The sequence below is a fragment of the Phacochoerus africanus genome, chromosome 11 (assembly GCF_016906955.1).
Source record: "Phacochoerus africanus isolate WHEZ1 chromosome 11, ROS_Pafr_v1, whole genome shotgun sequence".
In the NCBI taxonomy this organism is placed as follows: Eukaryota; Metazoa; Chordata; class Mammalia; order Artiodactyla; family Suidae; genus Phacochoerus; species Phacochoerus africanus.
This window is the reverse complement of record NC_062554.1, coordinates 134,185,626-134,256,158: the sequence shown is the minus strand read 5'-3', so window position 1 is coordinate 134,256,158 and position 70,533 is coordinate 134,185,626. Positions and strand designations below refer to the sequence as shown.

Here is a 70,533-nt window from a genome sequence, read left to right as displayed (position 1 = left end):
CTCACTGCTCATCCACGTGGGGTGCCCGTCCCTCTTCTCTGCACTGTTCCATATTCAGACTCCAACCGTATTTCAAGGCCTCGCTCAAATTTAAGACATCCACGGAGTCTGTGCTTCGTGCATCCTTCTCTGTTGCTGCTGCTGCTGCACCTGCTGCAAGTCCTAGTGCCTCACCCAGAGCCTGGCACTGAACAGCTCTGGCTGGAGTCCTCACTGTGGCACAGCAGAAACAAATCTGACTAGTATCCATGAGGATGCAGGTTCGATCCATGGCCTTGCTCAGTGGGTTAAGGATCCGGTGTTGCCATGAGCTGTGGTGTAGGTCGCAGACATGGCTTGGATCTGGTGTGGCTGTGGCATAGGCCAGCGGCTGCAGCTCTGATTCAACCCCCGACCTAGGAACCTCCATGTGCCTCTGGTGTGGCCCTAAAAGGACAAAAAGAAAAAAAAAAAAGAAAGAAAGAAAGAAAAATAGCTCTGGCTGTTTCAGGTGTGCTTCCCCGATCTCATGTTCTGGCCTGTGCTTCCACCACCGCGCTATAGAAACCTTTTTCCAAGGTCAACAATGATGTCAGACAGAGCTGAGTTTGCCTTGTCTCCATCAGTACTTGCCAATTCGTGTTCCTTCCTCAGACCCTATCCTTCCTGACTTGGGCGGCACCCCTCGTAAAAAGCCCTCTCCCGTTTTTAAGTACATGGCACTTGGCACTTTCCCGAGACCCCTTTCCTGTTCTTTCATGGCTCTGCTCCCACCTGTGCTGCGCCCGGGCCTGGGCTCCCATCTCCCAGCCCCCGTACCCTGGGAGTACCTTCACCTCACCTGTGGTCCTGAGTCAGCCTGGAACACCTGTTGGACAGCCCATGTGGGGAGCCCACTGTCCGTTTATGTTCACAAAAATTAAAACTCATTCAACCATTATTTATTGAGCACATAGTAGGGCCAAGATCTACTCTAGTCTTGGTAAGCAAACCATATGGAAGTGCTTGCCTCAGTGTCCATCAGTAGACATGACAAATGAAAGGATAAATGGGACGTGGTACATCCACACAACGGGGGAGGCATCCAGGCTCTAGAGGAAGGAAATTCTGACCCACGCTCTAGCATGGAAAAACCTAATGACATTATGTTAAGTGAGGGAAGCCAGCTGCAAAAGGCAAAGGTTGTGTGCCTCTACTTTTATCGAGTGCCTCGAGTAGGAGAAAGCAGACAGGTATATGCCAGGGACTGGAAGGGGAAGGTGGAATTCTTCTGCAGTGGGTACAGTTTCCATTCTTCAAGGTGAAAAGAATTCTGAAGACGGACGGTCATGATGCACAAGAATATGAAGGTACTTAAAGCCAACGAACCACATACTTAAAATGGTTAAGATGGTAAATTTTATATTACACATATTTGCCACAGTAAAAAAAAAAAAAGGTGTGGGGGAAGTCCTTGCTCTCTGTGTGCTTTTCTGCACGTTATGCCTCAGTAACAATGAAAAAGGCTCGGTCTTCCTGGAACTTTCATTCTGGACTCGAGACTGCAGTCATTCCCCAGGCAGCTTCCGTCCCGCTGTCCTGTCACCGGAACCGCCATCCCCCAGGCCTCGTACCGCTGTCCCTCGATCCCTCCTGCTCCCCCCACATCCAGGGGCTCTCGGTCCTCCTTCTTCAAGGCTTCAAGTCCCTCCTCCTTCCCAGTATCCCTCCATTTGTGATGGAGAACATGCGGAGGCAGGAAACTGTCTGCAGAGCCTGGTTCCCAGGCTGGCCCTGCCCCTGGCTCCGAGGAACCTCACACTTAAGCTTTCATTTCCTCGCCCGTTCAATGAGGAGTTTGACGCGATGCTCAGGACGGCTCCTTCTGGCTCCAGCACAGGCTGCTCTCTGGCTCACCCCACCCAGCCTGGCCCGAGGTCTGGCGTATTCCTCGCAGGCCCTCAGCGGCCGGAGAAGAAAGGCCTCTTTGAGGAGGAAGCTGGCCGGCCGGGGCGATGGCTCCCTGCAAGCACTCCCTGGCTCTCTTTCCTGCCTGCCTGAACTTTTACTGCTTGCAACCTTGTGACTCCGGATTACCTGACCTTGAATCCTGCCAGCCGTGCATGGCTGCTGGGACCTCTTCTGACCTGACTGCCTGTAACTGGGACAGCCCTGCCTGCTGCCACTGGACCCTGTCCTGCTTCCACAAACCGAGCTGCCCTGTGGCTGTGCGACCACGATGCTGCGAGCTGGACTCTGCATTCTCCAGGGTCCCTACTCACGTGCCCGTCTTGGCCCTGGGCTCTGCAGCATCCTCTGAAGGCATCCCTTTTGCCAGCAAGGTTTACACCTGTGATGGAGTCATTCACTCCCCAAATGTCCACTGTGGTGTCTACCTGTGGCAGGCACTGCTCTGGGCAAGAGCCAAAGCAGGATGCAGCACGGCTGCTTCTCCCAACAACACAGCCCATCGCCAGAACAAGCTTCCCGACTCAAATAAGATGTCATCCAACTCGTCACTGTCAAATCCTTTCATCTGAGAGGTATTAACTGAGCACCTACTATGCGCCAGGCACCATTCCAGGCATTCTACTAAAATATCGATTTATGAACTGCAATTTTCTAGGCAGTACAACTGATTACAGAGCACGAGCTTTGCAGTCAAAGTCCCAGGTACGTCACCTTTGGTGAGAACAAAACCTCTCTGAGACTCGGTTTCCTCACTTGAAAATGCGGGTTAATAGCAGTGACTGATTGATCAGCGTGTATGAGGAATAGATGAGACCATCCATGCAAAAGCTCGAACAGTATGTGGCACATAGCAAGAACCTGGATATGAATGGTTTTTATTTTTAGGCAACTTCCAAGGTGCCAGCACCTAAACACACCAAGAACGTCAAGCGTCCCTGTCTCCCCCTCCACACCCGATACCCCAGTAGTGCCTTGATACACAAGGCGTGATAGAAGGTAGCCCTGCCTTTGACGTCACTTCCCAAGAATAAAAGCCCTCTGTGCAAAGTACTGTACATATTCCCAATGCTTTTATGTGGATTTTACCAAAATCTCAGGGACATCACTGATGGTATGGATACCAAAAGCTGTGGAAGGCAAAAAAAAACCTGTGGCATGCACATAGTTAACAACATAGGAAGCACTATCTACAAACCATTAAGAAAAAAGACAGGCAGTCCCAGAGAAAAATGAGTGAAAGTCTTGAGCAGGCACTTCACAAAAGAGGATACCCAAACGGCCAGGATCGTGGAAAGGCAAGGGCAGATCACAGCACAGGGTTTACTTCATACCCATGAGAATGAGTCCAATGACGAAAGAAGGTAACAGCATACGCTGGCAAAGGCATGGCGCAACCAGAGCTTTTCCTAATTCGCTCGTGGAAGTGCAACCGGTACTGCTGCTTTGGCGCTCTCTGCTAAAACTATGATCTAGCAGTTCCAGTCCCAGGGACAGAACCAACAGAAACACACACACACACACCCCTATATCAGGCATGCATACATACATAAAGACACAGGTGTGTCTGTGCATACATTCATTCACACATATTCATAGGAGCACTGTCTGAAACAGCCAAAATCTGCACACCTTCCAAACATTTAACAACCAAACCACGGATACTAACTGTGTGCTGTTAATAACACGGAAGACCGCCCGGCCACCAGGATGGAAAACCACGAGGGCACACAGCACGGATGGACGTCACAGTCACGATGACGAGGGGAAGAGGCCAAACACACAAGAGAACAAACACACTGTGTGATTCCATTTATATAAAGCTGAAACATAGGCAAAACGCATCTGTAATTTTAGCAGTCAAAAGAGTGGTTACCCTCGGAAGGGCGGTCCGTAACAGGAGAGAAGCCCATGGCATATTCTGGAATGGGGTCTGGTATGTTCTGCTCCTTTGCTTGATGGGGCTGCTGGTTACAGGCTATGTGCATTCTATGCCCAATACTTAGGATCTGCTCACTTTTCTGTACGTGTGTCCTAATGCCAATTACAATTTTCCTTAAAAAAAAAAAAAAAAACCAGCTAGTACCAAAAAAATGAAGAAAAATGGACTTGTACCCAAATGGGGCAATGCCCCAGCACCAACAGATTTCAGTGCCCATGACTTCAACTCACGAAATCTAAAAGATACAGATATATTTCTGATCACTTTCCTACCGCCTTTTATGACAGAAATGTTAAACACTTCAAACCCGCATTAAACAAACACGTTTGCAAAACTCCAGACTCATCCGTCCAAGCCTCGTGCGCTGAGACTGAGCTCGAAAAGGCGCCTGGCTGTTTTAGAGGCTCGTTGCAAATGGGGAGCACTTTTTATGAGAGACAGGGTTTTATTAATGAGACAGCAGGGGTGGAGGCCAGGGCTGAAGGGAGTGAGAACCCAGACGACTGAGACGAGAGACAACCCAGCTCCGAACCGGCCGCCCAGGGCTTCGAGTCCGGGGACACGGCTCTGGCCCCGGGGAGGTAGGGAGTCTGCGCAGAACCAGAGATGAAAGATGTGCTCAGGGTCCGGAGCGCGATGGGAGGAGCGACGTCCCAAGGAGGCTCCGGGACCGAGGCCAAAGTAGGCTGGTAGATGACGCGAAGCAACCGCGGGGTTACGGGGAGAGCGGGTGCACGCCCTGACCCAGAGCAGGAAGTAGTGGTTGGGTGTGGGCAGACCTGGGTACACAAGGAAGTGACCTCAGCCCATCACGGAACGAGAGGATGTGACCCTGGGTGTGCTCAGACTGGGGGCTGGACGAGCACGCCTGGCTCACCCGGAAGCCTCTTTCTCTGCTGGGTGTGCCTCTCTAAACACGCACACGCGTCGTCTGTTCAAGCCGCTCCGTGTTAACCGGCGCTGAGCAGGACTTCGGAGGCTTTCGCTTTCGACCGGTCTGGCTGGCGCGCTCCGACGGCGGTCATCTAGAGCCGGGTTCCTGAGCCCCCCATCATCATCCCAGTCCTTCGCGTGAGGTTGGGGGAGGCAGTGAACCTGAGCTCCAAGAATTACCAGGATTTCTCAGATAATCTGTCCCCCAGTGACTTCTACCAAAAAAGGAGGCAGAAAACTCAAAACGAAACCCCCCCAAACAGGTAACCCCCCCACCACGTGTATGTACTCCACTGAGCGGAATTACCCTGCTCACCGTTTGGCTTGGGCTCACCCAGAAGCACACAGGTCTCCCCCAAATGCCTGGAAATGGAGCGGCTGTGTCAGGGGCAGTGGAACACCCCTGAGAAGTGACGCGGGGCAGGGGGAGCATCCGGGCATCTCCCTGGCGGCCTGGTCTTGACCTGGCTGCTGCCCTCCGTCCCACCTCCGCCGCTGCCGCCCCTCCCTCCACCTCTTCTTCCCCCACATGACACCTTCATGCTGACCCCTCACTAAAGAGCCCAGGCAGTGAGGTCCCGTGAGAAGAACCCTGACGCTTGTCCTGCAACGTACAAGGCCAGCGGAGTCCAGAACTCCCCTCTCCCTGCACCGTCCAGACTGAGCCAAGAGGTCCTCGCTTTGGGGCATCTCCTTTCCCCGTTCCGGCCTCAAGGCAGCCTTGCCAAGGGCAGGAGGAGGGTGTCGGCAGATGAGCGCTCTCTGGGCTGCTGAGTATCTGACAGCAGGTCGGATGTTTTATCGAGGAAGCCACAGCACGTTCTCCAGGGCAATGAGCATGGGTTTCCTGCGCTTGGGAGAAGCGCAAGTGCAACTTGGTCTGCGAGGCAGAGCAGCCGCGGTAGCGACAGGGAGAGTGAAGGAAAACGGCTCCAAGCCAGGCTCCGACCACTCCCCGTGAGGTCTGCACGGACAGCTTTCCCGGTGTGCTTAAGTTCACAGCCGAGCTCCTGCAGGCGCACCCGGGACCCAGCCGCACCAAGCTGCCCAGGTGACCCCTGGAGCAGGTGGGTGCCCGACAGGGGGACCCTAAGGGAAATGGGCCAGATGAGGTTTGAGCAGCGCCCTGGAAACAACCTCCTGAACACAAATGACTACAGGGCGCTGCGCATGCTGGGGGGCGGGGGGCGGGGGCGAAGAGGAAGACAATGGCTAGTGTCATTTCCGACAAACGCAGGCATCTGGATGAAGCGCCCCCTCAAGGCCATTTCTACAAGACTGTCTCCCTAATACAACACTGCAGGTGGACTAGACATCAATTAAACAAAACGGACTGTCCCCCCCACACCAGTTCAACTTCAGCGCTACCAGCGTTTTTTTTAGAAGGGATCAGTCTTTGCGATGGGGAGGCTGCCCTGTATTCTACACGGTATTTACTGTATCCCTGGCCTCCACCAGTAACACCCCGCGTGCCTCTCAGCTGTGACAACCAACAATGTCTCGGGACACCACCAAATGTCCCCCGGGGGCAAAACTGCCCCTGCTCGAGAACCGGGCCTTACAGGAACACATCACGGCAGACAGACAAGACCCCGGCCCTGGCCAAAGTGTAACCATCCATGTCGGAAAGGGCTGAGAAAAGGCAGCCTGGCCATCATTTCCTAGGGCATTAACGCTGCTGGGGCTCCGCCAGGAAGCCACCCCTCTCGGATCTGAGATGCAGGAGGAGACCCAGGAGGGGATGATGTCACCAGCAGATGCCCACTCTCCCAGATACGGTCCGCATCGGGGCAGAAGACTCAGCCAAGCAAACGGAGCCCCAAGCCTCAGAGTCGCAAAGCCCACCGCCCAGCCACTCCATATCAATTTTCTCTCTGCCACCGTGTACTTGGCTGAGCTTCTGGGAGGAAGGAACGCACAGCTTAGTGCCTCAGAATCTTGTTCAACGCACCACCCAGCCCTTTCCTCTCCTCCTCTCGACGTCCTTAACCGAAAGGTGTCCTATGGTGCCAGACGCCCCATGGAAAAAATCAACCAAAGCTCAGGTCCTGCTCTCCACGGCCTCGGGAACGTAGGCTACACTGGCCGAGAGGCCTAGAAGAATCTGCAGGCCAAGGCGAAGGTAGTGGGGTGAGAACGCCAGACACACGCGGGAGGGGCAGTGGGGGCAGAGCCCGGGGACCTCGCAGGGCAGCAGACACGCTTCCGGGCTTTCAGAAGGAAAGATCCTGTGTAACCACAGACTTGCTCGAGCACAGACGACGCTGGCTGCGGGGCTGACTATAAATCTGGTCCACTTGGGGCTGGGTGTGGCTCACTCCAGGCAGGCCCCCCACCAGCTACAGTTTTGCTAAATTTAGTGCTGTTCCCAGCCACCCAAAGGACTCTGCGCTTCGTGTCGTGTCCATTTCAGGTTCACCCGGGGACAGGCGGAGCGGAGTGAGCCTTGTAGAGAAGAGACCTACCCTCGTGTGACCCTCTCCCTTCCCCGCTCGAGGCAGGGGCCCCAGGGAGCAGAGGACGTGAGAAACCAGGCGGAGGTCTCCAGGGCCATGAGGCATCTCTGCCCCACGGCAGCACTCGGGGTGGAAAGAGGGCTCTGAGGCCTCGGGACCGGCCCTCCCTCTGCCCGGTGCAGCTCACCCAGGCCTCACTCTGGGGTGGTCCCAGATGCTGTGGGGTGAGAGGGGTCCTGCTCCCTCAGATAGGAGGCTGGAGTGGTTCCCCATGGAATGGGGAGGGGGGTGATACTCCCTGGGGGAAGGCCCCTCTGCCTTGGAGATAAGAACGTATTCAACCAAATACACAGAGACCCTCAAAGGCAGCAGTGGAGAGAGCAGTTTCTAAACCTGGCACGTTGAAATCACCTGGGGAACCTCAGCAGCTCCTCATGCCTCAGTCCCACCCCCCAGAGCCTGTGATGTAACTGCTCTCAGGCAGTATAACTGGCCCGGGCCCTGGAAATTTTAAAAGATCCCCTGGTGATTTCAATGTTGAGACAAGTTTGGGAACCAGCGAGGCAAGAGCATGGCCTCTGCCTTCAGGCTGTCCCAGCTGGACTCCTGACCCAAATGGCATCCTTGCTTTCCGACCGTGGGCAAGTCATTTCACCTTTCTACGCCTCTGCCTCGTCAGCTGTGAGATGCACACGGTAACAGCCACCGCAGAGCATTGCTGGGAAGACTTCAGGACACCATCCCGTATGAAGCACACAGAACAGTGGTATGCAGCAAGCGCTCACTATGTGCAGGTACGCAGTAAGTCAGGAATCATTATCATCGTTATAATGACGAACAGGAAGAGGAAAAAAAGAGGGAAGCTGAGATCTGCCACTCTGGTGTCCGAGAAGCAAGCGGCGTCTCCAGGTCTGAAACTGGGGCTCTTTTAAGAAGTGGGAGGGAGGAGAGGGCTCCGGCCACCTGCACTTCCAGGGGGACCACCCACCCTCGCTGCCTCTGTTCCCACCGTTCCTCCCTCCCGCCGCCTTCCACGTCCTCCCCTCTCCCCATCCTTCGAAACCCCACCACTCAGGCCCAGCTCTCCCTCCCTCCCCAGGTCTCCCACAGTGCTGCCCCCCATGTCTATGGCTCTGGAACTTGATAATGCGCTACAGGGAACAGCGACCAGCCGAATACATAGGTGTCTGGGATGCACAAGGGCCCTGCTGCGTACCAGTCGGGTCTCCTCAAAAAGACAAAGAGCCACTGGGGGGAGGCCCGCGTCCCAGACTGTAAGGTGCACGGGCAGTGAGTGTCCCTGTAGCCCCCAGCACCGTGCTGGACACGCGGCTCTTTAATCAACCGGGATGCGCGGAATAGAAACACGTATGGGGCCCGCAGAGCTAGCGGCGCCCCCAGCAGGGAGCCAGGCTCGGTGCCCAGAAGCAGCAGCACTACCCCCCAAACCCAGGGAACTCTGGGCTCCCCGCAACATCACCCAAGGAGAGACCACCACCCCACTGCCTCCCCAGAGACGGCACCCACCGACTCCCAGGGCTGTGCGTGTAAGTGCTGACAGCAGAAGGATTGCTTGCCAGGCCCCCTGCTAGTCCCAGGCCCCCGAGGCCACACGTCTGGTCACTCCCGCAATGAAGCCCCCGAACCCCGCAACTCTCTCAACCCAACAACAGCCAGGCAAAGCCCAGCACGGCCCCAGGCACGTCCAGAGCAGCTGGCCACCCAACAGGCCATAAGCCTCTTACAGATTACAGGTCCTGATTTAAGCCTCTATTTGAGGTACCGCAAGTGGGTCAGCGCTCGGCAGGCCGGTCAGTGCAGTGACCGGAGGAGAAGAACTCGGATCGAGGAAAAGGCGCCTGGCCTTTGCGGGAAAGAGGGAGCCAGAGAACTACGCAGCTAAGCGGGAACTCGGAGGGGGGCGCTGGCTCACGGCCACCGACCAGGACTCCCCCTCCCAGACAGTGTCAATTCTAAACTCCCCACCAGATGAACTTGAGAAACAGAACAGGGCACAGTAATAAGCCGAGGACAGCGTTCCTCCCCCTGCCCCGCCCTTGGTATGAATCAAGCCAGGAAGTGAGAGAAGAGGCACGGGGCTGGCCATGCTGCCCTCCAGGGGGTCATTCCTGGTGACAGGAGAGGAGAGGCGACCTCTGCCCCCATCCCCGGTGACGTCTGCCTGGCCTCTCTCACCAGCTCTCTGCAGCAGGAAACCCAGGGCACAGGGATGTGGGGGCAGGAGCAGGCGGGCAGCCGCAGACAAACCTCAGATCATGCTGGGAGAGGCTGACTCTGCTGCTCTTTAAAAAAAAAAAAAAGCCCTCTCACCACATCTGTCTCCTTAGAGATTGCCTCTGGGGAAGTGGCTAGAACCCCCTGTCTACACTAAGACCAAAGAAATCTTTCCAGCACTTTCTCCAACTCACTATAGAAAAGAAAGCCTTCATGGTGGCCCAGCATACCAGCTTGTCCTGAGTCAGGTGCACCTGTGTGCACGTAGATACCACGTCTCTACACTCGTAGAGACTTATATATACACATATCTACACGGACAACTGAAAGTTTCATGAAATCATACTCAGCCTTACTACACACGAAGCAATCTAATATTTTTTTATCGTAGTCTTTTTTTTCCCATGTTGGTCTCAACCCACTAAATTGATTTCACCACCCATTAGGTGTCTGGACTTGCAGTCCGAACACCACTCTGGGGAAAACAGGAGGGGCTCTTCTCCCTGAAAGAACTTTCAAAACTTACTCAGAGACTGATCTCCCCACAAAGCAAAATCCCACGAGTGGGGGGGCCTCATTTGAGGGGAGGAAGAGCCCGCAATGGAACCGCAGGTCCTTCCCTGCCATGTGCATCAGGCAGTGGCTGCTCCCAGACCCCTGGGCAGCCCCCTGGCACACTCTGCCAGGGCTCAAGGGCGCTCCCTTTCCACACCGGTGGTGCCTTCTGGTGCTGGCCAGCATCTAACCCAGCCTGGCGCAGGGCAGATCTTCAGTCCACGTTGTTCCCCAGGACAAAGCATGGCCTCACGGCCCCCAACTTCGCCCGTCCATGAAGGAAGCTACCTCTGACACGCAGAGGCAGAAAGGGCTACACCAAGCTGCCCACACTGGGTTTTGAATTCTCCAAACAGTCTATCGGTACGGCAGACACACTACAAACTCCCAGAGGACAGGAAGTTTGGTTTTGTTTTTTAATTTCTTTTTTTTTATTTTTAGGGCCTCGTCTGCGGCATATGAAAGTTCCCAGGCCAGGGGACAAATCAGAGCTGCAGCTGAGGCCCATGCCACAGCCACAGCAACACTGGATCTGAACTGAATCTGAAACCTATGCTGCAGCTTGTGGCAAGGCCGAGTCCTTGGCCCGCTGAATGGGGTCAGGGATCAAACCTGCATCCTCAGAGACACTAAGTCAGGTTCTTAACTTGCTGAGCTACAACAGGAACTCCAGAAGTTTGGTCTTTAAAATGTTTATTTATTTATTTTTGGCTGCAACCATGGCATGCGGAAATTCCTGGGCCAGGGATGGAACCTGAGCCACAGCAGTGATAGTGACGAATTTTTAACCACTAGGCCACCAGGGAACTCTTTATTTATTTTTTAACAGGTATTATTTACAGGAATTTTTATGATAAGAACAAAACCCATACAATTTTAAAATCAACCCAGTCCTCAGACCAGTCTTTCTGCTTTTCCAAATAGCCCATAAACTTGCACCACATTCCTCCTCCAGGCAGCCTTCCTTGATGAGTCTGGATTGCTAAGGAGCGTTTTGAACCCAATATCTTGGTGATACGAAACTCTAATGAGTCCTTTTTTTTTTTTTTTTGGAAAGCAGTTTGCTAGCTTTTTATTTTGTTATATCTTATTTTATTTCATTTTATTTTGCTTAACCATTCCAAAGGCAATAATTACTCAGTGTTCCCAGAAATGCAACACACTGCCTCTCTCTATCTGTAACTACTTCTTGGCCGGCTATCTGAGCTAGAAACCATGCCACAGAAGAAAAATTAGCATAAGCGTTCCCTATTTTGAATTAGTGAATTTTTTAAGTTAATTTTTTTCTAACTTTTCTCAGGTAACTTTTCATCTCCTGCTCAAGGAAGCCAACACTCGCTCTTTCCACATCAGTGCACTGGGGTGGGGGGGGCAGTTCTCCACGGCTTCCCCCCCCAGGTCTCCACGGCTCCCCCCCCAGGTCTCCACGGCTTCCCCAAGCCTGTTACTCAGGGCTCCGAAAACCCAGAATGCCCACAGAGTACACACTGATCTGAGTCAATCCCCAAAGACCCCAGGAAAAAATAAAAAGTGTCTTCTCCCCATGTAAAGAGCTCAATATGCACCGATGGCTCCCCAGTCAACAGCAGGGTTTTAGAACCTGCGACCTGCGAGTCTTCCGATGGGATCTATGTCCAACCATGTGCTGCTGTGATTGTGTCTTTCCTCAAGAAAGAGGGTATCGTTTCCATGCAATTCCTAATGAGAACTGGAGCAAAAAGAGGTTAAGAACCACCAAAATCAACATCCTAGAAGTGGTCCCCCCTCCCGCCAAGGCTGCCCACGCTTTGCAGTACGCAGCCCCTCTCCTGCCACACACAGACCACCTGTGTGATTTTGGTGGTTCAGGGCACACAGACCACCTCTTCGCAACAGACGTTTCCTCCTCTGTCCCTGGTGGTGAAGCCCCACTCCTTCCAAACCCAAATACATATTTTTTTTTCTTTTAGGACCACGCCTGCAGCACAGGGAAGTTCCCGGGCCAGGGGTTGGATCAGAGCTGCAGCTGAGGCCTACGCCACAGCCAAGCCAACACCAGATCTAAGCTGCATCTGTGACCTACACTTCAGCTTGCGGAAATGCTGGATCCTCAACCCACTGAGTGAGGCCAGGGATCAAACCTGCATCCTCATGCATCCTAGTCGGGTTCCCAATCACGGAGCTATAATGGGAACTCCGCCTGACCATTAACAAATACATATTTGCTGAGCGCCTGATAAGGATGCAGTCCTGTGCTAGGCTCCGAGTCAGCCACGAGCAGGACGGATGAGCTCCCCTTCCTCGTGTTCTGAGAGATACCCTCCAATTGCTCCTGGCTAATATGGCAGTTTCTTGGGCTCCGTCTGCATCCCGTCTGCACGTCGTTGCCTTGTATTCGGCATGGACGTCCATCTCCCTCACCAGCCCTGAGCTCCCTGGGGACAGAAGCCAGGTCTCCCTCCACGCTGCCACAGACCTTCCTCTGCAGGCCCGGCCACGCCATCCAGAAACATGGAGCCTTTCCCACCAGAGGCCCTGTTCAAACGTGCGTCAAGAACAGATGATGATGGGCTGGCTAGTGGCTGGCTGGTCTTTGGGCCGCTGTGGACAAGCCTTGCTCAGCGATGCCAGGTCCAGGGCGTGTGGGAGACGGTTTCTGCTGCAGCAGAACGTACCCAGGGCCTCTGTTCCCGACCAGAGCTTCAGTGCACAGCCCAGCTGCTCATGTTTCCAATGGCGCTTTTGGTCACGGCAGCTGGAAAAACACCACCCAGGGCACCTATCCAGCTGACACACGTTCTGGACTGTCAAAATGGATGGAAAATGTATTTCAACAAGCATTTTCCACATGGAGGAGAGCTGCGGGAAGACATGGCACAGGGCTTCAAAGACATCCCTCCTGTCCCTTTAGGATGATGCTGGCTACCTCGTCCAGCAACCCCTGCCTTCCACGCTCACCTTCAGATCAGCTTCTGATCACAACCAGCCACCTCCCAACTCCCAGCATGCTGGTGCGAGTGGCTACCACCTTCACCGCCTGTCAGATGCAGAATAAGGCATCAAGGCTCTTCAAGCATCCGGACTGCAGTGCTGCTTTTCTCACACCATCACTGCTAAAGAAATGCCTCTTGGAGTTCCCTGGTGGCTCAGCAGGTTAAGGATCCAGCACTGCCACTTCTGTGGCACAGGTTCAATCCCTGGGCTACGAACTTCCGCATGCAGAGGCCAAAAAAAAGAGAGAAGAGAGAAATGGCTCTAAAGCCACCAAAGAATAAAAGAAACTTGGCTTACGGACTGCGATGTCCAGTAAATACAATCTTATGGTGTTGGGGTCACCAAATGAATCCATTCCCCAATACTATTCAGTCAACCAACACTGGTGGGAGCCAGCGCCATTTCAGATCATGAGCAACAACGATGAGAAGACCCAACCCTCTGATGGAGGAAAGGCTGCTCAAGGCAGCGAGGTTAATGCAAACACCAAAAGACGGACGGGGCAGCCGAGCGGTCTGCGTCCTCGAGCGCAGTTTATGTGCATCCGTTTAGGCAAGCCCGGGATACCCTCCTCCATTCACTAACCGGCAGTCCTCTGTAATGAGACAGGGAGACCCGCAACGCAACGCACGGGATCACGCTGCCCCTGATACTCTCAGGGTGGAAAGAGTGGCTCAACTTAAACAGAGGTTATACTTCTTTTTAAACCAGAAAACCAAAAGTTGCTGACCTCTTCTATAAGAAGAGAATGACAATTAATGACTATTTTTCCAACAAACAAATAAATAATTAATCTGTCCCTTTCGGGTTAAGGTGACAATTTTAAAAATGGGTAAGAAAGCCTCTACTTTTTGAGAGACTTATGTCACAGAAAGAGCATTTCAAACACCAGCGTTGGGAAATCATTTTCACCATGACAGGATGACGTTACCCAATTCAACAGGAGGATATGCAGTCTCGACACCCTTCTACCTACGCACACACGGAAAACCGCATATCCAAGCTTGTTTTTAAATCTCTCAGTGGAATACAAGGCAGGGTTTCAGGGGTCTTAAATCCATTTAAACGATCAGCTGACCCCAGGATAACATCTTCCTAGAAAGGACTCTTTCAAAATACGGTGACTTGGACCAGACCTTCCAACCACCATGTTGCAAAATATGACACCAAGATATTCTGCAACCACAAAGTGTATTCAACTGCATGCTTCTTACTAAGAAAGAATCATCCTTATTAATGCATTTCATTTAATTTCTCAACATCTATCCATCTCTCTCTCCTACATGCCAGGCACTGTTCCATGCTCCGGAAATAGGGCAGGGAAGGAAACGGCCAAAGCCCCGGCGCTCACGGAGCTCACATTCCATCCAGTGGGGGGAGATGGACAACACAGGAAGTGAGAGAGATCTAGAGCATGGGAAGTGCTGACAGTGCTACGGACGAAAACAGGGCAGGGAAGAGACGCAGGAAACGCAACCAAGTGCGCAGGGCGGGTGGGGCACTGAGAAGGTAGCATTTGAGAGTCTGGTCAGGGCCAGCTGGGAAAAGCATTCCAAGCGGAGGGAACAGGAGGTGTGAAGGCTCTGATACAGGAACTGCCTAGTTTACTTGAGGAACAGCAAGGAAGCCAGGGCGGCCAGAGCAAAGTGGAAGAAGGGAAGGACACAGAAGCCCCCGGGGGGCCACAGAATCCAAAGGCCTGCCGTTCATCTCAACACGGCGGCCACCAGGCACACGAGGCCATGGAGCCCATGAAACGTGGCCGATCCAAACTGGGCTGTGCTACGGGGGTGACTCACTACCAAAACCCTGCAGAATATACGTCAGAAATGAAGATAATTCTGACGTCCTGGGTTCAAGTAATAAAATTAATTGCACGTATTTCCTTTTCCCTTTAAATTTAGCAGAAAAATCTTGAATTGCATACACGGTACCCCTGTGTAACTCTTCGTATTTCTACTGGACGGCGTTCATAAGCTACAGGGTCCTGTGTGGGTCACTCCGAGGACCCCAGCTTTCATGGAGAGTGGAAAGAAGCCACAGCAGGGTTCTGAGCATGGCAGGCATGAAGTGATGTGTGTCTCATGGGATCCTTCCGGCTACTGTGAGGACGAGAGCCTGTAAGGGGCACAGGAATAGCAGGCGAAAGGTGAGGGTGCCTTGGGCCAGGGTGATGGCCGTGGAAGCAGTTCCACTGGTCATATTCTACACATATTTTGCAGGGAGTCAACAAGTTTTGCTGATGGACTGGGTGAAGGACATAAGACAGAGAAGTGAAGCATGGCCATACGTGGTTCGGATGAGCAATGGGAAGACGGCACTCCCATCACCAAGACGGGAGGCTGTGGGAAGAAGCTATATCTGTGAAGAAGAATCAGGACTTCAGTTTGGGGCATGATAAGTACGAAACATCTATTAATCCAGTTGAAACGTTAAGCAGGCTGATGGACACACACAGGACTGTACTTCAGATGAGAGGCTGGGCTTGAGACAGATAACTGGGAGTCATCAGTATATAGATTTTTATTTTTTTTTTTAGCTTTTCATTATGTAAAATTTCAAACATACACAAAACTAGAGAAAATAGTACAATACCCCACCCCCAGGTACTCATCACCCAGCTTCAACCATTATCAACTCATGGTCAATGATTATCTCTTGGGATTACTCTAAAGCAAATTCTACTTTTTTTTTTTTTTGTCTATTTGCCTTTTCTAAGGTCCCCCCTCAGCATATGGAGGTTCCCAGGTTAAGGGTCTAATCGGAGCTGTAGCCGCCGGCCTACTCCAGAGCCATAGCAACGCGGGATCTGAGCCACATCTGTGACCTACACCACAGCTCACGGCAACACCGGATCCTTAACCCACTGAGTGAGGCCAGGGATCGAACCCGAAACCTCATGGTTCCTAGTTGGATTCGTTAACCACTGACCTACGACGGGAACTCCTGAAGCAACTTCTAGACAGCATCCACAGGGATGGCATTTAAGCCAGGAGCATGGAGAGGATTGCAAAGAGAAAGAGAAGATGCAGAGGCCGTACCCTAGGCCGTCCAATGTTCAGACGTCAGAGAGATGAGACAATGAGAAGGGAGAGGCCACAAGACGAGGTGGGGGGGGGAACCAGAAATACACACCCAGAGAAGGCAGCACTTCAAGGAAACGGGCATAACCCGCTGTGCCAAATACTGCTGAAGCTGCTATGATGGGGACCCAGAAGAGGCCACAAGATTGAGTCGCAAGGAAGTCACTGCTGCCCTTGTCAAGAGCACTTTCATCTGGAGTGGCTGGAGACAAGCTGCATGGAGGCACCTGAAAGAGGAAGTGAAGGGAGCAAGGACCGGAAATGCACTGGGGCAGAGACATGGGCAGTAGCTTTTCTTTTCTTTGACCTTTTAGGGCTGCACCTGCGGCATATGGAGGTTCCCAGGCTAGGGGTCTAACTGGAGCTGTAGCCGCCGGCCTACACCACAGCCACAGCAACGTGAGATCCAAGCTGCATCTGCCACCTACATCACAGCTCACGGCAGCGCCGGATCCTTAACCCACTGAGCGAGGCCAGGGATCGAACCCACATCCTCATGGATCCTCGTCTTTGGGCTCATTACCACGGAGCCATAAAGGGAACTCCAAAGAAGGCTTTGCTTAAGATGAGAAGAATAGCAGCACGTGGACATGATCCATAGAGAGAGAGAGAGAGGGTGGTGCGAGGGCAACAGCCTGAATACGTCGCGGGGGCTGACACGCAGCGCAAAGAGGCTCTCTACTCCAATGGGACCGAGAGTAGTTCATCCAAAAATGCAACATACCCAGCCCTCTTTAACTTTTCCTTTGGGGTTTTATAATGTATATAAGGTATCAGTACAGCGATGCAGTATATAAATATACACAGGCAAGGAAATTTGCTCAAAAATTTTAAGCAGTATCAGTGCACAATCAAAACCATTAAAGATTACTTAATAAAAAATAAACAAAATATCACCAAACTCTAAACTACGCAGCCTTCAGTGAAAGAAGATCCTGTATCATTGCATATTCATATATTCTGTATTATCTCAAGTATACAAGAAAAAATCTAGGAAAGCTGAAAGAATATTAATCTTTGTGTCTGAAAATATATTCATTTTTATTAACCAGGATTTTTTTTTCTTTTTCAGCTGCCCCCACAGTATATGGAAGTTCCCGGGCCAGGGATCAAATCCAAGCCAGAGCTTCGACCTACAGCTGTAGCAACGCCAGATCCTTAACCCACTGTGCCGGGTTGGGCATCGAACCCGCACCTCCACAGAGACAAGCCAATCATTAACCCGCTGTGCCACAGCAGGAACTCCTAACTGAGATTTTTTTTTTTGAAAGGCTCAAATGCTATAATCCACCAAAAACTGCATGAGAGCTACATTTGAACTGGAAAAATACAAGAATCATGGACCATTCTCAAACCCAAACGTCACAGTGGCCAAACATAAATCTTATGATTTATTCAGAGAAATGCAAATCAGTGAGAGTCTTATTAGCAAGACAAGCCTGAACTGTACCACTAGATTCTGCCAGAGGCAGCACGGTCACCCTGAACACCATCCTGCCCAGCAAAGAAAAGCAGGTTGAGAAAGCAGGCTCATTTAGGCAGGTAGCCTAATCATTATAGCAAAAGCCCCAACCCACCGCAAATCCACCTGCTCAAAGAACACACTAGCAGGGTTTGGCAGGCGCCGAGCCCCTGAACAGCTCCGGGCACCTTCCAGGTGGTTTTGGTCAGCCTCTGGACAATCGGCCAGTTAAGCGGAGTTCCCTGTTACCCTGCTTAGCTACAAAGGCTCAAGCCCAAGAGCATCGAATGGGCACACACACAGTCCCTTGGTGACGCTGCTGGAATCCCAGGGCGTGGCTCCGAAACAGGGGCCTTCCGCAGAAGGCACACCCGGGCTCTTCATCAGTACTGGGGATACCACTTATCAACCACAAAACAGGACAGCATGAGAACATGAAGACGAAGCCCTTGGCGGGGCCGATGGGTGAGCACAGAAGGGACGGGAGTCGTGGTCATCAACTTGGCTGGGATGCACACGGGCTGGGGGACAGTGAGCAGACCCACAACCCTCTCAGGGCTCAGACTGTATGCTCCTCGAAGGCCTGTCTGTTCGCAGCCGGATGCCCAGGGCCTGGTACAGCGCCTGGCACAGAGGAGGCTCTCAAGAAAGATTTATCGAAGGAAGGAAAAACATGATGGGTTACATTAAACCACAAAGACAACAGAAATAATGCAGAAGCCTCGAAAATCACAACACGGTTCCACAAAACTCAGGAAAGCCTGACAGCAGCTGTCAGGAGATGGGGGGGGGGGGCAGCGACGTCACTCTACAGGGCAGAACTGCAACATATAATTGCTTTAGGAATGAGGGTAATCTTTATTAACAGAGACGCTGAGACTAATCATGAACTAAATGAAACATACGGATCTTGTTCGGAGCCTGAATCAAACAAAACCAACTATTTTTTAAAAAATGAGACAGGCGGGGAAACGTAACCGAACGGACGACCGGGGATCTGAAGAATGACAGTGCCAGGAGTTCCCTGGTGGCCTAGTGCTTACGGGATCCAGTGTTGTCACTGCTGTGGTAAGGGCTCGATCCCTGGCCTGGGAACTTCTGCATGACATGGGCATGGTTAAAAAAAAAAAAAAAATAGTGCTATTGCAGAGGGTGATACCACCGCTGGGGTTACGTTCCTAAAACGTATGACTTTTTAGAGCGTCATAACGGGAATATTTACGGAAGAAACATGATGTCTGGGATTTGCTGTAGAACAACGCAAGAAGGCCCTGGGGAATGAGGTCGGCAAACGTACAGACGAAAAGAAAGGGGCCATGTGTGGATGACGAGTTGAACCTGAGCGACAGGAACACCGACGTTTCTCACACTCTCTCTCCCTCCAAAGAGGGGTGAAAACGGCCGTAGTGACAATTTTAACCATAACCTCAGCTGCAGCGTCTGTCCTGGCATCGGCCCCACTGGGGGAAGGGCGGTATTCTGGGTCCTACCTGGACACGGTCACCTCGGAGGAGACCTGCAGGACAGAGCTGCGAGTCCCGCCTGCGCTTCGTCCCCGCCACCACCTTCGCCTGGCACTCCCCTGCTTCAGCTCTGCCTCCACCTGAGCCTGGAGCAGCCGCCAGGCTTCCTCTCCCGCTGGTTTCTCCTCTCCCGCCCAGTCGAGCCTTCCCTGCCACTGGCTGGTCCTTTCTTCCCCAGCCCCGGGCTTCACCCAGTGACGTGGGGCTGCAGGCCAGGTCGTCCTCCTCCTTCCTCCTGGTCCTCAGACCAAAGGAATCCCTCCTCCTGACCAGGGCGACCCTTCTGGACCCTCCTCCTGACCGGCAGTGGCATCGCCAGCGTGTCTAGACAGGGCCACTTTGCCCAGACTGGCCACACACCCCGCCGTGAGTTCCCCTCTTGCTCCACTCACCTCCTCAGATCCCCCGCACATTTCCAGGACTGACCAAACGCGGGAGGCCAGCCAGTTAAACACGCACGACACCCGAGTGCCAAGCACAGCATCCCGCACGGGGGCGGCCGCAGTGACCGTGACCGACGCAGGTGTGCTCGCCTGAAGCTGAGGATCCAGGGCAGACACATTCGAACGGGTTCGATCGGCACACACCGTTCAGGGGGCACGGGGCATCTTTTGTTTACCTCTCTGCAACCTCCGAGGTTCACGCCAGGCCTAGCACAGACCAGATCCCGAATAACCCTGGAGCAATGGAATTTCTCTGCACGTCACTGCCCCTGGCGCCACAGGTGCGGAAACCCAGCGAATGTGGCATCACCCTCAACTCTACAATGACAGGCACTGAGAGAGGATTTTTGATGAAGTCTCTTTTCCTTTCTTTCTCTTTCTTTTTCTTTCTTTCTTTTTTTTTTTTTTTTTTTTTTTGATGAGAACACTCAGAAACCTGGCCTCTGGGAAAAATGTGTGTAGGGAGGTGAGAAGTAAGGCTCCTAGAGCCAGGCTTACCAGTCCCAGCTAAAAGCAGCTCTGGGTGTGCTGAGCTTCTGTCTTCTTTGCTATTCTGGGTCGTCTGCTCCCTCCTCCCACTGCCAGCCTCCTCCCTTCCAGCTGCAATGGGAATAAACCTCAGTCATCTGCCCCCCCCCCCCCATACTGCTCTGAGCACGTGGGTTCCTCTTGCCACCAGTGTCTCACTTCCTATCTCAGCCCTGAGCTGAAGTGACCCATCTGCTCTGGTGCTTCTGTTTTGTAAAAGCAAGAACTTGAAATTCACCCTGCTCCCAGCCAGGAGTTTCATTGAGACTTCAGTTTGAGGACCACATCAAACCAGGTGGGAACCAGAACACAGGGGGACTCGGTAAGGGCTGACGCAGGGCTTCTGAGTGCCACCCTGCCAACACAGACACACACTCCCCAAACCCCAAGCCACAGGGCCTGTTTCCGACCGTGGAGGAGTGCCAAGTTCAGGCAGACAAACCCTCTTTGCAGGCGCATCTCCAGGGCCTTGGAACTAAAGGGCACAGTGAAGCCGGAAGTGACACAGCAAAGCTATCAAGGGACGCATGCTGCGGGACTTGGCAGAACCAGTGAGGCGCCCCTTCTCCTCACCAGACACTGCGTTTGGGTTGGTCCATTCTCCCCTGCATGGCCTGGGAAGAAGAAGAAGGGCAGCTTGTCGCCCCAAGGCCACAAGCCATCCCCAGTGACGAATTCAGGGTCCAGGACACGAAGAAGTTCGAGTATGTGGGTGGGGAGAGGGGAGAGGGCTGGAACGGACGCCCTCCATGCTGCAGGGACAGGGATGAAAACGCAGCAGATTTCCCAGAGGCCGCACTACTCTCTGTGGGCTGACTCTAAAAACTGCCACGTCATCCTCGCTTGGGATCGCAAAGGAAGGCCCCCAAGGCAGAAGCTGCAAGAGCCCTAGGAAGCCGAAACGGCCTCACGAGCATCCCCAGTGGAGGTCCGAGCTCTTTCCTGGTGGTCTAGGGCCAGGGTTGGCCATTTCTTTCTCAAAAGGTGAGCCAGTAAATCCTTTCGGCTTGTAGGTCATGCCATCTCCAGCGGCCACAGAGGACACGACAAACAGTGTAGGCGTCTCTGTCCCAATAAAACTTTATTTACCAAAGAAGGCAGCCAGCCCCTGGGCTACCGTCTGCCAACTCCTGGTCCCTGGGACAACCTACTCGTCTAGTATTTCCAAGCTCCCAAGAGGAACACAGGCCACCCTCCCTCTGGGAGGCTGCTACCCACTCTGGGGAGCGGGGTGTGCTCGGGGGACCCCCATTCCTGCTATTCCCTCCCACGAGCGGGGCTGCTAGTTTCAAAAGCCTAGTCTGCCGCAGAGACCTGGGAAAGGGGGAAGAAATGTGCATCTTCGGCCAGGCACGAAGGCTTGGAAAAGGCAGCCACTTGCCCAGGATCGTGTAGCTGCCCAAGGCTTCCTGACTCTGGGCAGTGCTCTTTTTCCTCTAGAAAGATGACTGGAAAGGCATCAGAACAAGCAGCCCTGCTGGTGGAGGCTGAGGACCCAGGGCATGTGTCGCGCGACAGCACGTCTCCGACCGCTCAGGAACTGATAAGCAAATGATAGCACCAAGGTCAAGAGGAGAGCTCGGAGCGGTTAAGTGTGTGGCTCTATCTTTCCAGGACATCCCCTCCCAAAGGTCGTTACCAGGGAGAAGAAGACCTAAACAGAAACCTCAGCCTCAGAAAGGGGTGTGGGTGGGTGGAAGACGTGGGTGCTCATTAGCAGAAACTGGTCCGGCAGTCTGGGATGATCCACAAGCACGAGGTACAGAAGCTGACCCCCTTCCAGGCCGATGCCCCAGGCCCTGGGATCCCTGTCCCCGCACCGTCTCGGCACCCACGCGCCTTGCAGACCTCACAACACAATCTCCTCCAGATCTCCTCCCAGCGCCCACGTCCACGGCAAACTTTATCTGCCTGACTGTAACGTTTCCATCCAGATACCCGGCCATTGTCTTGATGGCAACCCGTCTAAAAAAGCAAAGCAAGCATGACTCCCCGAACAAGTCTGAACCCTGATTTTTCTGCTTCTGTCAATCATTAAGGCTCAAACTGTCAGCACCTTCTCTCCCCCATGTCCTGTCTCCAAGCCAAAGGGGCTCTCTGACTACCTCCTCCTCCGAATTCCCACAGGCCCCACCTTAATCCATCACCTCCGGGCGGGAATGTGGCCCATCTCCTGCCCGGGGCCCCAGATTCTAGGCTGGTCACAATGCCAGCTGCTCTTTCCCCACATGCCCGTCCTCCTCCCATCTCCCACAATCTCTTCAAGGTCAAGGCCCAGGCTTACTTACCTGCGTCTTCCCAGCTCCCAGAACCTTACCTAACATGGCAGACACCCCTAAAAAAGTGCGCAATGAATGAGTCCTAGCTCGCGTCAGGAGCCATGACCACCCCAGACACCTGAGCCTCCTCTTCCCACCACCACAGGCCCAGACGCCAGGCTCTGCAGGTTTTCCATTGTCTCCCCCACCCCTTCCACCCCCAGGAACGAGCCCCATCGAGCTGATCAATGCCTGACCCTCCTCGTGTGCCCGTGGCTTCCCGCATCCACATCTCTGCCCACGCTCGGCTCGCCCTGCCCTGCGATGACGTCCGCACCCTTCCCCCTCCACGAAGTCCAACTCCTACGCAACTGCCAATTACCGAGCTCTGGGGGAAAGAGGGGATGCAGGAAGGCGGACGATGACAAAAAACGGGGAAGGGGGGGCCCTGAGAGGGACACACTGGGGTCTCTGATCCCTGGAGCCACTACCCTCCCAATAGGTTGCAGGCGATTAGAGAAGGAAGAGGCGGGAGGAGGAGCCAGATTTTTCCACTGAACGAAAGGCATGATTTTCATCACTGCTTCTGTTGCCCTGGTAACCAGGGACAGCCCAGTGGAGAGTACAGTAAAAGAACACCATGTTTATCTTTGCTGTCTGATCCACTTCCCCGCACACCCTTCCCTGGCCATCCTCTAGCCCCTAGGCCGGCTCCCAGCTTCTTAGAATGCCACCACCAGCCCATCCTTCCAGGCGCTCTTGCTCAAAACCTCAAAGGCAGAGCTCATCTCTCGCTCTCTTTATGCAACCCCAGGTACCACGTACTCTTCCCCCTGCAACGTTCCGGGGGTCATCTCACCACACCCATCTGCGTGCCAGGGGCGCCCCAAGAACAGAAAGCTGACCTCTCGGGCACCAGAAGGGCATCCGCTCCACAAGAGGATCCACCGGGCAAGGGGGGACATGCGGGGGCAAGGAGAGGACGGCTGCCCAGCCAGCCCTTCTTTCTCAGGCGCAGACAGCTGGTGTGCCATGGGCCCCTGCTCGCCCATCTCCCCCTCCACGGCCGGGACCGGGAGCAGAGGGCGCAGGCCCACCCCCGGGCTCCCACAGATCCTGACTCCCACACGGACACAGCGTCTGTGTGACCTGACAACGGAGACACAGCGCTTGCCCTGGGAGATTATATAAGCGTTATATAACATGGTGGCACCAACAGGCACATAGACGCAGTTGCTGAGTGCCAGGGACAGGCCGGGAGTGGAACCAGACCCAAGGGGCTGGAGGTGCAGCCCTCTCGCCACCCATGCCAAAGCAACACCCGGCCCTGGCTGCCCCAGCCCTGTCTCTACCTGCTCCTTCCACCCCAGAGGACGCAGAGGGAGACTTGCCTGGCTCTGCCTTCTTCCTCCCACGCTGGGCAGCAGGGAGGGGCCGCAGCACCATCACCAGCCCGGCCCAGGGCAGCCTCTGTCCAGCTGCCCTCCCCACAGGGGAGCGGCCAGGGGGCTACCGGCAGGGGAGGGGTGTGGGCCAGCAGCCCCCTCCTCTCTGTCCTTGCACCAGAATGTGTTTGTTTGGGGAACCAGTGCTGCAGCGGCTCCAGGATTGGCTGGGCCAGCCTTCCCTCCGCTCTGTCATTTGCCGTTCCTCTAAAAAACAAAACAAACCGAAAGGGAAAGAAAAAAAAAAAATTATGCACATTTGGCAAATGCCGAAACCCCAATTTTGGCCTATGGCTGCAAACAAAGCTGGAAGGAGGGGGTCCTACGGACATTATCCAATTTCCCCACAGCCCCCACCTCCCACCACATCCTGGCGGACCCGCGATCTATGAACTTGATCTGTAGGCCTGGAGACTCCCCTTCACGTCCGTCCGGACACCCCCCCCCCGCCCCGCCCCTCACGTCCTTCTCCCAGCCCCTAGCTCTGAGCTGCCTCTGCTGCTGGAGCTTCTACAGATGGAGGGCACGGCCGCCCCCAGCCTCTGCAGAGCGCTCAACGCCTGGGGCTCCTGGAGCGCGGGAGCCAGGGGCCAGGCGGCCAGCCTGGGGCAGTTCAGGGCAGTTCTGGGGCAGGTCTTCATCAAACTCCTCCACCCGCATCACCACACCCACTTTATTAATTGGGGGGGGGTACTGAACACAGGCAGTGCCCAGGGGCATCTCTGGCTGCGCCTGCCTCTCCCGAGCTATGCCCAGGGCCTTCCCGCCTCCTCCACGCGCACCTCCGCGCCCCCTGAAGAAGGGGGGAGAAAGAAATACGCATTAATATCACGAGCCTTCGCGCACCATCGCGCGCCCCCTCAACCACCTGTCTCTGCGCTCTCCCTCCCCCACTGCCTTCCTCAACTCCGGGCGCCCCCTCTGCAGCAGCGGGGCACCACGCCCACTGCGGAGCCGAGAAACGGAAGGTGAGCAGCGGCCAGGGGCTCCGGGCCGGGCCCCGGGGACTGCTCATCCGCCTCCCCCGCCCTGCGGGCCCCGGCCCCAGAGCCCGAGGACCGGCCGGGGCTGCTCGCGGCCGCCATCCGCTCCCACCCACGCGGCCAGGGCATCGGCAGGGGAGGCCGCGCCGCAGCAGGGGTGGGGCGCGACCCGAGCGCGGCGGGGCCCAGGGCGCAGTCCCCAGGGGGCCCACCCCTGCCCCGGGGCTCTCGGCGACCGCCCACAGGCCCGGCCGGGGCCCCGCGCTTACCTCGCGTGTCCGCCTCCCTCCCGGGGGCCCGCACAACCGCCTCGCCGCCCCCGCGAGCGCCCAGCGGAGAGCGCGAGATGCGCAGCGGCGGCGGCCTCGGCTCCGCAGCGGCGGCTTCCCGGTGTGTGAGCTCAGCCCGCCCGCGCGCCCGCGCTTCCCACGCTCGGCGCCCGGCGTCGCGCCACCCAGCGGCCGCGGGGCGCATCGCACGCCGGCGTCCGGGAAGCTCTGCCGCAGCCCTAGCGACGGGCTTGGAAATTCCCAGAATCTGACCGCGGGTCCGCGGTGGGGCTGGGGACCTCGGCCGGCCTTGGAGAGGAAAGGCTCCCACCCACCCCATCCCTGAAGGAGATTCCAGAGTCTTTGCCTGAGTCCCTGAGATCCCCCTCCGTTTCTCTGGCCGTTTGCCCGCTTTTGTCTCTCGGGGCGGTGGAAGCTGGGGTGAAGGTGGTGATTCTCCTGTAAAGTGGTGGCGGGGGATCGGCGTGACCCAAGGGAAGGAAGCGCGGGTTACGCTAGCAGGTCAAGGCCTCCTTGGGCCTGTCTGGAGGTCCGAGGTGTGCAAAAACAAAACAAAAAAAGAAAAGAAAAAAGAAAAACACAGAGGCCTTAACCTACCTGGAAATTCTAATTCGGGAGACTGGGAGTGCTGGTTCTTAACCTCTCCTCTGCTCCAGACCCTTTAGAGAACTGGAAAAGAGCTGTGAGCCCTCGCTCCAGAAAAATGCACGTGCACCCATAAACATAGCTTCGCGTGGTCAGAGAATTCTCCTGCTTCTCAAAGCTCCGGGGACCCAGCTGAAGGACACCCTCTCTGCCAGTACCCTAAGCCAGTCCAACCTGGTGATCGCCTGTGTCGCTGCCTGTTTGCTCATGAGGTTTCTTCCTTCAGGCACACCCCTTCTCCCCCAGTCCCACCTTTCTGCCTGTGGAATATCCGCTTCTCCTTGAAAGCCAGCTCGAATACCGCCTCCTCTCTGATTTCCCCTTCAGGGGTGTCATCCATGGCCGTCGTGGGTTTCTGGGAGCATGTTCTTTGTGCCATTTATGTCTGTTAATACTGTATATATGTGGACCTGTGCTTATTTTTGTGGTTGTTGTCTTATTGCTCCTTCTAGATTAGAAACTCTTTTAAGATCAGTTTCCTCCTCTACAGCTACCAAGGTGCCTCACAAGATATGCCCTTGGCAGGTAGCTCTTAAATAATCAAAGGGGAGTTCCCTCTCTGGTGCAATGGGTTAAGGAGCCAGTGTTGTCTCTGCAGGAGCATGGGTTCGATCCCCAGACCAGGAACGTCCATAGGCCACAGGTGCTGCCAAACACAAATCCAAGAGAAGCGGGGTTGAGGCCCCGGATGACAGATGCCTTTGCTCCAGAAGAACCTGATGCCGCTGGTCCCAGATGCTTCGCCATCAATGTGCATTCCCCCCAAGCACACCTTGGCACCTGGCAAGCAGAATTCTCAAATTAGTAGGATCATTTGATCTTCTCCTCTGGGCAAGACAGACGTAAGGTAAAGATCCCTAGATCAAGTTGGGATACACGTTCATGCAGGATGCCCCTGACGGATAGTAGATATTCCACCCCAGATGTCCCCTCGTCTAAAAAGGGACACTGCCACCCACCAGTTGCACTTGCCAGAAGCAAACTGGTGTCATCCTTGTCTCCTTCCCTCCATGGGCTCCCTCCGTATGCATTCCCCATCAGTCACCATGTCCTGGATGGATTTCAGAGACTGCCCTTCTCTCCATCCCCGCGGCCCCCTCCCAAGCTCAGACCGGCATTATTTCTTGCTTGAATTTCTGCATCTCTCTCCATCCTAGCTGGCCTACCTGCCTCCAGCCTCGCCAGGCTCAGATCCAGTCTCCACAACCCAGCCAGAAGGATCTTCCAAAAATACCAACCACTTCCTTGCTGAAAACGCTTTGGCAGCTCTGCCTTTAGGAAGGATGAAGGCCCAATGCCCTTACCTGGCTCGTTGGGCCTCCAAGCTCTGGCCCTTAGCTAAACCCCCCGCCCCCGCACGCGCCTCCTCTTTTGCCCCTTCCTGCTCACCCTTCGTGCTTCACTCGTACCAGACACCTTGGGGTGAGAACCCCGTTCCCTCACTGCGTCCTACTCGTGCTTCCATCCTCCCTCCTGTCACCGTGTCCTACCCCGGCTGTCACATTCAGCACACAGATTTTTCCTCCCCTGGGACCGCCCGCCACGCTAGGAACACTGCATTCGTGTCCTCAGTGCCGGGCACAGTACCTGGTGCCAGGTAGGCACACAAATGTTTGTCTCTTCCTGGATGAATGAGTGCCTTGAACACGACACACGGCGCACATGAGGGACTGGGGGCAGATGTGTGATCTCACAGTCTGATGTGGTGGGGCCAGGCCCGCTGCTTCTGAATGACAGCGCGGCTCATTGTTGTCAAGGGAATTTAATCTTGCAGAGTCTTTGATTTCCTCAACGGAAAAAATAGGGGTAATAATACTCTGAGCTGCTCTGAAGCTTGCCAGCGGTCTCCGTGGAAGCACTTTGTAATTTCGCAGTTCTCTCTCTCTCTCTAGCTAATAGTAGTATTGTGTTACTTCACTCAGTCCTCACAGTAACGTTTTGAGGGAGGCGGCTGACGTTTCCTGTTTTGCATATGAGGAAACCGAGGGGAAAATGCAAAGCGATTTGCCTAAGGTCACCCAGCTCCAGCTCGTTACCGGGGAACAGAAGCTTGCCGTGGCTTCTAAGCCAGGGCTTCCTGTGACCACTGCTCTCCTCTCCATCCGCAAAGTGAGGACACACAGCTTGACATCCGGAAGATCAGGCAGCTGACCGATGTCACTACTCACCATTTCTGAAGGGTTTTTTAGCGGGAGACGATGGAGGGATGAGATGGGTTAGGGTGGAAAGTGTCTGTGTGACGACAGGTATCTGGGCAAGAGAATTGGGTTCAGGAGCAGTTGACCTTGGAGCTGGCCCCATACGCCCCATCCCTGCCCCTCTCCCACCCTGGAGGGGTGGCCTCAATCGACAGCTCCCTTTTACCACATAGTCAGACCCCCGAGGGCCCTGAAGTTCCCAGAAGCTGGAGATCCTCTGTTGCCTCCCTATTTCGAATTCTGTCTGTCAGCAAATATTTACGGAGCTTGTGCTGAGTGCTTTGTCACTGCCTGTGGAATCCTGGCCAAATGACTTAACCTCTCTGAGCCACAGTTCCCCATCTTGCAAAACGGGCTTGCTCGTGGCCTGCCATTAAGCAAGATAACCAGACTGCGGCCGGTGGGCTGTTGCTGGTGGAGACCCCTGCCCCCCTTCCCCCGTCTGCTCTTCCTCATTCGCGTGCGCGCAGAGTGTGCGTTTCTCGGAGAGAGCTTCAGGGCTCAGAGCCTGTTTGAACTGCTCGGGAATGACTTGTGAGTTTCCAGACCCTTTGCCTTTGTGTGACTCGGTCAGCCACAGTGATGAGAGGCTTTTCTGAGCTCTTGGTGGGCAGAGGGCATGGACCACTGAGCCCCAGAACAGGAGGGGACGAGCTCAACAGCCGTCTTTTGGTGACCTCGGCTGGGACAGCTCCTCGGGGGCTCCTTTTGGGGGCACTCCCAGAAATAACTCTCTGGTACTCTAAGAATGTCACTGAAATCATCAAACGCGGGTTCGCAGACGCAAAGAGTGGAGGTGGCGCCTAGCACCTCGTAGGCACTTCACATGGGTCCGTTCCCTGAGATGGACACGCATCCATCGGCACCAGGGGCTTCTGATAACTCTGCTTTGCCCAAAACGTGTTTGTTTCTCACTGTGTCCAGTGCCCCAGGGAACACCCAGTGGAACTGCCCTTCACAGGTCCCTGTGTGCGGCTCTGGTGGTGTTTCTCTTTAAAGATAAAATCATTTTTTCCCTTTTTGTTCAACAAAGACAACAGCCTTTTGGCTTTTGGATAAACGTTCCCTTCGTTCTAGCAGGTGGATTTGCCCCCGGGCACCAAGAGCTGTGCTTTTAAAACACACACTGGCCCAGCTGTTTGAATCCTGTGCGGACTTCAGTCTTTCTGCTCTTATCTCGGGCCCTGGGGCCTTAGGTTTTCTCTGCCTTGGCAGGCTGATAACATGTGGAAGGAGGAGAAGAGTTTTAATTAATAGACTAATTAAGTGGTACAAGCCTTTAATAGCTGATTATAAGAAAGTCCTTCCCCACCCCACCCCCACGTGACGGATTTATTTATTGCTGTCGTGCCTCCTTAGGGCAAAAATCAGCTTCTAGGAGTCTACTGGTTGGTTCAGTGGGTCTTTTCTTTCTCTTTCGCTTCACCCTTCTCCTTGCCAATGGTGGGCGCAGACAGAAGGGGTGACCTCAAGCCAGGCGATGAGCAGATGCTGGCGCCATCTCCAACCTGAGCGCCCAGAGCTAGGGTGGGAATAGGAGGGCGGAGGAAAGAGAAGGCAAGGGAATCCTACCCGTACTTGTAGGTTTTACCTGCACAGGACCCTCCCCCGTGATCCCTGCCCCTCCTAGGCGGTAACTCACATGCCTGTCTGCTGCATTCGAAAACAGTGCAGGAATCCCCGCTGTGGCTCAGTGGGTTAGGTGAGGGATCCGAGTACTATCCGTGAGGTTGTAGCTTTGGTCCCTGGTCTCGCTCCCTGGGTTAAGGATCTGGTGTTGCTGCAAGTGGCAGTGTAGGTCACAGATGTGGCTCAGATTCTGCGTGGCTGTGGCTGTGGCATAGGCCGGCAGCCCCAGCTCTGATTCGACCCCTAGCCCAAGAACTTCCTTATGCTGCAGGTGTGGCACTAAAAAGAAAACAGGACAAAAACCCAAACAAACAAACAAAAAAAAAACAGTTGCAGTAGGCAGTTTTAAGGAATGCACTGAAATCCGACTGCCTAGGTTCAAGCTTGGGCTCTCCCACCGGCTAGCTGTACAGTCTGAGCAAGTCACTTAACGGCACTGAGCCTCAGCCTCCTCATGTACCCAGCGGGATACAATTGTTCTTCCCTAGGGCTGTGGGGACAATTAAACGAAACAAGCCAGCTAAAGTACTCAGCACGATCCCTAGCACATACTAAGCCCACAAACATGAGCTATGATAGTCACCACTGCCCGAAATGATTTAACCTCCATAGAAGGAATTTGATCAATATTTGTAGAATAAATGAATGACTATATCCTAATTTTCAAGTAGATTGTGAGTCCTTGAAGTTCAGAAGGGTGAAGAAAGGAGGAAATGGCCCATTAAATCAATCATAATAAGACTAAGACGCCAACTGTGGTTGAGTTCTGATCTCAGGTTGGGCTCTGAGTTAATTGTTTTCTGTACATTCTCTCATTGAATCTTCACGTTACCTGACTTTGACCAGCTTTCTTGGAATGTGCTTGCCGTCAATAGCCCCAGCCTCCATACCAGATTTTGTGGGATATCCTTATTCTCCCCAGGATTTCCCAGCATCCTTGGGGGCTGGGCTGACGTTTTCCTGACTCCTTTTCCTCAGGGATTCCTGCTCCAGCTGAATTCAAGCTCAGGTTTCTGCCCCCTCACCGTGCCATCTTCTTGCTCCACCACACGTCAAGCTCTTTTGTCCCAAAAGCCCCGCAACACAGGGCCATTTGGTGCAGAAGACTTTCACTGACGGTCAGAGGCAAGACAGAGCAGTTACAGCGTGAACCGCAGTTGGGCACCTGCCATCTGCCTCTGCGTGGATTGAATCATGAGCCACTGCACCTGCCGACCCTCAGCACCCCCTGAAAGGAGCTCAGGGTGGAGGGCAGGAGTGAGGCCCTCTGTGCTCTGGGAGAACTGGCCGAACAGCCAGATAGGTAGATATTTTCAGGATAAGATTTTATGAGTCCCATTCGCCCATCTCCTCGTATCTCGAAAAACACTAACATTCTTCAGGGTGACGTCTGCTCCTCGTGACCAGCAGTGACCTTCATGAGACCGGCAGCGACCTTCAATAAAAATACGTGCCTGGCTGCATGCACCTCCCCCCTCCCCCAAATCGCATCTATACGGCCCTTCCCCCTGCCTCTTTGGAGAGGTATTTCAGAGCTCTCTGAAATGCTGCCTCCCGGGCTATAGTCCTCATTCTGCCCCAAATAAAACTTAACGCTCAACTTAGAGGTTGTGCATATTTTTCTAAGTCGACCATAGAACCACTTAGAGCAGTAACTGAGAGTGGCCACAGGAAAGGCCCTGCCCCCCGCCCGCCAGAGGCCTGCCTGCAGCCAGCTCTCCCTCCCAAGAGCCTTCTCCTCCCTACCTCTCCCCGAAAACATCAGCTTTCCATTATTCCATCACACAAAGACACGTAGCTCTTCTGAACAAATGTCTCCATCTGGGCTCCTCTCAGTCTGGGGGCAGAGAAGGGGCTGAGGAGACGCGTGAGCACAAGATCGCGGGCTGCTTTCCTCCGACACAACCCAACCCAAGTGTTTTCCTCAACAGATAAGCCGAGCACAATCTCAGATGAACCCTGCCCCAGCTGGAATGAAGAAATGTGGCAGGCGCTAGGTTTATATAATTTGGCTTTCTTCCTCTTCTACTTGGGGTGTGCTTGTGATGCTCTGAGATGTGTGACCACCCCCATTTGTTTCAGATGAGGTGCCTGAGAGTGGAAATTGTTAAAAAAAAGTAACCCACTCAAAGTCACATAGCTCCTGTCACAGCTGGACTCCCAGGACCCGCCTGTCTGATGCTCAAGCCAGGGCGAGGGACCACGACCCCATGTGGTCACTTACTGCAGCGCGAGTTGGTCTGAAGTGGCTTCTACTCCCAGGCCAGAGCGTTCTCAGGAGATCTTTCTGGGAGGGTGGCAGTGTGGGTCAGAGGAAGGTGAATTGATTGACTGAAAGCCAAAGACATTAAAGCAGATTTAGAGCTTGAAATAGCTACGGATCTACAGCTTCATGTATGAGACCCAGGAGGAGTTGCTGCTATTAATCACCGCTCAGTGATTACTCTGATTGCTTCAACGTGTTGATGCTGCAGTCTCTGAATTTTGCTGGGCTTGTATTCAACCTTGGCTAGGGGCCCCTCTCCAGGAAGACAAGGTAGATTGTGTTTTGCTTGTAGAGTGCTGACTTCATCTGTAAAACAACCCACATGGATTGCCTGGGTAGCTAAGGCTCTTACAAAGAGCTTCCTAGCTGGCTACGGAATGAAGGAAAGATGGCTCTTCACTGCCCTGAATTTGTCAGCTCTCTTCCCAAGGCAGGAGGGTGGAGTTAGCCAGAACCTTGGCAAGGAGCTCCATCCCAGCTGGGCGGCCAGCTAGGGCGATGAAATTGTAAGGATGCAGGAACATCGCTGGACACGGGATGACGTTGTGAAAACGGCACTTGTCAGCACTCTCCCCAGAAAGAGAGACGAATGTAGTTAGAAAGAACTCTCTGTAACGAGCCCCTGGGGGCTGGAAGGGTAGCAGTTTTACCGCACAGCGGCAATGTGACCGTGGCTTTCCCATCCCTAAAATGGGCATTTGCTGTTTATCACCAGGGGTCTGCCCCCCAGTTAAGCGCAAGAATGGACAAAGGCTCGCTTTTGTCCCCACCGACTCTTCCATCTGCTGTCTCTGGCTTCTGCCCTCCCGCACCCCACTAGATGCTTTCCGCAAGGTTACCCATCACCCCTTGGCGGGAAACGCCACTCCTCGACCTCTCGGTAGCAGGTGACGCTGGAAAACAGATCTTCCTCCGGGAAACTACTCTTGCCTGGTCCTCAGAACCCCCGTCTCAAAGTCGTCGTGTCTTCTTGTCCAACCTTCTAAGTCCGTGTTTTTTCTTTCTTGCTGCACAACACATCACCCCAGATTTAGCAGCTTAAAACAGGGCTGATTATCTCGGACTCCGTTTCCTAGGGTCAGGAAGTTGGAAGCGGTTCAGCCGGGTTGTCCCGGCTCAGTTTTTCTCTTGAAATCATGGTCTCATTCGTCTGTCCACTCATTCATTCACGAAGATTCTCTTTCCAGCTCTTCCAAGCACGGCCCTTGGTGAGAAGGGTCAGTTCTTCACGTGTGGAGCTCTCGGCACGTGGACTTCTCCGCAAGGCTGCTCCTCGCGTGGCGGTGGCTTCCCCAGCATCAGGGATCCAAGAACCAGCACGTGTGGCCACCAAGATCTCGGAGGTGACTTCCGCCCCTTTGGCCCTCGTCCCACAGACCAGCGCTGGTCCAGCGTGGGGAGGACACCCAGGTACGAAGCTGTGGAGGCAGCGGCGGGGCCGTCCTGGGGGCTGTCTACACAGCAGCCTTAAACGCCCGTGCTCCCCGGGCGTCTGTCTTCACACCCCCTTTTCTCACTCTCCACCCCCCTCGACACCACGGCGCGTTCCTTCAGTAGCTCCTGGGGTTTCAGACACCAAGTCTCCATCTCTGGAGAAGTTCCCTCCTAGAACCTTGGGCTTGTCCACTGCCTTGGGATTCCCAAGGCACCTCGGCATCCGCAGAGTCTGCACAGAACCCGTCCCCAGCCCCAGGATGGTTTCTCCTCCTCCGTTTCCCTCTCCGCAATGACAACACGGCCGGTCTGCGGTCAGACGAGACGCAGAAAATCACTCCTCACCGCCCTTTCCCCTTTTGCTCACCTCCAGTCGCTGTGTGAAGGTTCTTCGTTTCGTCGTTATTTTCTCCTTTTTTTTTTTTGGTTTATTTTGGAAACTATCAAACCTCTAGAAAGTTCAAAAAGTAAAATGATCCTCCATCTGCTAGATTTCTTCACCTGGGCTCACAATTGCTAATATTTCCGGTCACATTCGCTTCTCTCCCTCCTCCTCTCTCCGGAGACGAGGAGGCTTTTCTCATAATAACACGAAGAAGCTATTTGCCTTTTCCCTCTTATTCTCTCACAGATGTAAATTAAGTGTGTGTGTGCATGTGTGTGCGTGTGTGTGTAAAGTTTCCATGTGAGTATGGTGGACTTGAAAGTAAATTGCAAGAGTTCGCACTGTGGGGCAGCGGGTGAAGGATCCAGTGTTGTCTCTGCCAAGGCTTGGGTGACTGCAGAGGCGAGGGTTTGATCCTTGGCCTGGAAACTTCCGTCTGCTGCAGGTGCAGCCAAAAAAAAAGGAAAGAAGAAAGAAAGAAGGAGAGAAAATTTGTTTCAGATATTGCAACACTCATGCCTAAAGCATGCCACGTGCACCTCCTAAGAATAAGGACCCTCTCTTATACCTTATGCCTAAGACCCAAAGCGGGGTGATTCCACCTTCCCACTCCGCCTCCAGTTTCACCACGTTCCTTTGGGCCTCAGTTTCCTTTATCCTCACTAGAGCGGTCACCTCCTAACGAGGGCCTCCCTCAACCCAGGCACCCCCCTTCTGCCAAAGTGAGCTTTCTAAAATGCAAATGTGGTTGTGTTGCCTCCGTCTTTGGACCTTTAAATAGCTCCACGGCACCTTCAAAGTAAAGAGGGGTCTTCACAGGGCATATATAAAGCTCTCATCATCTAGATCCATCTAGAGCAACTGCGCCTGGCAGAAATATAACATGACCTACATATGGAGCGGTAAATTTATAGGAGCTACATTTTCAAACGTTTATTAAAAAACCAGGTGAGATTCGTTTAGAAAGTACATTTAATTTAATCCAATATATTCAAAATATTATCCTATATTAACATACACCCAATATAAAAAATTATTAAGGGGGCGTTCCCTGGTGGCACAGCAGGTTAACCCTCTGACCATGCTACTGTCGGGGCTGAGTTCGCTGCTGTGGCGTGGGTTCAATACCTGGCTGGGGAACTTTCATTTGCCATGAATTTGCCCCTCCCCCAAATTATGGATGTTTTACTTTTTTCCCTAAGTCCTTAAGATGAGGCCTATGTTTCACACATGCAACACACCTCAATTCAGATGCTAAATCTTCAAGGGCTACGGGGAAATGCATTCCTACCAAAATAAGATTTTGTTTAACAAATTTAATTATGTATTTATTTATTGCTTTTTAAAGCCATACCTGCGGCATATGAAAGTTCCCAGGCCAGGGGCTGAATCGGATCTGCATCTGCCGGCCTCCACCACAGCTCCCAACACCACCAGATCCTTAACCCACTGAGTGAGGCCAGGGATCAAACCCAAAACCTCATGGATCCTAGTCGGGTTTGTTAACCGCCTGGCCACGACGGCAACTCCAACAAAAAGACGTTTTATGTTATTCCAGTCTTAAAATTTAAATTACTTTTAGTAAAAATGAACGTTCTGGTCCTCATGTTCACGCCGGCCACCCAGTGATTCCTCGGAGGCCGAACGAGAGCAGCAGTTCTCCAAGTGTGACCCAGGGAGGGTCCCAGGACATGCCCGGGGGGTCTCTGAGGTCAAAGTTATTTTCCTGGTAACATTAGATGTTATTCGCCTTCTTTCACTTTCAAACTCTTGCAAGTGCAGTACAGTCGAGTGCTTGTTCCGGGGGCCACGTGACATGTCGTGCAGCAGGTGGAACTCAGAACCAGGAAAGAGAATCTGCAGTTTTCTGTCTCGCCCGAGAGTGAAGAGAGTTTCCAAGATGGGAAACCATGCCGCTCTTTCTCTCGAATTGTTTTTGCTTTTGGAAAATAGAATTATTTTTCATTAAAATGGCTTCTGGATATACTCACTTTCAGAGATCATTATTATTTTACCATGAATTAATGAGTAATTTGAAATGTTCTCAGGTTTACTTTCTGATACAGTAACTATTTTTTTAAATTTTAATTTTTGTTTTTTTAGGGCCACATCTGTGGCATATGGACGTTCCCAGGCTATAGGCTGAATCAGAGCTGTAGCCGCTGGCCTATGCCGCAGCCACAGCAACACAGGATCCGAGCCTCATCTTTGACCTACACCACAGCACAGAGCAATGCCGGATCCTTAACCCACTGAGCGAGGCCAGAGATTGAACCCTCGTCCCCATGGATGCTAGTCACATTCACTTCTGCTGAGCCACAAGGGGAACTCCCGATGTAGCAACTATTGATAGGTGTAAACCCCAAATCAACAGTCTTTGAAATTCTCCATAACTTTTGACGATGTAAAGAGGTCTCCAGCCAGCCTAACTCTCCAGCCTCAGACCTAGTGATCTCCTCCTCTCCCACCAATTGTTGGTATGAACGTCCAGTTCCAGACAAGATGAAGCAGACACACGTCTCCCTATATCTCTGGCTAAGTACTTCTAAAAACCCAGGACATCATACATGCAACAAACGACCCGAAACGTAAAGAGAAGGCCATGGACCTCAGAGCACGAGGAGGGACATGTCGCCACGTGGTATCAGCAGAGACCTAGAGGGGACCCTGAACTTGCACGCTGGCCGGCAGTGATGAGCCACCCACCACTCTGCAAGTGTTAACAGCAAAATGGGGATCCTGGACTCTTACCCCCCACCTGGCAGTCACCAGGAGGTACCCCACCAGCGCACCATGACAGGGGCCCTGCCGAAACGGAAGATTTTAATAAGATCCAGAGTCTCATAACATAATATACCCCAAGTGTCCAGGATATAATTTAAAGTCACATGTCATGCCAAGAACTAAGAAAATCTCAACTTGAGGAGGAAAAGATAATTAACGGATGACAACACTGAGATGACAGAGATGTCGGAATTATCTGAAAAGGATCTAAAAACAACTATCATAGGCATTCCCACTATGGCACAGCAGGCTCGGGATCCAGCCTTGTTGCAGCTGTGGCTTGGATTCGATCTTTGGTTCGGAAACTTCCATATGTGCCAGGTGCAGCCAAAAAAAAAAAAAAATCATAAATATGCCTCAATGAGCACTTAGACTTGAACAAAGTCTTGGCACAGAAATAACAGGCATTGAGATGGATCTTTTTGTTTGCTTGGGTCCCTTCTGGAATGGCCACTCTCTCTCTGTGCCTGGGCCAAGGCTCCTCCCTCTCGCTGGAACACCTGTCTCTCCTCTTCTCCTTTTTCCATTCAGCTTATTCCTCAGGTCAGCTGAGATGGCACCTCTTCTGGGAAGGCTTCCTGGCTCCCGTGTCCCTCCCACTCAAACTCCCTACACCACAGCACGTCCCCTCAATGCCAATTATTCTGTCACCTGTCCCTCCAGGGTAAAGACGTGACAGAGGAACCGTGCCTTATTGCAGGTGCCTGGCATGGTACCCAGCTTATAGTAGGCACTTAAAAATGTGTTGAATAAATGAATAAATCAATGAATAAATGGAAACTCTGCAGTGACTTTCCCTTTTCTACTGAATAAATCTAAACTCTGCAGCCTGGCATTTCACACCCTGCACAAACTGTGGTATATACTACTTCTCTGCCACACTGAAAAACACACCCCTGAAAGTACCTCAAGCGTCCCCATGTGCCTTTTTCCACATACACATGTCCTCACCCATTTTAGCCATCACATTCTTATCTGTTCTTTGTAAAAACTCAGGTACCACCTGTCCATGACGCAGCCCCAGATCTCCCTTGCTGGAAGGGGTTCTGCCCACCTCTGGGTACAGGGCACTTCACATAGGCTGGTCTGGTGTTATTTCTCACTTTCTGCCTGGCCTCTGTTTTTGTTTGTTGGAAGCTTGGTGGTCACCGCTCCAAGCTTTACAAATCTGTGGGTTCAAATGGGCTCACGTCTCGTTCATCTTTGCTCCTGTCCCTGAGCCCCGAGCACAGTCGCATGTTACTCCCTGGGTTTCTGCTTCTCTGTTTGACTTTTTATTTTATCTTCTGGCCACGCCCAAGGCATGTGGAAGTCCTCGAGCCCGGAGCTGAACGCGTGCCACAGCAATGACCACACAAGACCCTTAAATGGCTGAACCACCAGGGAACCCTCCATTTCTTTTTCTGAGATCATAGTCCCTACCCCATAGAATTTCTGTGACTGTTAAATAAAATACACTGCTTAAATTTTAAATTTTGATACAGCATGTCAGCTTTAATTCAGTCAGTACTCCATGGATGTTAGCCATTATTATTTTATTATGATTACGATTTGAAGGAATAAATGATGGAGCAAGGCTCTACTTTATTTATTTATTTATTTATTTATTTTTTGGCTGAACTTGGGGGCATATGGAAGTTCCCGGGCCAGTGAACCCAAGCCACTGCAGCGACAGTGCCAGATCCTTAACCCACTGAGCCACGAGGAGATTCCCAAAACATCTTTGGAACTCCACCGTCCACCTGCTCCTGGCCAGGACCCTTCCTCTTGATACCGTCACCACCGTCCACCGGCTGACGCCGTGTCCCCTCTCTTACTTATCTCCCTCTGGTCTCTACTTTGCGGCCAGCACAATCCCTTTAAAACATAAACCAGATCACATCCCTGCTCTGCTCAAAACCCTCCAATAGTTTCCAGATTGACATAAAATCCAGACTCCTTCCTGGGGCCTAAAGGCGGACCTGGACTGTCCGTCTCCACGCGTTCCCCGCCCCCCCACCCCTCTGCTGCCCCCTAGCGGCCGTCTCGCCCTCCCTCAGGACCGCTTGCACCTGCCTTCTTTGGGCCTGACCCCCCCCAACCCCGCCCCCTTCATTCGAGGAAGCTGTGCTGTCACGTCCTACCTCCTGGAGAGTAACCACCCCATGTAACCCCAAACATGACTCTCAACCTGTTTTATACTTTGTGTCGCTCTTAATACCCCCTGCAAACAGAGGGGTAGATTTACTTGGAGAATAGCATTTGTTCCTTCTCCTGCCCTGGACCTGGACGCTCCCCGGGGCTTCGTTGTCTGCTCTGTCCCCAGCCTCTAGAACGGCGTCGGGCACGTGGGAAGTGTTCATAAGACTTGCCGGATGACCGGAGGCGGGCCGTGGACTCCGTGGATGGGGGCCGGAGACAGGGAAGTGGCATCCTGCTGCATGGAATTGCTTACCTGCTACTGGCTTGGCCTGAAGAGGAGACGCTGGGTTGTTCCCCTTTGCAGAGCTGATGGCTGGTGTGTGTGTGTGTGTGTGTGCACGCACGCGCGTGTGTGTGTGTGTGCGTGCGTGTGTGTATGCGCGCAGCCCTTTCACAGACTCTGGCATACTGGCAAAGCCCACGAAAGTGGCATTATCGAACTAAATAAACTTGCTTGTTTGCTCTATTTTCTGTAACTTTTTTTTTCTTTCTTTTTTTGGTCTTTTCAGGGCTGCACCCGTGGCACATGGAGGTTCCCAGACTAGGGGTCAAATCGGAGCTGTAGCCCCCGGCCTACACCACAGCCACAGCCATGTGGGATCCTTAACCCACTGAGTGAGGCCAGGGATCGAACCCTCAACCTCCTTGTTCCTAGTCGGATTCATTTGGGCTGTGCCACGAGGGGAACTCCTGTTTTCTGTAACTTTTGCCCAACATTTTATATGTTTTTAATGTTAACCAGCTGGGTCTCCTCCAGCATATTCCTCAGCCCGGTGTGAATGAATGTGTTTACTCCACACACTGTGTGTCTTTCCAGCCTCTGGCTTCCGAGATCAGTCACGACAACTGATATTCTGCAATCTGTAACACTGACGACACTTGGGTCCCTGTGGCGGCTGTAATCCGCCCTATCTCCACCCCACTCACCCCTGTGATAACATTTGTGTATATTAATGCTGAAAATTAAATGTTTAAAGGGTTTACATTTTAAGGGCATTTTTTATATATAACTGTTCTGCATTATTAGAAAGCATTTTCAGAAAAAACAACCACCACCACCCATTTACCCAGACGTAGGGGACACTCCTCTTTATCCATTAAGTGAAAATCTGGCAGAAGATACCTCCGGGTCCATGTTTCACAAGGAACTAGGTTAATTTTCCAGGGCCCCCGGCAGGTACAGCAGCGGGCCTGAGCCCTGGGATCTGCGTGGCTCCCTGGGCCTGGAAGAGCACACACCAACAAAATGCCCTCAGCAACGTCAGGACCTCCACCCGATGAACCCTGAGGTCCCAGCAGACGAGTGGGGAGGGCCTTAGATCCAGGACACCTGAATTCCAGGTGATTTGCACAAGATAATGTCCCCCTCAGGGCCTTAGTTTGTCTGTAACTTTGCCACAGGAGTCAGGTTGAATGTATGTTTCAAGCCCCTTCCAGCGGTGACTGTCTGTATTTAAATGAGCTTCAGATGCGGGACCCTCTGGACTAGGCTGTTTAAGGGAGAGGCCCCAGGGCGAGAAACCCCCCAGGGCCACCACTGAATGGAAACTGAGCGGTAGGAGCCCAGCATGGCCAGCAGGGGGAGCCATTGCCACACCAGGATGCTCAAGCCAGCCTTGGGAAAGTCTGATTTTCCAGAAAGCAGGGAGTCCTTGAGGGCAAACCATCCAGCATCCGAAAAAACCAGTTGCCACACCTCCTTATCTCAGACATGTGCACACGTGCGCGCGCGTGCACACACACACGCAAACACACACCCCTTCCTCCCAAAGCCTACCCGCTCTGACAAGCTCAGAGTAATAGACTATGCTAGGCCTGAGGCTGGAGGCAGTTCAAAGACCCAGATCCAGCTGCCTTTTCTCTTGCTCCCTTGTTTCCCGGGAGTCTGCACCCTGGACCACCAGCCTTAGCTGGCCAGGCCCTCCGCCTGTCACTCTCACTGCAGGATGTGTGACCAGGGGGAGGCCAACCCACTTCTCTTTAGGACGGATTCCCACCTTCCCTCTCTCCACCCCAGCCCTCGCCGTCTAGGCAAAACCTTGAGATCTCCCCCCTGGCCTCCCCCCAAGTCCTGGAGAGAAGCCTCTGGGGAGAGCAGTTGAAGAAAAGCAAGGAGGAAAGGGGGCGGTGTGTGGGTTTGGCCAGATGAGAGAGGAAGGGTCCTTTGTTGGGCCTCAACTACTGTTGCCACTGTTGACACACACGGGAGCCTTTCCTGAAGCTCCTCGGAGTGTCCGGCTGTGCTCCCTCCCCCACTTCCCATGGTCTGCGTGGGGGTGGGTGGCTGGGCAGACAGATGGTTTTGCAGTTAGGCTGTTGTCCTAACGGCAAGGTCGAAACCATCCCATCCAAGCGTTGGCAGCCAGCTGTCCAGAGGGAAGCCCCCACACTGTCCCTCACTGTTCCGCCCCGGCCGGTGGGCGTGCTGTCGTAACAGAGGGCGCAGGCCCCGGCCCCGATCCTTCGTTTGGTATCTCTCGCGTGCATCGGCCAAAATGTGCATCTTCTCGGAAGGGTGTTCCCAAAGGGTACAGCTCCAAGCCCTCCGCATCTAGGCCTCCATCCTGTGCCCTCCCCCGCCCCCCGCATCCCGTCTGTTCCTTCCTTCTGTGACTAGAAACATCGGCTTCCTTGTGATGTGAGCCTCCCTGTCTCCCCCCAGGGAGAGGAGTAGCGGGGAGACTGGGATAAAGGGCAGCATCCTGGTGGCTACCTGTGTCCCCTGAGCTGGTCCCGCCTCTTCTGCGGCCAGCCCCTTCCCACCACGTCACCCCACCCTCCGGCCAGGTCCCATAGGGGGACAGCTCTGGTCTTCAGACCCACCTAGCTGGGACACAACCATGGAACAGAGGTGTTTCAGTATCACTTTAATTACAGTATCTACAAATACCATTCTTTATTCAGAAAAAAAAATTCACCCATCTTCTTATCTCTGGAAAGTTCTATTTCCAATCGTCAGGATTCTTGGGTCACCCCTCCCGAAAAAAAACAAAAACATAGAAACAAAAAACAAGGACCTGGGTCACCTACAGAGAAGGTGGCTTTCAGAGGGGGTCCTCTGGAGATGTCCTGGGGCCCTGACCGCGTGGGGTGCAGAGCCGTGAGCGGGGTGAGGGTGGCAAAGGCAGAGACAGAATGGAATCTGCTGGGAAACTGAGGCCATGGCCCGACCCAGGAGTCAGGGAGAGGAGGGAGGAAGCCATTGAGGCAGAGGATGAGGCCAGGACCCTAGGCTCAGGGCACGAGATTTCCTCAGAAGGGCACAGTCAAGAGGCATGGCTTGGAGATCTGCTGCCACCGTCCAGCCCCCTCAGAACCACAGGGAGAAAGAGCAGCCCAAGCAGAGGCTCCCTGCAGAGACCGAGCTGTGTGCCCTCACCCACCTGCCCCATGAGTGGGAACACGCATGTCCATGTGTGCCTACCCTGTCCCCCAAACACACAGACACTGGGCATCGCTCTCAAACTGGGAGTCTAGTTCCAGCCTCCGCCAGAGATCTGTGCAGGCCTCTGTCCACAGATGCGGGGGTACCTGTGCAGCTCTGGGAACGTGGAAAGCAAGAGGGGGGCTGGTGACCGAATCCACAGTGACTCAGAGGGAAGATGAGGGAGATGGTTTAACACAAGGTTTCCTGGCTATATCATTACAAAGGAGCAGGTGCAGGGGTTGCTTTGGTTTCCCTAAAGTAGAGAAAGAAAATATAAGGAACAAAGACGGTAGAAGGCAAAGACTTCTGGGAGGAAATTACAGCTCAGAAAAGCCCGTGCTTTCCCCTGGGAGTTCCTGCAGTGAGGCAGAGAGGAGGGCAGGGAGCCCCCGTGTGAACGCCGTGAGGCCATCAACTCCTCAGGAGTTGCTTTGCACATGGGCTTCCCCATCCCCCCCCAACTCTGAGCAACTCAGAGGCTGGGCGCAAGGAGCCACGTGTGTAAAGGGCAGGGTGGCCTGCCTCTCCCCGAGATCAGTGCAGGGTCCCAGGGACGGCCTCCACGGGAGTGTGCAGCGGGAAAGGGGAGCAGGGAAGAGAGGCAGCACACGTTCAGAGGCTGGGAGGGCCCCTTCCCCAGCCTCGCCCCACCCAGCCCAGTCACAGTTCAGTATCTGCCACCATGGGTTGTCTCGCTGAATGGCCGTTTCTGGAGGTGGCCTGGCCGGTGCCGTTCTCCTGAGCCCCTCGAGTCACACTGGCTTTTCCCTGAGCCTCAGGGGAGGCCCCAGGGCCTGAGCTATAGCCCTGGCCTCCACCGTTCTCCGTGTAATAAGGGTCTTCGCCCTAGACGGTATATAAATAAAGGAGCATTATCTGGTAAGCAGGGGAGCGAGGTGGGGCTGGGGAGGGGACGGAAGTGGGGAGAGGGAGGTTGCAGCTGCCTGTGCAGGCTCCTTTCTTCCTGAAGAGCGGTCAGGGTTCCAGCTCCTAGAGGAGAAAGGACAGAGGGGAGAACCACACCGTGCCACGCCAGCTCAAGAGCCAGCTCCCGGCAGAAACAGGCAGTCCCCAGGGTGGAATAACCTCCCCAGAGGCCAAGAGTCAAACCTTGGCCTTGTCTTCCCTCATCCAGACACTTCAGGGTAGATTTTCCTTCCATGTGTCCCCTTCTTATGAGTCAGTTGGTGCCCATGGGCTTTTCATATGCTTGCCAATAAGTTGCTGATTTAGCGCCTGTTATAGTTTGTACCCAGCTAAACTATCCCAGGAAAAATAATAAATAGATGACGTGGACCATTGGCTACCACTGGGAGCAGGGCCCCAGGTACTGCCCCCTCCCCAATCCACTCTATACTGTTTTGACTTACCCATGGATACAGTGATGTGTATGCATGCATATTCTTGGCTGAGAGCACATGGGTGTCTTTTCTGGTGCTTCTCCCCCTCTGTGACATCCAGAGACCTCCCCAGGAGACCCATCTTCCTCATTTTCTCTGCTCTGGACCCCAGAACTGACCAGCCTTTCTCCTGTAGGGCTCCAACTGCGACGGTTCATCAGCAAGTAGCCAGTGGTGCCCAAGACAGCCAGCAGGATCCCCGAGGTGACCAGTGCAATCAAGGTCTTTCGGGAGTAGCTCTGGTGGCTCCTAACATCTTGTTTCGAGAAGTTTTGGATGCCCATCTTGAAGAGAAGACACGAAAAGAGAGAGTCTGTCATCTGCTGAACGTGGGTTCTAGAAGAGGAGCCCAGCCCATGCTAGACCCCTCTGTGGGACCCAACAATGAATAAATCCAAGAAGACACAGACCTCAGCGATTTTCAAACAGGACTTAAGACTGACATCTCTTAATTAAGCTGCACTGTAAAATTTTGTTTCAAACATAGAAGGTCCAGGGCTGTTGGAGAAGGGTGAAGAGGGAGGAAGGGCAGGTCTGGAGAAGAGAATTACTCTCTCCGCTCCTCCAGTGAACTCCCCTAACCCAGGGGAGTTCAGTTTCCACTGAGGCCCCTCATCTCAGAGAACTTACCTCTCTCAGTTCAGACTGGTGCTTTCCCAGAAGCAGGAACTTGCTGCTAAGTTCTAGAATTAGAAACAGGAGTTGCTGAATCTAGCGGCTGGAATAGCTCATCCCGCTCGACTCCCCTACGCTGTTCTAGAAGATGCTCTGGTGGCGAGTAGAGCTCACGGGACGGTCTCTCCCAAAGCCAGTACAGTCCTGCTTCCCAGTGCCTGTGCTCCTGGGGCTAAGACGCCCGATTTCTACCCAGCCTCCTCTGACCTCAGCCCCTCTCCCTCCCTAGATCCCCAAACAGAGGTGCCCCTTACCTGTTCCGTTGGCCAAGACCAGCAGCAGGCAGTGAGGTTTCACCTCAGATTGGGCAAGGAGCAAGGAGCACACCCCCGGCCCGGCCTCAGCCTGCTCCTGCCCACACAGGATTTGCATCAGCTTCTCTCCATTGTCCTTCTTAAACTTCTCCTGGGAAGGCAGAGAAAAAAGACAAGCTGGAGGTAAGATTACGAGTTGACCCTGAACTGTGTCTGGGTCTCAGGCAATAGTTCTGACTACTGTCACACTATGACCCTCAAAACAAGAAGAATCTTTTTTTGTTTTTTCCTAAAATTCCTACTGGGGAAAAAAAAAAAATCCTGGAAACTATATGTGTGCAAAAACACAATAATGAGAAAAACTCCAAAATCTTCCAGGACCAAAACACCTAAGACTAAGACGTGTCACTGCTAAGTGTCACGAAGTGGCAGATACCAGGGAACAAAGATGGGAAACACCATCTGATCTAAGGACTTCCCACGTGCACCTATGCCCTTCGAAATTAAATTCGAAAGAAGATACTGACAGTGCCACACTAACGAAGAGAAAGAAGACCCTTTGCTTCAAGTTCGCAGTATCTCCAACACTGGACGGAAAGCCACGGGAGGGAGGTTGGAGAGCAAAAGCTATGACACAGACTCCAGGGCCCCGGGTCCCTTCCTTCTGCCTCTCCCAGGGCCTCACACAGAGCACGTCTCCAGGCCAAGCGGGGTTCTCGTCTAATCGTCCATCTTCTCTCTCATTAGAATCACAGAGCCCAGGTTAACATGAGGGCCGTGGTTGAGCTCCAGGTTGCTGACCGGCACTCAGGCTCCGGAGGCACACCGGAATCCTCCCACAGAGAAAGGATGAATTGGGAGCACTGGCCGGGTGCCCCTGGAGCACCCTGCCCTCAGACCTCCCAGGATTTATTCTGGCAGCCTCCAATGGGTGCGGCCTCCCCTGCATGGGAAAGGAACCGAAACCCAGACCGTCCCCTGTCCAGGATGGCAGACAGCAGAGGAGGAAATGCCTGAACAGCTCTGACCGCTTTCCTGTTGGGGGAAACTGCTGGGGGGCGGGGGGTGTGAGGGGGCATCAGAACCGAGGCTCCATGGAGGAGAAGGCTTCCTGTTTGTGGAGCAGGGCTGCCCCCTGGGGCAAAACCAGCACCCCCCCCCAGCTTGGAAAGGAGCCTGGGTATTTTCTAGTGCCATGGCCCCAGGCAGGAAGACCCAGGCTCCTCTGTGCCTGCGCGAGACAAGGTCAAGACTGGCCTCATGTCCCAGCCTTCTGCCAGCTGGAATCGGAGGCTTTGGTGGGGCCAAGAGGGCCGGGCGAGCTAACCTCCAGGTCACAGAGAGAAGAGTCCAGAGGTAGCCTCAGAAGGTCCCCAGGAGCCAAGGTTACAGAGCGGTGCAGTCACAGCCTCGGGAAAGGTGAGGTTCTACAGGTGTCCAAGGAAGCCCTTGGAGAGAAGCACCCACGACGGCCTTGGCTGTGGGGAGTCTGGGCGGCGCACTGGATTGGAGCAGCAGGCTCCCTCTCCTTCGGGTCCACTGCCCTCGGCGAGCTTTCTGTTGCCTCCCGGTAGGCACCATGCCCTCCCCAGCCCTGAGCCTTCCGGCTGAAGAGGAAGCAAAGCCCTGACCAGATGCCTCTGGTTGAAGCGAGTCTTGTCCCTGAGAGGGGCGGAGGAACAGGGCTCTTGGACATTGAAACAAGCCGAGCAAAGTGGCTCCTGCTTAGCCTGCTGAGGCCTGGGAAGCTCTTCCTCAACCAGATTCAGCTGTTCCAACAGTCATCAGGAGCTGAATAGGAGACGTGGTGTGAAACCCTCTGGGGGGTGTCGCATGTGCGGTATGAGTGTGTGTTGGGGGGCGTAGCTGTGAACGCCGCGTGGGCAGAGCTGTCAGTGTGCACGCTCGGCATCGAAGCTAAATGCTGCTTCCTTTGTCTCGGGCCCTCCTCTAAGTGTTTTACGCATAATATTGACTTGTTTACGCCTTGTATGACCCTATTAAGAGACGGGTACTATTTTTTTCTTCTTTGGCTGCCCTGAGGCGTGTGGAGTTTCCAGGCCAGGGATCAGATCCAAGCCACAGCTGTGATCTAACTGCAGCTGTGGCAAAGCCAGATCCTTGAACTCACTGTGCCCAGCCGGGGATTGAACCTGCATCCTGGTGCTGCAGAGACGCTGCTCATCCCGTGGCACCATGGCAGGAACTCCGAGATGGCTACTATTATTCTCCCCATTTGATAGATGAAGAAACTGAGGCGCAAAGAGACGAGTGGGTGACAGAGCTGGTTACATGATAAATGCCATCAGAAAGTTACGCCTCAGCGCTACAGACATTCCGAGGAGGGTGAGTGCATGTCTGGTCTGGGAGATCAGAAACATCTCCTCACAGGCCTTGAAGAGTGAGCAGAGGGTGTGCAGGAGCAGCTGGTGGGAAGGGCCTTGGGACTGGGTACCACCACGAGGAAGCCCAGGCACGTGATAGCCTGTGACCTTCGCAACCCTGGCTGCCAGGGGGATGAAGAACCCCGCCTTCCCCCTTGGGCTCCCCACCCTTCAAGACTCCTCTCACCTCCACGAGGCCGCCCCGGCTTCCATCAGGCCTGGCATCAACCCTTGCTCCATTACGTACTAGATTCTTTGCAAGTCATGCAACTAGTCTGAGTGTCAGGCTCCTTTGCTGAAGACTCAGGTGTGGCAGTGACCTAAGAGCTGTCTTAAGACGCATGCCCGACAAGGGACTTGGAACCAAAGGGGCCCTGGCTGAATGGCAGCTATTCCTATTCCTGTTAATGACAGCAATGCCTCGGAGGTCCCGTCGTGGCTCAGCAGTAATGAGCCTGATGGGTATCCATGTTGCTGTGGCTGTGGTGTAGACCAGCAGCTGCAGCTCCGATTCAACCCCTAGCCTGGGAACTTCCATATGCTGAGAGTGTGGCCCTAAAAAGACACAAAAATAAAAATAAGTAATAGCAATGCCTCACCGGCTATATCATCTAGAATCCACCTTCTGATGTTTAATCACATTCAGCCTTACCGCCAATTGTCATTTCTCTCTGCCTGGACTCTTAGCTGGGAGGAGTGGGTGTACATTACATAATTTTGAAACCCAGATTGCACGAGGCATAGACCAGACAAACAAGAACTCCAGCGAGCTGTTGCTCATCTTAATGGCCCCAGCGGTTTGGCTTCCACAGAGGGTCCCTCCACCCCTGTTTATTGGACTCAATTCAAGGGAGTAGCCGCGGCCAGCCTCCTCCTCTGGAATCCAACCGCATCGGTGAATTGTGTTCAGGCCTACAGAGGAGCAGGTGGATCCTGAACAAAGCACAATGCTTCTCCAGATGCTTGAAATAAACATCCTCCCGAGAGAGACTGTGGGCAGACAGCATGAGCGAGGGGGCAGGAGGAAGCCTCAGCCTCACCACTGCGCTCCCAGGAATCAGCTCGGTGGACCCCGAACCACATCTGCTTGCACATGTTATTCTGTAAAAATAATGACTGTAATAACAAAACTGCCCAACGTTTCCAGAGTAGCCTTCTCAAACTTTGCAAACCGGGGGCAAGAGGGACAGTGAACTTTAAGATAGTTCCCAATGTCGAGAGTCTAGATCAGTCGCCTCTCTCTTCCTGCTCCCTCTCCGTAATTTTATCGACTTTGGTGGGCGTCTGACAATGCGGGCCAAACCCCTGCTCTCACGTAGAGACTAGAATAATTAAAGGACCTGTTGCAAGTCACACGCCAGTGGGCAGCTGATCAGAAGTTAGGCTGTCCCCAGGTCTCAGGTTCTTTCCAGAAGACACACTGTCCTCCATCTGTAGGTTATTTTTTCTGCGTGGAAACTGACCTTTAATGTTTGCGCAGAGGGCAAGGGAGGCATGGGCTGGGGGGGATGACCTGGAGGCTGGAGGCAGCCTGCCCCAGATGAAGTAAATGTGATAGAACAAGGGTGACGCGCGCTAGCTGCCCAAACGCAGCCTCTGCGTCGAAAGAAAGGTCATTCTCAGAAACAAACTGGAGGGCAAAGGACTCGCATAGCGATTATCCAAAGATCTGCTAGTGGTTAGTGAGCACATGAGAAGATGCTCAACATCATTCATCATTAGGAAATGCTGCTCCAAAGCACCCCAGGCCCATCAAGATGACGGCTGTCAAACCAAGAAAAAAGGAAGAACACGAACAAGTGCTGGTGAGGAGGTGGCGAAATCTGACCATGTGCCCTGTTGACGGCAAGAAAAAATGGTGTAGCTACTGTGGAAAACAATATGGTGATTTCTCAGAATGCTGAAAATCGAGCTACCGCGTGACCCAGCAATGGCATTTCTGGGTATACACCCAAAGGAAAGGAAAGGAGAGGGCTGAGGAGACATTCGAAGGAACGGACATGTTCAGAAGGGCGCTGCTCACAAGAGCCAAAAGGTGGACGAACGGACGAACCAAATGGGACGGGAACCCCCACTGAGATATCCAGCCTCAGGGAGGAAATTCTGACACCGGCCACCACGTGGATGCACCTTGAGGACATCACGCGAACTGACAGAAGCCGGTCACGACAAGGCAGATGCTGTATGATTCTATTCACATGAGGTTCCTAGAGGCATCAACTTCATGGGGACACAACGTAGGATGGTGGCCACCGGGGGCTGAGAGGAGTGGGGAGCGGGGAGGTGACCAAGGGCGAAGCATTTCGGTTCTGGAAGATGAAGCGTGTCCTGCAGGTGGATCGTACAGCAACGTGAACCTCATTATCACGACTGAACCGCACACGTAAACATGGTGAAGGCGGTCGGTTTGACGTTCTGTCGATTTTACCACCACTGAAAACAGTGCCTTGGCGGATTCCCCCGGACAAAGAGGAGTAGCCTGAGAGAATCGCGTAAGCTCACTTGTTTGGAAACTGAGTGGGAAACTACTAAAACGAAATGAACCTGGCACACGCAGAATGGAAGGGAGGCACAGGGGGACACATTCCGCTAAGGAAGGTTCTGAGCTGTGGCAACAGGTGCTTGGGGAGAGTGTGGGATTACCCTCCTCCCGCACCCCCAGCTGACATAGGTGATTTCTGGACGTGAAGGTTGGGGGGCAAAAGGAGCATGCCTTGCTCCATATGTCTACAAAAGGCGCGTGCGCAAGACAGCCTAACGGAGTCCCATATAGCGGAGTTCCCGATGGGGTTCAGAGGGTTAAGAACCTGACATAGTGTCCATGAGGACGCAGGTTCCATCCTTGGCCTTGCTCAGTGGGTTAAGCATCCAGCATTGCTGCAAGCTGTGGCCTCGGTCGCAGATGTGGCTTGGATCCTGCATTGCTATGGCTGTGGTGTAGGCATCGGCTGCAGCTTGGATTCAACCCCCGGCTCTGGAACGTCCATGTGCTGCAGGTATGGCCCTAAAAAGAAAAGAAAAGAAAAAAAAAATCCCCGTAGGAAAGCTAACAGGTTGGCTACTCAATATGTACCAGTGCCAAAGGCGTGTCTAGATAGCGGGGAATGACATGTGTTTCTGTTGTGGGAATAGACGGGGTGGAAGAACTTGACATTGGATAAGCACTCTAAGGACCTGCTGTTAGGGGACCCATGTCCTTCATGCTTCTCGTCAGGCCCGGGTTTGCCCTGCCGAGAACTGGTACCGTGAGGCCCTCTGACGTCAAAAGCACAAATGCAACCTAAGGAAAACTGGAGGAAATACACCACTCACAGCCTTTGGCACAGATGGCTATCAGACACGCAGGCGGTAAGTAAGACTCAAGGAGAAGGACTCTGGGACACAATCAGGCCGAAGTTCGGGAACAAGGGTTGCTGACTAAGGAACAATCACCCCAAGAGGCGCTGCCGCTGGGGGACGAGGAAGTGGAACCTGCAGGAAGAAGAAGCACCCACAGCGGTGGGAGAAAAAGGGAAACCATGGCAGGTGCCCCCAGAGAGTGGCTTCATCAGGGGCCAGTGCAGAAGCCGTCTTTAGGCTGTTGGAGGAGCTGCTATCCTTCCACGGCCCTACTCCCAGAGCCTCCCCACGTCAGAGTCGAGTGCACTCCTTCTCAGCAGGGGCACAAAGTAGGTTAGACAGTAAAGACCTCGGAGAAGAAGAGAGCACAGCACAGTGAGAGGAGTTATTTCTGGAGTGGCCGTAAGTTTCCGGCACTTATCTTGTACAGTGACCCTCGTTCAATGTGAACTTTAAAGAGCAATGGACAGCCACTCAGGACGAATCCCCTGCAATTAGCTCTAAATTGTTAGTACAGAGAATTAGCACTCTGGCATAGACCGGGGTGATACACTGGAAAATAAGTGCTCTACCAAGATGGTACGGGGTTGGGTGGGGGTGGGGAGAAGGTCATTTTTCTTGGCTATAATTAGCAGTGTTTGGCCAAAAAATTTTTTTTAATGGAGAGGGCTGAACATCAGTATCAGAAACACTTATACACTACATATTCATGCTTAAGTTCACTATTTTGCAAATTGCACTTAGCTATTCCATTGTGTGAAGCTACTTTTTCAAAATTTGTTTTTTTTTTTTTTTTTTTTTTTTTTTAGAGTTCTAAGTTGAATCATTGTCTTAGGTATTTTTTGGAACAGACCTGTGAGTCAGAATAATCCAATGATAATCACAGGTAAGACACCAGTAGTCAGAATGGACAAAATAAGTAACTTAACAGCCTCTACAGACTATAGTATTAGTTTACCCAAGCTCTTTCCAATCTATGCAGGTCACATATATATTAGGTTCCTTAAATGGATTCCCAACTTGTAAGAAAATATTTTTTTATAAGTAAATACCATGCATCCTGTCATCCCACTCTTCATCCAGGAACGTATTGCTGTCATGAAACTGGATTTATGGGAGTTCCTGTTGTGGCTCAGCAGAAACGAATCTGACTAGCATCCATGAGGACACGGGTTCAGTCTCTGGCCTCCCTCCATGGGTGACAGCTCCGGCGTTGCCGTGAGCTGCAGCGTAGGTAGAAAACATGGCTTGGACCCCGCGTGGCTGTGGCTGTGGTGTAGGCCCGTGGCTACAGCTCTGATTCGACCCCGAGCCTGGGAACCCCCATATGCCGTGGGTGTGGCCCTAAAAAGACAAAAAAAAAATTGGATTTACAGAAACAAAGCCAGGAAACCTGCTATTATCAATAAAAATTAACACTAAGCTGTATAGTTTATCAGTGCAATAATATATGACACTGAAAGAAGAGACATAACTACTGAAAAGAAAGAGAAAAACAACCTAGGTAACATGAAAGCTTACCTTAAAAACAAAACAAAACGAAACAAATAGCTAAAAAGCTCCTAGAATAATAAGCAAATTAAAGAAGTGACTAGACACTAGATAAATATTAAAAACTCAGTGAACCTTCTAATATACTAGCAACAATCAATTGGAATATGTCATGGAAAATCTATATCATAAATAAACCTCAAGAAATCCATAAAACCTACAGGAAAAACATTTTAAAAACCAAAAATAGGTAAGATACTGAACAATACCAGGGGAAATCAGAAAAAACTGAAGGGAATTTAGAGGAATTCCATTAAAATTTTAATGGTTTTATGGGGGTTCTGATCTCAAAAAGACATTTCTAAAGTTTTTCTAAAAGAATGGATGAAAAATGTTTAATTTTTACAGTGTAATGAGCAGAGACCTTTTCGGCTGGCTACTATGTAATATACAAGTATAGTACTTAAAAAATTAAAACAGGCAAAAAAAGACAAATTGAACAAATAAAATATCTCTGAAGAATACGCCCTAGGACATATAAAAACTTAACGGGAACTAAAAGAAGCATTGCAGTCAACAAAGGAGAGGATCATTCAATAAATAATGTCAGGGAAAATGATTATATATGCAGAATTCAGCATTACAGCAAAAGAAATTCTGTACACATTAAAGAGACATGAAAATAAGAATAAACGAACTGATAGTGTAGGTTACTAGTTTATATTTCAGGCAGGACTTTAACATAAGAGCAAACTTAAATCTGACAATATGTATATAAAACGTACAATAGAAGAGGGAAAAGGAACTAAATTTAAATAAAATTGTCTTTGCCTTCTTTGTCCACCAGATGGGGCCTCTTACTCCCTAAACCCAAAGCTGGGTATGGGAAGTAGCCCACCCAGGTTAAACTCTCCCCACGCCCACTCAAGTCAGGCCAGTCCAAGCCTGGGCTAAAGGCTGCTCAGAAGGAACTGGGGAAGGCGGGGGGAAGGAGTGGGGGCTGGGGGGGTGACTTACGCAGCCGGAGGTCTCATTTTGCTCCAGGCAGATACCTTGGGTCAATTTCACCTCTTTGATTTGGGCACATTTGACTTCCCCCTGTATTAGAAGAAGACCCAAGGGAATAAGCCAGCATCTTTGCCCCTCTTTTCTTCCCCGTCTCTTTTCTGGTTTAATTTCTGTGAGATACTTTCTCCAGAAGTTTTGGAGAGAGGAAATTTAAAAATTTGTTAGGTGGTTAGAGCTTTCTAACAGTCATACTCTTCCTTTATCTGACTTCCTATCCCCATCAAATAACCCGAACCATTACTAGTCCCAGCTTGCAGGCAAGTAGCTACTTGCAGTCTGGGTAAACACTGGCTTGGATGGTGCTTCAATGCAAGGAGGCAGGATCTTTTCCCTTTGGGGCTGTTTTCCCTCCAATGCATCACACACGTGCAGGCAAACAGATTGCGAGGGGCCAGGCAGATTCTGGTGACACTCCTTTACCTCCTGGTGCCCAGGGTGTTCCAGATTTCTATTCCGGCTCCTTTAAAAACAGAAACCAGGCAGCCCCCCCATGCTTGTCCCGCAGCTCCACGCTCTCACATTTACTGTCCTTCCTACTGAAAGCTGTAGACAGCCACAAGTCCCGTGGCCGAGAGGGACAGGCTGAGCGCAATAGCACTCGTCTGCCTACTTCTGTACCGCTTCTCTTCAGCTAGCTTGCCACCAATGCTCTCCCCTGGAGGAAGGGGCATTTGCCCAAGCGTTTTGGGCAAAGGAGCATCATTAAGCGGAAGATGGTTTCCAGATATGTCCAAAGGCGACTGGTAACCCCGGACAAAGACTAGACCAAGAGGTACGGGGAAGAACCACAGAGGACTGGAGGGATTTCTGAGAATCCTCATCACTCTCCAACTCCCTAGAAATACAGCACCAACAGCACGGATCAGCCTCACCACCCATCGCTGCCTGTCTCTTCTTTCCCTCCCTTCCAGCAAGATTTAAGCCACATCTTTTAAAAATTTTATTTATTTGACCACATCTGTGGCATATGGAAGTTCCTGGGCTAGGGGTCAAAATGGAACTGCAGCTGCCAGCTTAAAGCCACAGCCACAGCCATTCGGGATTGGAGCTGCATCTGTGGCCTACACTGCAGCTCGTAGTAACGCTGAATCCTGAACCACTGAGCGAGGCCAGGGATCCAATACACATCCTCACGGACACCATGTTGGGTTCTTAACCCTCGGAGCTACAACGGGAACTCCTAAGCTGCACATTTTTATGCTAATGCCTACGGGACCCAGATCTCATGGTTGGGATAAGGAGAGCTTGAGGGGAGAGAGAGCCTGTGTACAAATGAACTGGGGGGCAATCCGTCATTTTCCGCCCAATCCACCTACCTCGTGGCTCCCTGGGGTAGGAGGAGAGGATGTGTCGGGGCTAGTGGGGGATCTCGCAGGGCTGGTACTGTTGTATAGGGGATCTGAAACATTTCCTGGGAACGTGCTGGGCTGCAGGGTCACCTCTGAAGTTGTAAAGTTGGTGGTGGCGGAGGACACAGTGGCTAGAGAGGTCTGGGGCTGGACAGAAGAGTTCACGGTTTCGGGGACGAGGGTGACCGCCGAGGTAGACATGAAATTAACTGTAGGGCCTGCAATTGACCAAAGCACAAGTGCTGATATGTGCACGTGGCACAAACACACACACCCCCACACCCACACATCTCAGTTCACGGATGCAGGCACAGACTTCGACCCAGAAAAGGGCGTCTGGGGAGTGAAGGGTTCATGACTTCATGTCCTAACCCTTTACCAACTCATTCCCATCCAGCTGGTGAAACCACAGCTATAATCTGGCACCACCAACGTTAGAGGTGCCCTCAGGATTCTGAAGTTGAACAGGATACTGGCCCAGCCTAGAGAACTCGAAGGCCCTGCATTTGAACCCGCACATACACTTTCCTTCACTTAGAAGCCATTAGCGATCTCTACGGAGTCCTCTGGGTCCTTATTTTATCACTAAGCTGAACTCATGGAGTACAAGGGGCGTGACTGATCAGGGTCAGAGGTCAAGGCATTGACTATAGGAAGAGAAAGCTGTCACTATAGGAAGAACGGTCTGGAACCGACTTTAGGGAATCCTAAGCGTGATGCCCAAGCCATTATGACAAGGCACTTGTATGTTTCCATCTGTTGGAGGAAATAGAGGGTGGGAGTGGTTTGCAAACATCCTAATGCTTTACCCAGGGGCCAACAACATCCTTCTGGGGCCTGAGACAGATGCTTTACCTGAGATGGCTACGGTGGTCCCACTGCTGCCCTGAGAGACAGTGTGGAGGCTGGCACTTTCGAAAGCATTTGATGTGGTTTCCTGGTTGGATATATTTGTAGAAACAGGTGAAGATATGTTTGAGATAGTTGGCCCGGTGATAGCTGTCCCTGCGGTAGCTGGCTCGGTGGGAGTTGACCCAGAGGCAGTTGGCGAGGTGGAAGCAGTAGTCGAGCTGTTCACAACTGTGAACCCAGAGGCTGTGGGGAAACAAGGAAGGAAAATCAGAACCCAACTCTTCCTGGAGCCTCCTGGCACCACCTGCTGCAATTTCTCGACTTCGAGTGGATCCCGTCTAGGACATTCGCTGCCACCCCTGGCAAGGTCACAGAACAAGAAGGCCCTCCTGGCCAGGAGACTAATTTCTCCCCAGATTTTCCCCAAGGAAAAGGAGAGGGAGAAGCATGCATGTACCAAGCATCTAGTATACTGTTATTTATAAGGGGAGGAAGCTGTAAGCAACCAAATTACAATAGGGTGGATGTTATATGACTTGCTAAAATCATTACATAAAAATATGGAAGAACTATAGCAGCATGAGATGAGGCAACGTTAATAACATGCTAAGTGAAATGCTAACATGTCAAATTACACCTGAATAAATATTGCAAAGATCCAAAATATGGGCGAGGAGGCGCCCTTCTTTCCTTTTTAATGTGTCCTTCTCTCTTTTTGTCACTCTCTGTCCAATACATTAACCACTGGAATAACTACTAGTTCACACCACCGCTGTGCAATCCCCTTAAGACCCCCCCTCCTCCCTTGACTCCCTCGCTCCCAACTTCCCTTATTCTTTCCCTCATGGCCTTCAAACCTATTCTGTCCTTTGATTGAGAAACTGCAGCAGGTGACTTCAAGATTTTTCTCTGGAAGCTCTGACCTAGGAACCTAGCTGATGTACCAGAAAGCAGAAAGCTGGTGTCTCATCAAATAAGAGGGAAGAGGGAGCGCTTAGTCCTACCTCTGCCAATAGCTACGTAAGCATGTGTGTGTGTGTGTGTGTGTGTGTGTGTGTGTGTGTGTGTGCGTGTGTACCTCAGTTTTCTAATGTTTAAAGTGAGGGTCTTTCCTTGCATGGAGTGTTGGGAAAGTCAATGAGATGTCAGATGTTAAATGGCTATAGTGTAATAGCTCCTGAAACGCGTTATTCTCTGAAGGTTTTCCCGCAGGTCCTTGGTTAGAATAGGATGGAGAAGCTGCCCATCTGGACCCTGCACTTCAGAGTCCACACTCATTCCTCCTCCAGCTCTCTGCATCCTCAAACCACAAGGGGGCCATGGGACCAGTGGAGATGTACCTTTTCTTCTAGATCACATGTTGGGGATAAGACGTCCAAGAACTTCTTGCCCAAGTGGCTCTTGGCTCCCTTGAGGACCTGAATATTCCCTTCCTTGAGTCCCTCCTCCCAAGTGTGAACTGCAGTACCAGCGTGTGTTCCTTCAAGGTCCAAGGGTGGCCAAGATGTGGCTGATTGCAGGGAGAAGGCTTAGAGCTTAGGTGTGTGGCTGGGGTATCCTTTGCATGCACACAAGATTCCTTACAGTGTGGGCCAGAGCCATGGGTAAGGAGAAGAGAAAAGGGGTAGGCGAGGGCCAAGGACCCCCTCTTCCCTCTCAGTCCCACTGTGGAACTGAATTCCAAGGCTCTGAGAGCCCCAAGATCAAATCTAACCTTCCAGATGTCTCAGAAGGTATGTTTTTCAAGGTAAGAGGATAGAAGATATTTTATTTGCCACTTGGTCGGGCTGGCTTATAACTTTGAAGTATTTAGGCATATAGTATGTGGGCCTTCACTGTGCTCTTGGCTTGAGCCCCATAAATGCCAGGGGTAGATGGCATCCAGAGCTTACACCCAGCAGTGCCATCCTCGAGGACAGACCCCTAAGGGTCCCAGGCTGCCCTAATGTTTTTCTCTGACATTTCTCGATTGAGATCCAGGTGTGTTTTTCAGAGGCTCCCAGATGAACAACCTGCAGTGTTTTTCCTGGGCATCCAGAGGGAAGTTTGGCATCACTTTCAAGGAAATTCGCCTGAGGCCACAAAGGTTTCCCCTGCCAGTGGTGACACGTCTCACTCCCCCACCTCTGCCTGCAGCAGGGAGGTTGATATTCATCAGAGTGAGTACAACTGTTACGCTTCAGAGCAGGTGACAAGGGGACAGATGAGAAGGAAGAACAAGGGAGAGCACCATCTCCACCTCAGAGATAAGAACCCGGACCGCCAAAGTTTTGGCCAAGAGGGCAGGCCATAGCGTTCTTGCGGGAAAAGGAGCAAAATGGGGGCACTGAGGTTGGCAGAGCCTTTGGAGTAGAAGTAGCAGGGGGTGAGGGACTCTCAGCTGCTGAGGATGACATGCACCTGCCACACTCTGGCTTTGGGGCTGTGTGTGGGGGTGGGGAGCCTAGACTTATCAAAATAAAATAGACGGGGAGGCAGACTCGGTCTTCTATACTTTTTCTTTATTTATTTTTTGGCCAGGCCCACGGAGGGCATGTGGAAGCTCCCCCACCCGGGATCAAACCCGTGCCACAGCAGCAACCTGAGCCGCAGTGGTGACAATGTGGGATCCTTAACTGGCTGAGTCACCAGGGAGCTCCAGATCCAGTCTTCTTTAAATCAGACCCTCTCAGCAGTCAGACCCTAAGGTATGAAATAAATGCAGGGGGCAGGTGGTAGGGACGTCTGGATGCTGCGCCGAAGGACCCTCCCCTCCAGCTTCCATCCCGGGGCGCTGCTGGAAATCCCCTCGACACCACTCTTCCCGCCCACCCGTTTTGCTTCTTCCTTCCAATACATCAATTCTTGGGAATAATCCCTCTGGCCCAGCCCGGCCCAGCCCTCTTCTCTCTCCAAAGAAAGCTGGGCCTGCCTGCGGTGACATCATGCTTCTGAACCCCTCCCCCGGGGCCTCCTTCACCCAGACAAACAGCTTTGAACTTTTCCAGATGTGAGGACAGACCCGCTGCTGGTTCTGAGGACAGAGGTGCCTGTTCCAGGGGAGTGAAGCAATCCTGGACCCAGGCCAGCGCCCGAGCCACTAGGGCCAGGCTCCGGGCTGTGGCGGCCTCCTCCCACCCGCCACTTGGCCAGGAACTGAGGAGCAGGTTGCAGGATCTGCCTGCAAAGGAGAAGGGAGCCCCGATCTCAGATTCACGACTCTGAGTCCAGGGTGAATGAAGAAGCCTCTGAGACCCTGGAGCAACAGCACAAAGGTTGGGGGGGGGGTGCAGAAAGGCAAAGCTGAGCCACGGTACCTAGGAGCTGGCATAGGGCAAGGGGACACCTTGGCAGATATGGCGGGGGGGGGGCATCCTTACACAGCTGCGACTGCCAGGGAGGGTGTCTCTCGTCTTCAGTCTCTAGGGCTCCCTTTCCAGTGCTCCCCTGAGGAGATGGGAGTGGTCCCGGACCCAGGCCAGCTCCCGAGCCATTTCCCGAGGAATGACATTTGTAAGAATCAAGACTGGTCACAGATCTGTTTTTATCCTATCTTTCCCCAAACACCCATGGGCACTAAACTGTCAAAGGCTGATCGCCCTTCCTTCCTTCCTTCCTTCCTTCCTTTTAGGGCTGCACCTGCAGCGTATGGAGGTTCCCAGGCTAGGGGTCCAATCAGAGCTGCAGCTGTCAGCCTACACCACAGTCACAGCCACGCCAGATCTGAGCTGTGCCTGTGATCTACACCACAGCTCATAGCAACTCTCTGGATCCTCAACCCATTGAGCGAGACCAGGGATTGAACCGACAACCTCATGGATACTAGTCGGGTTCGTTACTGCTGAGCCATGACTGGAACTCCCTGATCTTTCTTTATCTGAGCTTCTGATCCCTAACTCTGTACAGAAGCCGGATTCTACCAGCCAGATTCTCAGAGCCAATGCAAGAAACCTCCACCCCACTTAATTCTAGATGGAAGGATTAGCCCTAACCCCAACCCTAAGAGGCTCATTCCGCAATTTCAATCTGAATCAAAGGCTGTCCTCTATGGTTGACTTCTTACTCCGTCTTTATTACTGTGTCTCCATAAGTGCCTGTTTGACCCTTTGTACCATGTTTAATCTCACCAAGTCAACTTGGACCCAAAGGAAGAGACGAGGTATCAGGAAGTTAGTGAAATTAGAATTCCGGGAAGCCAAGCAGATGAGCAGATGCCACAAAATACATGTTGTAAAACTCATGCATTTGGAGATCCCATCGTGGCGCAGTGGTTAACGAATCCGACTAGGAACCATGAGGTTGCGGGTTCGGTCCCTGCCCTTGCTCAGTGGGTTAACTATCCGGCGTTGCCGTGAGCTGTGGTGTAGGTTGCAGATGCGGCTCGGATCCCGCGTTGCTGTGGCTCTGGCGTAGGCCGGTGGCTATAGCTCCGATTCGACCCCTAGCCTGGGAACCTCCCTATGCCGCAGGAGCGGCCCAAGAAACAGCAAAAAGACAAAAACAAACAAACAAACAAAAAAACTCATGCATTTAACTTACTAGTACTTATTTCAGAGAAAGTATTTGTCTTTTACACACAGTTCTAACAAGCTTGGTTATCTGATATCCTGGCTAAAGCTAAATATTAAAAACTATTAGAAGCAAACAATAAGGCGAAGCAGCAGTTGAAAATGAATAAACAGCAATAAATGAAAAACGGACTCGAGTATCAAACCCCCCCTTGTCTGGAACCATTCGCGGCAGGAGAAAAGGAGTAAATGCAAAGACACCTTCGCAGCAGTGACGACGTCACTGAGCTGCACCATAACTCAGTCATTTTCATGACACCTCCAAGGCATGAAGCTTGAAGTCCTTTTTTTCTGGGGGGCGGGGGAACACTAAGGAAGCAGACGCTTATGTAATGTTTTTAGAAGACTTCTCCCTACAATTAATAAACTGAAGATTCTTTTAGTCTTTAAAGGGGGGTGGGGGTTACAAATCCTTGGAGATCCAGAAAGCAATGCTACCTAAATTACTCAAATCCTGCCCCTTAGGAGATTTTTCCCCCCTATATTTGGTCTTGTTTTTCACAGAGCCTCTTAGTTTCAGTTTTTGCTGGTGCTGTTTTCAGATCTCCTAGCCAGACAGTCCCATCGCTTCAAATGCTAGCACCCGCCCAGGAGGAGGCTCTTGGAGGAGATTCTGGGTATGGAGGCCCCCAGAGATGCAGTCCTAGGAAGAGGCAGCAGGCTGGCCCTTACCGGGAGCCCACGGCCTGGGGTGATGGTTGATAGCAAGACAGAAGAGCCTCGAAGCAAAGCACTCAGGCTCTGTAATCGGCCCTCTACCAAGTTCTAGCCTTGGGATGCTTCTTCGCGTATCTAAAACACCCTTGTAAATGGAGATGAAAATAGTCCTTACCTCCTGCCGTCTGGAGGAAGAAAGGAGATGGGAGGTGTGAAGGAGTTGCCTGTCCGACAACTGCTCAAGACTCAGTGGTCATCTTTAGGACAAGTCCCTTTCCTCCTGCTTCTCAGAGACCTTAAGACTTGTATGCCTGTTTGTATCACTCAGGGCGCTCATCGCACTGCTCCGAGGTCACAGGGAGCGCTTGGGTGGACTGGGAGCTGTGTCAGTCTGTTCACACTGACCACCTCTAAGCAGAGCCATCCATTCGATGCTATGTTTTAAGAGGGAACTTATTTAATGAAGGGAGTGCCCCAGGGGGGATAATCAGAATGAGGAACATTCTAGAAACCAAAGCATATGGTTGAGGGCTTAATGTTACCTCAGCTAGGTCAAGGGGCGGCAGCTACAGCTGGTGGACTGAATCCAAACCATGGGCTGTGTGTTTTTGGCCACTGAGCTAAGATGGCTTCTGCACATGCAAAGTGCTGTAAATAAAACTGAGACCACATGTGGACATCAGAGCCTAAAATATTTACTATCTGGCCCTTTATCGAAAAATCTGCAGACTTTTGATCCAGAAGAGAAGAATTTGGGGAGAGAGAATGAATACCTTTCTTCAAGATTAGTTTCACTTTGTCATTCATTCTTGTTTTTCCCAGGCACCAGGGATGGGAAGAGGAGCAGAGTCAGTATTTCGGGGAGCCGAGACCATGAGGAGACTCCTTTCTACTGTTAAGTGCTAGTGTCACTGGAATTTAAACAAATCCCGGTCCTCAAGGCGCTTATAATTCTACTGGAAAGAATCATAAGGATTGCCGTAAGAAAAGATCAGATTAGGTTCCAAAGAACAGAATTAGAAAAAAAGCGATTGGAAGCTATGGAAAGGTTAATTTCACTGCAATGCAAAGAAAAGCTAATAATCATGGGATTATTCTTTAAAAATAGACTGAACTACTTTGGGGGGCAGTGAACATTCGGGGAGCATCCTTGCTAGAATCTTGGTGAGTAGGGCCCCGTTGGACTAGGACAAGGAATTGGACGGGTGCCTTCCTCTGCTTCAGAGACTGAGCTGAGGTGTGAGCATAACCCAATGGTCTGTGGCCGCAGAGTTTCCAAGAAACTGAGACTCCCCTTCGACGAGCATGTCTCGCCGACAGCGTGGCACCGGGAAATCTACTCAATGCTCGGCAGTGGCCTACATGGAGAAGAACCTGACACAGAACAGATGTGCGTGTGGGCATAACTGATTCACTTTGCTGTTCACCTGAAACTAACACAGCACTGTAAGTCAACTATACGCCAACCAAAGTTGTAAAAAAGAAAGAAAATAATATGCAACCTCCCCCCCCCAGTAGCATGTCTTGGACCCCGTCCACTTCCTGTGGGACCCCAAGATCTTGAGCTCTCTCTGGGGCCTACGTGTCTCCCAGTCTTCCTCCATTTTCCTAACTGCCACCCACTCCTGTCTCCGAGCCTTGGGCCGCCCTGTCCTCAGGCTGCAGGAGTTCGCATCCTGCGCTTGCCCCGAGGCGGGCGTACCAAACGCCCGTTCCCTTTTTTCTGCCCAAGGTATAGTAATGACAGCATGACGAGGCCAGCGTGTGTTTCTTGAAGGTTTGAGGTCCTGGAGTGAGACTGCAGCATGGCTCAGAAGAGACAACGCCACGAGCTTGAGATACTAGGAATTCCGGCGCGAAATCGCCGTGTCGCAGCACAGGACCTGTCCCAGCAGGTCTTACCTCGCCGCCTATCACCACGGTCCCCCTGTGGCCCTGCAAGTCTCCCCTCCTTTCTCTACACTCTCCTGGGGTCTGGAGTCCTTTAGCTTTCGGTCTCTTGGACCCATCAAACCTAAAGTTCTACTTTTTTTTTTAAATTAAAATATCGTTGACTTACAATGCTGTGCCAGTTTCTGCTGGACAGCAAAGCGACCCAGCTGCACACATACATACATTCCCCTTTTTACATCATCTTCCATCACGGTCACCCCGAGAGACTGGCTGGAGCTCCCTGGGCTGTAGAGCATGTCCTCACTGCTCAGCCACACAAAGCGCTGCTTTAGTCTACCAGGCTCAGTCATTCAGCCTCCCGTCTGCCAACGCACAGCAACGGGCTGCCCAGGGCTCTAGGTTTTCTCGCCCAGACTCATTAAGGCATGCTCTTAAACAGTGGGGCTGGCTGCCTGGAGATGCTGCCCACCTAGAAAGTACCAGTGGTGGGTTCTCTGGCAGTTTTTTCCTCTTAAATCAGGAGCAGACTTTCCAGCCAGTCCACAGCCCTTTTCTGTTATGTCCAGAGGGAAGTGATTCATTGCAGTGGGCTCCGGAGTTTGGGTCCTCGGAAGTACACCTTGGCCTATGTCACTATTTGTTTGAATCATTCTCTTCCAAGACGCATGCACCTTTCTCCTTGCAAAGCTGAGGGCTCTTGGGACAAAAAAATTAATGGAAAATGTGGTTTTATTTCTTAGTGGAGGAAGGAAGAGAATTTCTCATTAGAGACGGAAGTCAAAGCCCAGAAAAATATGGAAACCCTTCCCTGGCATTGTCTTCGGGAGGGTGGCGTTTTTCTCCACACCTTCACCTGTTCACTCCCTCACATTTGAGGCCATGTGGTGACACCCAGCAAAGTCAACGGGAGAGGAAGGCCCAGGCAGCCCGAGGGTGGAGCTGGGTAACCATCCAGCCCAAGAATAAGCCTGGGCCCTCCGGCCCAGGATCCAAAGGAAATCAGGCGGTGAAGACGGTAAGAAGTGGAATTTGTTCCTCCTTTTGATTTGCTTTTGTGAGACTCCATGCCTGAGTTTTATCTGCTGCAGTTGGGCCCTTCTTGCTCTCGGAGACAAAGACTCAGAGAAGGAAGGCCCTGAGGACAAGTGAGCGGAGAGGCCCAGGAGGTGGAGCCGAAGGGACAAGGAAAAGATGCCCAGGCCAGTCGTATCCAACAGGAATGCGGTGGAAGACGTGCATGTGCAAAGGTGGCGCCAGCTGGGTTGACCTCCAAGGGGAACGCTGGGACCACTGAATTAGTCAGAGGCCCCAAGGCCCTTCCTTCTTGGTCGCCATGTGGCAGGGATTCAAAGGGTGGAGTCCTCTCCCCTCCGGAAAATATCTGATAAAATTCTTTTCCCTTTTCTTTTTTTCCCCTCGTACATGTAGCCCCAGACAGGATATGGGTGTGGGGTCCGCAGGCACGAAGGACCCAAAGGAAGAAGAGGAATGTGAGGGGCGGGACTTGGTCTGGAGAGAGGAAGGACAGGCCTGGAGGGCTTGGAGCAAACAGATACCTTGGGCTGGATGAAGATTTCTCTTCTCAGCTGGTGGTGTGGCAATGCTACCTGGTGGCCTCTCTGGCCCAGAGCCATCCCATCTCCAGCAAAAAAAAAAAAGTCTACTTTTGGTTGGCTGCTGTACCTGTGCCCAGGCCAACTTCTCACAGGGAAAGAAAACAGACCTTTCCAGAACAAAGCTCTTTGTCAGAGTCAGTGAAGAGAAAACCACAGAACCCCCTTCTGCCCTAAATTGCACAGTCCTAATAGCACCGAATTTCTGCAATGCTCCTTTGTTAGCATTTCAAGGTACAGTCGCTCATTTCATTCACCGCACGATCTAACAGAAAATGACTCCCACTAGCAAATACAAACTAACCCTAGAAAGCTCTTGGGGAAGACACAAAGCTACACCTTGGCCTGAGCAGCCTGGCAGGACTTAGCAAAGGGACCCAGGGTCCACGGCTCATCCCCAAAGAGGAGACACCGCAATTCTCAGCATGTCTTCCCGAGGTTTTGCAGAGGTTAAATTGCCCTCCCTGTCCCCACTGCGGCAGGCCAAGGCCAGCCGAGGAAACAAGAAAAGGGTAGGCCTCACTCGGCCCAGGACCAGGTCATCATGTGCCGCAAAGCCAAAGGAGAGTGGAGCATCGACTAGGAATCTGAGCCTCAGGTCAGCTCTCCCCTTGGCGAGGGTGTAGCCCGACCTCGGCGGTTCCCCATGCTGGGCTTCAACTCCTAAGTGACAGCTTTTTCTCTGCCCCAAAGGGCAGGTCTGGGGCTGCCGAACAGGTCAACACAGAGGCTAACTTACGGCTGCCTCCACCTTGAGTCTCTCTCTAACTGGGTGGATCCAAAGAGGGACAGCAGAGGAGACTGAGAGCAAAGAGGGCCAGCTGGCCAGCCCAGGTCACTCTGCGCAGCTACGGTGGGTGGCCTTTAGGAGGCAGTAAGAATAGGGAATTGGGAGCCCTGGAGGCCTGGAAGCAGAATCTTGAGCAAAAAGGACAATCTTATGAAGTTTAGCACCATCTAAGTACGAGGAGCAGAGATGGAGAATGGAATCTCCAAATGAAAGCAATCAAGAATAATTTTTTTTTTTGTCTTTTTAGGGCCACCCTGTGGCATATGGAGGTTCCCAGGCTAAGGGTCAAATCAGCACTGTAGCTGCCGCCCTACACCACAGCCACAGCAACACTGGATCCTTAACCCACTGAGAAAGGCCGGAGATCAAACCTGGGTCCTCATGGATACTAGTCTGGTTCATTAAGCCTCGACGAGAACTCCAATAATAAATATTCCTTGAATGCCTACTTTCTTTCTTTTTCTTTGTTTTTAAACCAAAGTGAGAGCAAGAGCTTAAGAAATCAGGGCAGGTGGGGGGAATGATGAGCTGAGGAGGGTCCAGCCTCTGCCGATCTGTCCACTAGCTGGAGAGGGGCAGGGGAAGAAAACCCCCAGCCCCCCAAGCGTAGCAAATCTGAGTTCCTTCCAAGATGAGGGGTTATGGTGAGAGGGGTCAGGGCACAGAACAACTCCATCTACCAGAGCCTTCTCTCCCAGCGGAAGGGGTGTGGGTTTCCGAAGGGGGAGTTGAAACTTCGCTTTTCCATCTCAAATGCAAGAATATTTTCACAGGCTGTTCCTTGTTTGTTCCAAACTCCCCTGGTCACTTCACTCAGCCTGCCTCCTGGGCTTCCAATCTGGGGCCTCCTCCCAGGCTGACTTCGCTCCCCGTCCTTGGCCTTGAATGTCCAGTTCTGGCTGCCCCCGTCCTAGGGGTCGGTGGGCGCGAGAGCTCTCTGCCCAGCAACCTGCCCAGGCCGCAGCTCTCTGAATCGCCAAACCCTTCCTGCTTCTCTCCTCCCCTCTCTCTGGAATCTGGCTCCAACTCATTGCTCCGCAACTTTGGCAACGCGATAAGACCCTGGCGTCCTCGGAGAGCCTTATTTTAGAGCCAGCTCAGGGGAGTTGCACTCCCTGACTCTGGGAAGCCTGGGGCGCACTGCCCGGTGAACACCTGGGCTAATTCAGACTCACCATGTGGCCGACACCACCACCCCCCCCGCCCCCGGTCGCGTCCCCCCACCCATTTCCAGTTTCAGGTGAAGCGCTGGTCCCGGCTGGGCTGGGCTGGGTTCAACCGACCCGGTTTCCACCAAGCCAGGAGCAGCGGTGGGCGTGGGAGCGTGGGGGGAGCAGGGGTCCCTTGGCCCCGCGAGCTCAACTCCGCGCGCCCAGCCTCCGGGGGAGCGTCGACCCTCCCCGCAGCTGAGTCGGGCGGCCCAGACGCGCGACGGCCCATACTCACGCAGCAAACTCAGCAAGCAGAGCGTGGTCCAGCCCCGCGGCATCCAGCGCCCCGCGCGCGCGCCCCTGCGGATCAGCATCCTTCCCGCGCCGCTTCCGAAGAGATAGATGCCCGGAGCCCAAGATACCGCTCGGCCTGGCCTGGACGCGCTGCTCCCGCCCCTCCGCCCGAAAGAACGTGGGGTGGGCGAAACTTGCTTTTTCCCCTCCCTCTTTAGTCCTGGCACGGCCAGCCCCTCTCCTTGGCTGCCACTAACGTGAGCTTCCTCGCTTGGTCCCAGAGGCGGAGGACTTCGGGAGGAAGCCTGGGATTGCGTCCTTCAAGGCCAAAAAGATTTTGCGAGGGCCCCAGACGTCTTCAACTTTATATAGAGGCCCCATCTTCTTCAAAATCGACTTACACTTAACTTTAACCCCTTTGTGTCAGCCCTGCCGGTGGCCAGGGCAGGGCAAGTTTCCTCTCCTTTTTTTCTTTTTTTTTTTTTTTTCTTTCCATTTCCTTGTTTTTCTTTATTTTTAAGTTTTAAGCTGAGAACAGTCTTGCAGAAGGAATCTCTGGTGAGGACCGGAGTTTACAAGTGTGAGCCTTGTACTCATCGGGTAAACCTCAAAACTCCATCTGATGCATTTAGCAACAGTCTGCAGCAGAGTCCGATGCCTGAAACGTACACAGGGCACCTACGTGAGTGTAATTAGTCACTTTACTTACCCAAACCATCCTTGCCCAGTTTTCTTTTCACTTTTTTTTTCACTGCAAGATGTGTTTATTTTAATTTGGAGGGATTTTTCCTGTGACCGCCCCTATGTTCCCACATAGTTTAATCATAAATGTCACCATCGACATGACAACAAAGGTCTCCCCTAGCATCTGGGATGGCTTCTCTCCAGCCCGCAGGCTGAAACTCTAGGGGCTTCATCCTGCTCTCCTATCAGAAAAAAAAAAAAAAAAAAAAAGACTGCCCCTGACTCCACCCTCTTCTACCTAATTAATCCTCAGAGCTGCAGATGGCTCAGGAGTTGTTCTGATGTGTTGGTAAACTGAATTGCAGAAACTTTGAGGGGGGCAGTCAGCCGAGTCACGGGTTGGGTTGGAGATGCGGAGACTGGAGGAGGGTGGGGCGGGGAGGAGCCGGAGGGTCTGGGAGCACCTGCGCTGAGCTCGAGTGGAGTCACGGGATTACCCATACCCAGACCAGTCTCTTCAGTGGCGTCTGCACTACAGAGCCCAGAGGGAGAGAGAGCAAAGCTGCACACTCTGCTCCCTTCTGATTTCCCCCTGCAGAACCCCTGGCATTATGAAAGCAGAAGGGTGTCCTGGTCTAAAAGCAACCCCCCAGACCCCCATTCTGATCTTGTTGTCTAACTTTCCTTTACAGAGAAAACAAAGCCTTTCATCACATAATGAAACCAAAGGCTTCTGATGCAGATTTGGTAGAACTCAGTGGTTTGGTGAATCTTTATTGAAGTGCAAATGGTGATTCAAATCTGACCACGCTGTCATCTCAGGGGCCTGTAGGTGGGGACGGAAGGGGCTGCAAAATATAAATTTTTTTTTTGGCTGTGCCCATGGCACATGTTCCAGGGTCAGAGATCAAATCCATGCCATAGCAGTGACCAGAGCCATGGCGGTGACAACTCTGGGTCTTTAACCCACTGCACAGCCAGGGAACTCCCAAAACACATTTTTAAAATCAGACATTTGCCCTTGGAACTCCCAATTAACATAGAAAAGCTTTCCCTCCCCACCCCAACTTGCTCAGATCCAGGAACTGGGTCTGTTTTACACCCAATATGAACAAAATATGTGGCTGCAACCCTTGCTACATATGAAACCTAATCTTGCCCCATGGCTCTTCCTTCTCAGTAAATTCTCCTGGTGACTTCAATGCCCTTTGTCTGCCCAGCTGGAGCACAGGACACAGGAAAGGCCTTGTCTCTAGTACATTTCTTTCTTTCTTTCTTTCTTTCTTTCTTTCTTTCTTTCTTTCTTTCTTTCTTTCTTTCTTTCTTTCTTTCTTTCTTTCTTTCTTTCTTTCTCTCTCTCTCTCTCTCTTTCTTTCTTTCCCTTCTTTCATGATTTTTTTTTCCACTATGGCTGGTTTACAGTGTTCTGTCAATTTTCTACTGTACAGCAAGGCGACCCAGTCACACATACACATGTACATTCCTTTTTCTCACATTATCATGCTCCATCGTAAGTGGCTAGATATAGTTCCCAGTGCTATACAAGTACCCGAATTTCTTAACTCGCTTTGGGGGCAGAGGAGACAGGGAATGGTCTTCGGGAGACACCTTCTCAAAGCATGTCTACACGGAGTCGAGGGTAGGGCCTGGGAACCTGCACTTTTAGTGGGCACCGCCTTTTACACACACGGACATTTATGAAGCCCTGGTAGAGAAAGAAGACACGCTGGGCACAAAATGGCTGGCAGACGTCAGAGATAGAGGCCTGGGAGATTGGAGGCTGACAAACTCCTTCCCGTGAGAATCTAGAGCTGTTCTTCTCTAGCCTGTAAGACTAGGGATGACGAGGCATTCCCGCTGTGGTGCAGTGGGTTAGTGGTCCAGCTCGGCTCTATGGAGGTGCCAGTTCATTCCCCAGCCTGGGAATTTCCGTTTGCCATGGGTATGGCCTGGGGCGGTGGAGGAGAGAGACTACAGATGACACCAGAACCATGACACTAGGTGATACCTGGCCACTCCTGCTGTGTTCCAGGGCCATCAGGACTCATGGCTTCAAGCACACACAGCCTTGCCCCAACCCCGCACAAGTGCGCGTTCTGGCTGCTGGACATCGGTCCACCTGGGGCCCCAGACTCGTGTTTCCTCACGGGCCAGACAGAGTGGAGCCGGCAAGTTGCTTCCAAGCTCCGGCCTTCCTTGGCTGCTCCTTGGCGTCTCTGCTTCCCTACTTCCTCACATAAGCTGTAGCTGGAAGAGGCTGTTAACTACACCACACATCATGGAAGGTACAACAGAAACCTATAGAGTGAGGGGCTCTGCCAGGCCCTTCATAGACGTCTAGGTCATGGCCACCCCTTACCAGGAACACCCCTCCACCCCAGCCCCAAACACATGCACACAGATCATATCAACCCACTTAAAACAGGTCCTAATCCCATGTTATATATAACTTCTTGGATCTAAAAAAAAGAGAAAACTATTTAAAAATTTTTGAGTTTGAAGATATATGTATAGAATACAACATATATGATATAGCTTACATATATAAGATATAGGGGCCATAACTTCATTCTGCTCTTGTAATCAAACTTGATTGCATCTCTGTACACCTGCTAAAGAACTTAAGTGCAGTTTGCAGGGTTTACCTCTTGCAGGCCTTTAACAAAATGTTTGTTCATTTTGATTTTCCATTTTCACATTTTGGAACCAAGACATTTCCTGCCACATTGCTAACTTGTTTTAAGTCTTTGAACGCTTTCAGAGTTGGTGGGGAGGGGTCCTTGGTCCTGAAGGTGTCCAGATAGTAGAGGGAGGCGGTGAGAACCTGAGGTCGGAAGTGAGCCCCTTCTTTCCTCCTCCCACCTGTCAGTCTCTCCAGTGCTTCCTCTTGGCAGAAGCCAACCACCTGCTCGCAGGGGGGTCTGGGAGACACGGCGTAGATGCCCAGCCCCAGTGTCCTGTGGGAAATTGGCCCCCTGCAGTGGAAGCCTTCGAAGGTGGTACAGGCAGGCTACAGAGGCCGCAGGTCAAGAAGACAGACCAGATCGTGATGATCAAATCACAAAGTTTACTGCATCGATTCCAAACCTATAGCCAGAACCGAGAGCAGAGAGTTGGAGTAGGTCAGCCCATTTGGGATGCGGTGCAAGCAGAGTGAAAGGACCACACTCTCTGAATCCTGGGTTTCGCTCCGATAGTGTAGTTACAAGGACCAGCACTGAGGTTAGGGGTCAGCAGGTGGAAGACGCTGGGACCCAGCGTGTACTTGCTCCGTTGGGAGATGCAAGGGAAAGCAGGCCCGGCAGCAGGTTTATTCACACAGCTCATCAGTGTTCTCTGGGCAGCCATCTCTTTTGTCAGCCCTTCTGGGGCAGGGCGCACGGGGACCAGAATGGTGTCACCAATAGGTAGACCACTTAGGGATGATCTGGCTCTCAGTCCCGAGCAGGTATGCTCAATACTTTGTGTCTTATGACTTGATCATTCTATTCCTTTCCCTCTGTAAATAACACTCTTATTTGTTCCCTTCTTTTTATAATGCATTCCATTTGTGCATTTTTGCAGACTTGCTCCTGTTTTTAGCGCATGTGACTTCTGCCCTCTGTCTCACAAACTACTTGCCTACTTATCATCTATAGTTAATACGTCTGATGAATTTCACCCATCCCACTTGCTTTCTTGTTCTGTGCAGCAGATCTGAATGTTCTCATATAACAAAGCAAACACACCTCATACTGTAGAAATGAGTATAGAAGTGTGGGTTTGGGACTGACATGCAGGGCGAAAGACTGGCACGAATCCAGTTTCATGTATTTTTCGTTCAAAGAAACACTCTCACGGCTCTGTTTACTGTGTGGCCTCTCCTTTCCCTACTGATCTGAACTGCCATTTCTGTTATGTGCCAACACTCGGCTTGTAAGTGGACCTGTTTCTGGGCTCCCTCTCCATTGGTCACTGCATATATCTCAGGACCTTGACCACTGCCTCATGTACTGCAGCTGATAAGGGTAGGTCAGATGAAGACTCAAACTTTCCTCCAAAAATTGGCCTGGCTCTTCTTGGCTCTTTACTCTTCCATAGAGATTAAAATCTACTTCTCAATTTCTTG

At 52.4% G+C, this 70,533-nt stretch overlaps 1 protein-coding gene and 1 long non-coding RNA gene across 3 annotated transcripts; both read right to left on the bottom strand.

Moving 5' to 3' along the window:
- Window positions 1-22,084: 22,084 nt before the first annotated feature.
- LOC125111549 (uncharacterized) lies at window positions 22,085-25,156 on the bottom strand. The gene is made up of 2 exons (XR_007130884.1): window positions 25,015-25,156; window positions 22,085-23,969 (listed from the first exon to the last, which is right to left on the bottom strand). It is a non-coding gene; the product is annotated as an uncharacterized LOC125111549 (long non-coding RNA).
- A 16,253-nt stretch (window positions 25,157-41,409) lies between these two features.
- CD34 (CD34 molecule) lies at window positions 41,410-66,092 on the bottom strand. Of its 2 annotated transcripts, none has more exons than XM_047751965.1 (8): window positions 65,743-66,092; window positions 54,800-55,039; window positions 53,912-54,162; window positions 52,545-52,625; window positions 44,314-44,464; window positions 44,015-44,067; window positions 43,504-43,668; window positions 41,410-42,974 (listed from the first exon to the last, which is right to left on the bottom strand). In XM_047751965.1, exons 1-8 carry the CDS (start codon window positions 65,819-65,821, stop codon window positions 42,960-42,962), a joined length of 1,035 nt encoding a protein of 344 aa, XP_047607921.1. In that variant the 5' UTR covers window positions 65,822-66,092; the 3' UTR covers window positions 41,410-42,959. The 2 variants fall into 2 exon arrangements, with proteins under 2 accessions (XP_047607921.1, XP_047607920.1); XM_047751964.1 differs by having other exon boundaries at window positions 41,410-42,830; window positions 65,743-66,086.
- Between the last annotated feature and the right edge of the window lie 4,441 nt (window positions 66,093-70,533).

Bases quoted from the DNA above. Each gene is read 5' to 3' on its own strand.
- CD34 (XM_047751964.1), bottom strand. From the start codon at position 65,821: ATGCTGATCCGCAGGGGCGCGCGCGCGGGGCGCTGGATGCCGCGGGGC. The intron at 44,465-52,544 runs GTAAGTCACCCC...CTGCCTTCCCAG, and splicing joins AAAATGAGACCTCCGGCTGC to GAGAAGTTTAAGAAGGACAA. The intron at 43,669-44,014 runs GTAAGTTCTCTG...CTTCTCTTCAAG, and splicing joins ACCAGTCTGAACTGAGAGAG to ATGGGCATCCAAAACTTCTC.